The 72,089-nt window shown below is 37.4% G+C and overlaps 3 protein-coding genes across 4 annotated transcripts; 2 read left to right on the top strand and 1 right to left on the bottom strand.

Moving 5' to 3' along the window:
* The first annotated feature begins 13,696 nt into the window (after window positions 1-13,696).
* Cpr56F (Cuticular protein 56F) lies at window positions 13,697-31,364 on the top strand. Its single transcript, XM_067771203.1, has 2 exons — window positions 13,697-13,782; window positions 29,572-31,364. Exons 1-2 carry the CDS (start codon window positions 13,777-13,779, stop codon window positions 30,232-30,234), a joined length of 669 nt encoding a protein of 222 aa, XP_067627304.1. The 5' UTR covers window positions 13,697-13,776; the 3' UTR covers window positions 30,235-31,364.
* A 15,570-nt stretch (window positions 31,365-46,934) lies between these two features.
* LOC137243432 (uncharacterized) lies at window positions 46,935-51,093 on the bottom strand. The gene is made up of 2 exons (XM_067771202.1): window positions 51,019-51,093; window positions 46,935-47,995 (listed from the first exon to the last, which is right to left on the bottom strand). Exons 1-2 carry the CDS (start codon window positions 51,031-51,033, stop codon window positions 47,075-47,077), a joined length of 936 nt encoding a protein of 311 aa, XP_067627303.1. The 5' UTR covers window positions 51,034-51,093; the 3' UTR covers window positions 46,935-47,074.
* Window positions 51,094-58,652: 7,559 nt separating this feature from the next.
* LOC137243431 (VWFA and cache domain-containing protein CG16868) lies at window positions 58,653-71,327 on the top strand. 2 transcript variants are annotated; one of them, XM_067771200.1, is made up of 8 exons: window positions 58,653-62,305; window positions 65,056-65,669; window positions 65,727-66,663; window positions 66,742-67,410; window positions 67,465-67,805; window positions 67,868-68,192; window positions 68,253-69,572; window positions 69,639-71,327. In XM_067771200.1, exons 2-8 carry the CDS (start codon window positions 65,190-65,192, stop codon window positions 70,475-70,477), a joined length of 4,911 nt encoding a protein of 1,636 aa, XP_067627301.1. In that variant the 5' UTR covers window positions 58,653-62,305; window positions 65,056-65,189; the 3' UTR covers window positions 70,478-71,327. The 2 variants fall into 2 exon arrangements, with proteins under 2 accessions (XP_067627301.1, XP_067627302.1); XM_067771201.1 differs by lacking the exon at window positions 58,653-62,305 and adding an exon at window positions 62,316-62,590.
* Window positions 71,328-72,089: the final 762 nt, after the last annotated feature.

The raw sequence follows: 72,089 nt of genomic DNA, 5'->3' as shown, positions 1-72,089 counted from the left end.
CCATTATTGGCAACACATTAAAAAGAGTATCCAGTGCCGCCGCAGGGGTGGTGTGCAGCTTTCGTATAAAAGTGAACCATATTGTCCAGCTCTGCAGGGTTCTGGGGAATATAAACGCTAGATCCTGATAGCCTCTTTTGAAGCTCCTCACTATAGATACCCCAATTGTCGTTTTTTAGGTTTCTATGCCAGACAGTTCTGAGCGTCCCGCCAAGGTCGAGGGAATGTCCTTGTAAATTTAAGACTGTTTTATGAATGAAAGTATTTCCACTGCAGAGTGGAGTATCATCCTATCCGGTTTCAAAACCAAAGGACTGTTTTCTCTTAAATATTAGTATTTATTTTGCTGCTTTTGTAACGATAAAGAATTTCTTGGTGTGTTAACGATATTTATGATGACGTAATAATACTTACATAGTCCGTCATTCAAAGGAACTTCATCTAGTAGAGGAATGGAACTATAAACCCGAGATTAGTACCCGAACAAAACTTGTACAGATATAAATATGAACAAAAAAACTGAAGCTAAAATCTGAACGTTATTTTAAATCGGTTTCGCTCCTTGTCCTCTACTATTTATACATCTGATTTTTGGCGAGCTATACGCAGACATCAACATAGTCCAGCGAATTAAAACGCAGCGGCTGCGCTGGCTAGGCCATGTTATGCGAATGAAAGATGATGCTCCGGCCAAGAAAGTGTTTCTATCGGAACCCGCCTATGGAAGCAGAGGTAGAGGGCGGCCCCCACTCCGTTGGAAGGACCAGGTGGAAAACGATTTAAACTCTCTTGGTGTAACCAATTGGCGCCGGTTGGCGGAGCGACTGGCGCGCCTTGTTGCAGGCCAATAACCGTTTATATGGTTAAGCGCGAATTAAGTAAGTAAGATTATTGGCTAGTCGAGGGTTTCAAGTATATTCTCCTTGGTTGGCCGGTTGTTCAGGTTTTCACTGCAATAACAATCACACCTGCTTTCATATTTCAGGATATACAAAGATGGACACAGATAGCATGCCAGCATCTGAAGAGCTAGCTAATGAAGGATTGGTTATACACAAATATGTCCAACAATCATCGCTGTGTGAAGTTTTGTAATATTTATTTAATACTAATAAGAATTTATGAGTTTACCATTAAATTGAGAATAGTTTGCCGTAGTGCACCCCATAACATTTTACTAACAACATATTTTGTTCTTCATCACATAGCTTCTTGGCATTTTCGATGCTTTGATCTATGATTACATAACAAAATGAATGTCAGCAAAATTTAGAGTCATCGTGCTTACAAACTAATCTTCTTCAATTTTATTTCCATGTAAGCCATAAAAATGTTTTATTTTATATACAAAAATGTTATGTGTCATAATTTGCCATTTTAACTGTCATAGATAATTAGGAATTCTTATATTTATTGAATAATTTTTACAACTCGTGGGTACATTCGAAATTTCGCAAAACATTGAGAGCAATAAAAATTCTTTAATATCATAGTGCTTACCCTCATATAACAGCAGTGAATTCATAAGGCTCAAAATGTATACGTACAGTAGCGCACATACGAATAGCAGTGACAATTTTTTTTTAATTTCGTCCACCAAATTTTTCTTTTTCTATTTTTGATATTTTAGGGAAATACTAATATAAAAAAAAAGTAACTAAACCTATGTAAACCAAAAAGGTTTTCGAAAAAAACGTGAGAATTGAAAAAAAGTTTACGGAAATTTCAAACCTTTTATTTAAAGATCTCTAAATTTTTTTGAAATTGCAGTTTTGTAGAGCAATCAATTTTAGTCTAATCGCATATTCTTTCCCTGTGCTGTTGATTTTCCACAGTTCTTGTGAGTTTGTGGGTTTTTTCACAAAATTCTTTCCACAGAATAAGAAAAGGGGCACCATTTCCTACAACTATAGTCATTTTTTCAGAGCGCCAGATGACATAGTTCTAAAGTTAGAATGTAAGAGTGCAACAAGAGAGTAATATTTTTTTTCCAGAGAAGAAAATACTATAAGAAAGTACAAGTAATAGGCCTCCCAAAATTCAGATTGATTTAAATAAAAATCGAAGGATGTTTTTTCCTCCAAAGATAAGGTCGAGTTGTACTGGCCGCCACATGAGTCACATAGTTTGAATGAGTCCTTCATGTTACCAGATGTTTTTTCAACGCTCAAACTGGAAATTTGCCATCAAAAACTAGAAACTATGTTACTTTATCCTCCTGGTAAATATCAGAAGCTTTCTATGACCTATTCTACATGCTGCTTTTGGATCTGATAGCTGTACCACTCGTGGCGGCCACCGTGGTGTGATGGTAGCGTGCTCCGCCTATCACACCGTATGCCCTGGGTTCAACTCCCGGGCAAAGCAACATCAAAATTTTAGAAATAAGGTTTTTCAATTAGAAGACAATTTTTCGAAGCGGGGTCGCCCCTCGGCAGTGTTTGGCAAGCGCTCCGGGTGTATTTCTGCCATGAAAAGCTCTCAGTGAAAACTCATCTGCCTTGCAGATGCCGTTCGGAGTCGGCATAAAACATGTAGGTCCCCTCCGGCCAATTTGTAGGGAAAATCAAGAGGAGCACGACGCAAATTGGAAGAGAAGCTCGGCCTTAGATCTCTTCGGAGGTTATCGCGCCTTACATTTATTTTCGGCCATAACCGTTTAGACGGTTAAGCGCCAATTAAGTAAGTAAGCTGTACCACTCTTTACAGCTAGAATCTTGGCCTGACGAGCGCAGAGCACGAGCACAAAACGTGCTCGATCGTTTTCGCCTCTAACCCGACGTTCTACATTTGCTATCCCTGACTAGGTGTAATTTAAAGCATATGACGCCAGAAGACAACGCCAGTCAGAATACAGGTCATGAGCTTACAGTCTGCTTTTTTCAATCCTAAGAGTAACGTTGTAAATCTAAGGCTGTTACACCTGCACATTGCACCTGCTGTTACATTGCAGCCCCGCGCTTAATTGTACGCCTTTCCAGATTGGTCCATCATTTGCAGCTCTCGCCTTCCTTTAATCCCGCCATTACTGATTGTAACATCTACCCAACAAGCTTCTCTCGATACGCCTTTGACTAGCCCATACGCATTTATATTCCCATCTGTTCCCACATGCCCAATATAGATCTGTGTTTCTTCCTATCTTCATTCTGTTTTACACTCCATCACAATTTTAAATGTTGTGCCCTGAGAGATTATTGCTTTTACGTGACTGCAGTTTAAGCTATTTTCCGCCAGTGTTTCTACTGCTTTAGCTACGCCTACTACTTTCGCCTGAAAAACATGACAGTAAGCTGACTGCTTGAAGGATCTGTTTATTTCCGGATCAACGCAGTATACCGTAAGTCCAACTCCTTCCATTGCTTTGAAATTATCGGGGTATACGTGAATTACCTTATCTGATATTCGAGCGCCCCTTTCGCTAATCTTGCACTTTTTTTGTGGCTTAAAGAGACCCATCAAAGCTATAATAGGGAGCTAGGTAGTATTTTCGTCCAATATTTCATGATGTAATACTACTATGGTCGTACAGTGTATGCTCAAGCTTCCCCGACGCATTGAGTCTCATTGCAATTGTTAAGCTATCATCTTCACCACCAGGTCTACAGGTGGAATGTGCAAAATGGCACAGGCGTCGGGGTTGTTTTTTTTATCGTTATACTAAGCATTGACAGCCTGCATACCCTAACTTATTCTTTGAGGTTGGTTCTTTTTCGTGTAACTTTCTTCCAAACAAGGCCTCTCTAATATAAGATAGGCTTTGTAATTCCAAAAAGAGATAGGGGGAAACAGATTCTTTTACACACTTAAAGTGCCGTAAGTGCTGTAATATTACTATGTCCGTACAGTGTATGCTCAAACTTCCCCAGCGCATTGAGTCTCATTGCAATGGTTAAGCTATCATCTTCACCACCAGGTCTACAGGTGGAATGTGCAAAATGGCACAGGCGTCGGGGTTGTTTTTTTTTTATCGTTATGCTAAGCATTGAGAGCCTGCATACCCTCACTTATTCTTTGAGGTTGGTTCTTTTTCGTGTGACTTTCTTCCAAACAAAGCCTCTCTAGTATAAGAGAGGCTTTACAATGCCAATAAGAGATAGAAGGAAACAGATTCTTTTACACTCTTAAAGTGCCGTCGACGCCTTCTTCACTCTCTCCTCCACGTTGAGCATATTTTGGAAAATGTTAGTCCTGCAAGGCCACCCTTCCTAGCTTAGCCCTAATTTAAATCGAAACCTTATACCTCCTATTTGTTGTTGTGGTGATAAAGACACTCTCTGCAGATTTTGGAGAACGTTTTCGATGTTGATGGCCCTTTGCAACCACATTGAACTTGTAAGACCCCACCCCCTAGTTCTATGTGGAACTTGGTGTTACCAGAGCATCGCTTGCTGAAGAAACTGGATGCGCTACGGGTACGCGACATTGACAATTGGGTGGAAGAAGCAATAAATTGTGCTGGCATCTCCTTGAAAAGGTTGTACTACTCTATCCCTTCAACCATTGGGTATTTTAGTCGCCTCTAACGGCAAGCATATCTGCAGCAGGTATATTTTAAACCCCCCAATCCGTTGCAAGTTCATATAGCTCCCAGTTAACAAAACCATATCCGTATTTTTACACAAAGTGTGACAATTTTTTTTTTTATATGGAAGAAAATCTGAAACAACCTATAGAAAAAACATTTGTCAAAAATCAGTGCGAAGTTTGAGCATTCAGTAACTTGTAATTTATTAAACTAAAAATATTGAACCGCTACAGTACACTCAAAAAAATTCAGAGAGCTTTAAAAAAGTTGCAAAATTTTTGTAAAATTTTCTCGGATCTTCAAGTTTTTTCCATAGTGGTTTTGCATAGTTTCAGTTACAAAATTTATGGAAATTTTTTCTTATAATATCGAAAATATAAAAAGCACAATTCAATGAACGAAATAAAAAAAATAATACCACTGCTATTTTTCGCAACGCTGCTGTATATGTAAGAAATAAAATTAAATAAGTTTCAAATTTCTAATAATCAGCTTGTATACATACACTATACAGCATATGTGTGCGATAAATGCGCTGTACATACATCAGTGAATGGCCTTTAACCATGTGACTACGGAAATCACTCATAAAAATGCTGTGCAGTGAATGTTACAGTAACCTGCCGAATTTTGGCGCATGAACTCTCAGCAAATACAACGCGCGCCTATAACAACAACATGCACCCTTACAAATCATAAACATTAGCACGTTGCATTGCACAATTTTATTTTAATTTTTCATTTACTTACATTTACAATTTCGATAACTTTGTCTAAGAAAAAATTGGCATCTGCAAAAACTAATTTACTTCACGCGCATCAAACTAACCAAACCTTCGGTCGATGCAGCGAAGCGTACAAAACACATCAACAATGACCAGCAATAGCAGCAGCACCAGCGGTTGAGCCACGCGCTTACTGCAAATAGCCAGCAACAGTAAAATAGTCGAAAATTGTTGCAGTCAATATTTTGCTACCGCCATGTGCACATATGTAATTGACTCCCAAGAGCTTTTTGTATTATCCGAAAAAGCAATCGGTGGTCTGCATGGTCTTCTTCTTCAATCGCTGGCATGCATTTGGGTGATTGTACTAAGGTGCCTTTGTTATGTGTCTGTCTGTTCGTCTGTCCAGTAATTCATTAATAGTTCAAAAAACCAACGTACGTGCATTTATTCTTGTGTATAATCTTCTTTGTTTCTTTTTTTTGCGAATTTATATTTGGAAGTTGCAAAATTTTCAATTTTTATTTTCAATGCGAAACGCAACGTGCAGCAATCGAAAAAAAGAATCAATGCTGTGTCTGCTCGCTGCCACAATCAATGCTGTTGGTTACTTTGTTATGCTCTGTGTGTTTGTGTGATTGCAAAATGCGTCAAATTAACGTCTGATCATTTTCTAAAATTCTAGTTTATGTTATACTTGCGTTTGTTGTAGGTATTCATTACTCGTTCGTGGTTTTTTGCATTTGTTGTTGTTAGTGTGATTAATGTTTGCATACAACAAATTTGTAACTGTAATATTCTGTAAATATATCAATTTTTTTTGGCAATTTGCAATCGTTCGCTCATCCAAATTTAGAAGATCACATAGAACATAGCGCGAGCAAGTTCGTTTCTTTAGTCTTTAGATCTATGCATATTGGCCCCACATTACAATTCGCACGCACAACCACAACAACAACGCATTTACAATGTCTTACAACCGCTACTAATTGAAGATGCTATAAACCGTTATTATGTTGCAGTTCTACTTTTGATCCCCTATATTCTATTTACCCTTTGCTAGCGTCGTTGTGTTACATATGTACATACAAATATTCAAGCGTTGCATGTCATTAAGTCAGCCTATGTGTGATTTGTGGTTAGTAAGAACATTATATTTTTGTTACTGTCTTTTTTTTTTTGTCTTCTCTTGTAGGTGACTGCTACGCATCAGATTTTGACAATATTTGTTTGCTTCTGGCATTAAATGTGCGGATTTTTGCATCATCGCATGCGGTCGACACTGATAGGCGTGTGATTGTCGGAGAGTTCGTTAAAGATTATTACCACAAGTTAAAGTTTTTTTTTTTTTTGCTTGAAAACCCACATACAACAACTCTTAATTGTACAAAATAAAACCTTATTTTTTTTTTGAAAACTTAATTTATAATAACATTTATCTTACAATAGTTAAATAGTTATGCAGTCTTGCGAGTCGGAGACCAGGACCAAGGAACATCCAAAATCTGTTAAGCAACAATGCTTACAGTCTAGGTTTCTACATTACGTTATCGAAATTAGGTGTAGCGATAGAGGTAACCCAAAACAAAGCGAATTCAATTCAATTTGTCGAGCAAAAGAGTGTCTTATTCTAAGAGTCCGAAATATGTGGGAAATTTGAGCATCAAAAATATGATCATAGAGGAGTCTTTTATGGCTCCGATGAATGTACATGGATTTTGTGAATTTTATTGTTGCGGGCCATTTTCTATGACTATGTATGAAAAGGACTGTAAATGTGTCTGTAGAATCCTGTTGTTTCACTGACGTTATACTGATAATACACAAACTTTTCAGAAAAGCAAGTAGTAATGGTTTATAAAAAAAACAGAAAAGCATCAAAGAAATGCAAAATATTATTTCTGCAGCTTTTGCGGCAGAAGATATGAAAAAACGGCGGGTGCGTGTACGTAGCATTTTTTTAATAAATTTTGTATGAAATAGCTACACAAATACATTATATATAAATGAAACTATTAGAAGGGTGTTAAAAAAATATAATAAAGGACTGTTGAAGTATGTGCACTAAGGAGATAATTAGTTCTCTGTGAATAGAAAAATTCATTATTTCATTGAAAAAAATTCATATTTCGCTAAGCTTCTGTACGAAATTTGTTAACAACTAAACCAAAAAAAAACCATAAAAATAAAAATTAAAATATGTGTTGGTTCTGACGAAATTTCCAGGGTGGATTCATGTCGTCTAGACGACGACGACAACATACCTTTCATTTTGGCGTAAATTAGTAATATTTAGGGAAATGGAAGCAAGAACGGAATTGAGTGTTGAAATGACCGTAGAAAGGGAAGGAAAAAATGAAATGAAAATGGAGAGTGTGAGTGAAATGGGGATTGAGGTAAGGACATGATATTAAATATTTTGTTATTCGATCGAGTTTGCGAAATATATGTTCGTACAAACGAGGGCTAGCTTTTATTGCCTTAAAATGTACGAAAACATTTTTTTGAAGCAATTTTACGGACAAGGTGACAGCCGTTTCGATTATCCTTGTAAGTCTCTTCAAAGCCTTTTCTGCCGCGATTGGGATTTGAACCCACACTCTTACGATGGTTGAAGCTTTTTAATTAAATTTTTTTTTTTTTGCCAAACGCAAGGATTTTATTTTTTTAGTGTTAATCAAAAACAAGAGTATTTATTGCTTTCCAAAAAATGTTAAGTGTCTCATACAATTTTTGTAGGAGATTTATTGAGCTTTATCTTGAGCAATTCAAAACTTGGAAAATATGAAAAAGTATCAAAAAGCTGACCCAAAACTATATGACATTTTATTTTTATCTTTCTGCTTATTTAAAGGAACTTTTTGTAATGTAAATTAATTGCAATACGATATGCCAGTTATCCTGTCTCGCGGCAACATACGCGATCTCAGGAACAAAAATAGATCAAGTCTTACACCGCCTGTCTCTTTATTTATTTCACTATCATAGCACGATACAATTGGAAGAAAAGCTCGGCGCAAAATCTCCTACTACACCTTGCTTTATTTTATTCATTGTAGATTTATCAGCGGCTCATATGTTGGGTGATAACATGGAAACTGACTGGAAGGTCTCCAAGTTCATCTACATTATAAGCTTCTTTTATCGAGAAGAAAGTTATGGCTACGCAGATCTACATTTTGGTTTAATATTAGTCTGGCTGATCCACCAATGGGGTGGAAACAAAATTAAATCAGTGCAAAATCCCTTTGTAACAAAATCTTTTTCCTGCGTACAACAACACTACTTAAAAACTGCCAACTTTAAATGCAACTATCTCGGGGCAGAGGTAAATTTTTAAATGTTTCTTTTTCTCCTTCAGACTATTGTTGTCGAGGTCAATACGCATCGTTTGACACCCCTCCCAATATCTTTCGATGTGTAAACATATTTCAGGGCTATCTCTTGTCCACACTGTGCACCTGCAGTGCTAACTTTTGAAATAAGTCTCTAAGACTCCTCGAGTATTACTGCCATTGTAAACGTAACAAACAATGCTCACTTCTTCGTGGCCATTTATGGTAGAAATTCTTGTGAGAGGCTTTTCAGTCGAGCTTTTTCGATGATTATATTTGTGATTCTCTTCTTCCTTATCCATGTGCAAGGACATCAAAGCCGCATTTGAAAACACTGCTTTTGGAATGATTGAGTACTCACATGATCACTGTCCATCTATAATAATAAAAAGAACTAGGGGCACTGTGGGAGGCTGCGCAGGTGGTCAAGAAGCATCTGCCGCTTACATCAATCAAAATAAACACAAATATCAGATTGAAGGAGTTAGCAGTCTCCAACTGATACTCCACAGACACTTGCAAAATAACCAAGCAAACATGGCTGAATTACGACAGTGAGAGAGAAGGTCAAGAAAATAAATCTTTATGAGCGCTTGCACAATCACGGGCAACAGGCCGCTTGGCCTGCATGCAGAGAGAACGGGGATGCATTTTGAAAGCATTTTCCAGAGTTGCGGCGAGGAGAGAAGCAAAGGAACAGTCGCGCACTACCTGTATGCATGTCCAGCTCTAGCACACACTTTGTTTTTACTATGGGAAATTATGTACTGCCGGAACTTATGGAAGTAGTTAAATGCTATGTAAAGGTATCAGCACGTTCATTGTCCGCTCCAAATGATTCGAAAGGAGTACCGACTAGCCATACGATGTCAACAGCAATTGGTTTCAGGAGAAATGTGCATCGATATGGCACCCCGTGCGCTACTTGGGTTCTGTTCTTTGTTATCCGAGCGGCAGAGCAACCAAACATATTATAACCAATTTAAAAAAAAAAAACTAGAAACTCAATTTGAATGTTAGTTTCTGTCATCCACCAAACGAAAAAAACGTATCTTCGACACCCTGTATCTTTGCAATCAGTTAACGTTTCAGTCACTTCTTTCATACAGAAAAAGTTCCTTACAATAGCGACATTTTCAGCAACTTTGGCGGATTTTGTAGACCTCAAGTTGTGCGGTTGGAAATACTTGAAGTAAAAAGCCTCATGTTTTGATGTTTCTTGAAGTGCAACATCGATATTAAAACGTATTAAAAATATCAATATTTATGAAAGGTACATCGACATTGCGACAGCTGCATAAAAACCTTAAACATTTTCTTCTTTAGTTTTTACTGGCTCCGTAATTGAACTTTATATTCTTCCCTCACAAACAGAACGCAAAGTCATGGGAAAATAAAATTATTGTTCCTTTGCTTAACATACCAAAGCAACCACTTTATAACTACTTATGCACTCAACATATTTGAAATGCCCTTTTACTAAATTTTCACATATTTTTCTAGCCTCCAAACAATCTCCCACTACAAACTCCACAAACAACTCCCAAAGACTGATTACACCGCAATGTCTAAGAAATTGCTACAACCCCCATGGCGTATGAGCAAAATAACAAAACGCCACTCCACATCAATTGATGTCATCTCATAGAGCGAACTTCGCTCTTGCAATATTTTAAAACAAACAGAGAGTCTCACAATTGCTTTCAAAGCAGGTTGTGCACTAATTTTGCTCACAGCATGCCACAAGAGAGTGCAAGCCAAAGTAAAAACAAGAAAACCGGCGCAACAGCAACAAATGCGCTAAATTGAAAAATAAAAAAATAAAAACAATAAAAAATATATACAGCAACAACAAATTGCATCAAACGTCTAACCCTAACGGCTATAAGCACATTAATTACAAACAAAAATTTACTCATATTTTGCTAGCAACAGCACAAAACAACGTCAAACAACAACACTAACACAATTAAAGCCACCTATGAAAACTGAACGCCATTGATGTTGAAGTTGATGAATTTCTCAATATTTTTGTTTGTTTTTGTTTTTATAATAATTCATAGCCAGCAGTAGTTGCTTATGCTGTGAAAAAATTAAATGTTGTTGTTGTTTTTCTTTTGCACGTGTAGGATTTGGTGCGCAGGTTAAAATATAGATGAAGAAAATGCATGCTAATAAGCATATGGAAGCAACAACAACAACGCAAAACTCGCTACCAAAATTTAATAAGCTTTGCTAAAATTTATTCATTAAACAAAAATTCGCTTCTGACAACGAGTAGATTTGCGCATTCGGATCACTATGACTCCTGCTGAGGAAGATGTGAATCATCATCACCATGAATTGGCGCTTAACTGCTGCTTAAGAGATTTTTGATATGTATTAGAAGATTGCGTAATAGGTTACGTCAAATATCCCTGCGTCAACTAAGAGCATTATGAAAAATTTAGTTTTTGTAAAATAGAAATTGGCAACAGTGGTAGCACTACTTAAGGCTGCGCACCACCGAATCAAGGAGAGTCAATTCGCTTGGAATTCAAGGATTTGTGTAATATAACCCTTTCAAGTGGTTGTCAGCGCAATCCAACCCATTGGCTTTGGCGACCCTAAGTAAATCACGGGAGGAGGGAGTTGGTTGACCTAGAAGATGTAACGTGGTCATATTAAATTGTATCCGTAGTAGTCAAGCTAGTATCTTAATGAAACAAATTTCCCTTTTATCGCTGCAAAAAAAAGGGGCCGTGTTGTCCGATATCTTTCTTTTCGTCAGTAGCGAAGATACTTAAGAAAATTTTTTTTCCTACTACATCGGATACTTTCCATTGTTTAATCATCTCTTTCCCTTTGTCTAAAGAGGTGGACTTTCAGTTAATTAGATAGCAGAATCATAGAACAGAATTCCAGGAGGATACGACTTGCCGTGACAGAGGGTGGCATCCTATCCGATCGCCACTTCTTTTTAACTTCTACATAACCGAACTCCCTTCTTCACTAAAAGGAGCCACAGTAGTTTCATAGTGCAGACTTGTTGTGCTCCACAATAAACAGACATCTCTTTGTCTTTCCAGTTGGTTCAACTCACGTTATTTGGAACGTTGGCCAAACTAATTTAAGCACACACAAATTAAATTTTGCGAAGTTCGATCATAGTCCTTGAAGAAGCTAACCCATGTACACCCCGAACCTGCACACTCACAACTTCCACGGAATGTCTTCTAACGACATCTCATCACCATCTACATAGAAGGTGGAAATTCTCAATGTTAAAGGCATTCTTTACGAGCACTATCTGTTGAATTGTGTTCAACCGTGACACCTCAGCTAATAACTCCATGATGCCTGTGGGCCTCCAAGATGAGTAAGGGAAATCTTAGTGCTATTATAAAGAGTTCCAGATTTAAATAGCTCAGCCTTTTGTTCCGAACGAACATAAGAGGATCCGCAAACGTTTTTGCATAGAGTTGGTTGCTTCCTTTCGGCACGCCCGGTGAACCATGTTATGAACGAACCATCGCCTATCAATTTCCAGAGAACGTGGAAAGAGTATGTTAGGAACTAATTCCTCTAAAGTCCGACCCCGAACATATCACGGCAATTGTAGACTTGCAGTTGCAGAACATAACACATTCCTCAAAGGAGTAATTGAAGGAATGCGTGGACAGTGATTGCATTACAGTATACACCAACAGCTCGAAAGTAGGGAAGAGAACTGGAGCTGAAATATACTCAAAACATCTGCAAGTAAATCACTCGTACCGACTTTCTGATTCGTGCAGTTTCTTCAATATCTATGCTGTAGAGAAAGCAGCCGGACTGTTCCAGGACAGTACTGTCACACACATCCAAAGTAATGATCTTTGTCGAAAGCCTGGCTTTAAAGTAATTTAAATAAAAGTCGATAAAGTAGGATATCGTGCGGGGCTGATGAGCCTCACTGTAAGGTAACTTAGCTGGATCTCTGGTCGTAGCGATATTAAAGGGAATTGATGTGGAAATGAGATGACCAGAAAAGGTTCCGAAATGAACATAAACTAGGCGGACACTCCATGTGACCTCCTCTGGTGAAGGAAGACTTGATCTCACTTGATGATCTCCACTGGCATCTGTTATTACGGGTTAAAGAGAACTTTTTTGAATTACTTAGTAATAGCCAAATCTTCTAAACGACAATTAGTGATAATGATGACTTACAAAAACACCAAATTTTTTCACCAAGAAGGTTTGTTAAGATTTCCTTCTATGTATTTGGGTTCCATAAGTAAATATTTGTGTCTACGAATCCATAGAGTTTAAGTATAGATAAATACAACGTCTACAACAACAATTCTCTTCTTCATTTTATTATTTAGTGATCATCATTGGCGTCATTACCATTGCTCATGGTTCAGTTGCCCTTCTAATTGTTTTTAAAGTGCTTGTTGTTGCAGTTTGTTTTTGCAGCTCAGCGGCAACATCAGCAGCAGAACTAACAACAACTATGTATATTAGTTTTAACTGCTGGCTTAATAAACAAAGCTATTGCTTCCCAATGCGCTGCCGCAGCTTCTGCCACTGTCACACAGATCGCGCTTTATTCTAATGCCGCTCGTGCTCATTGAAGTTACTTGCCTCTCTATTTTGGCTACGCTGCTCTCGCATATTTTCGTTTGTTGACTTTGATTTAATTTCTCATTTACAAATTTTTATTTACAAATTTTTTCTCATTTGCTCTCCGGATGCTAGTATGTCTTTTTTTTCTGCGCAAAAATAGTGTATTGTACAATGTGCTAAAACTAAGTGCATTTGATTTTTTTTAGTATTATTTTTTTTTTGTAATTTGGCGCGCATTTTTGCCAATTGTATGTTATCTTATGCTGAATGGCGTTATTTTTGCTGATGTTGACTTTACCTCCCTCAATGTTGCTTTAGTTATTCGTACCCTTGCCCCACTTTATGTTTCTCTTGCAGCCTTCAGTTACTTTGGGCCAAAATGCTTTGGGCATCAACAGCCTCTTCAGCTTGCTGCTTCTAACCGTCTATCTGCCACTATCTGCTGCTACACTGCATTGTTATTTTTGATTCAAACAATATAAATACTGGCCTACGAAAGTGTTTCAGTATCAAATTCAATTCAACCATCTTCGTAAGAAGTTAAGCCAATCAACTTTTTTGTGTGATAATTCAAATTTCATATAAGTGAATATACAAAATGAAGGTACGAACTGCAGAAATATGCAAATTATACATACATGTATTAATTTAAAAAAGGATTCCGAAAAAAAAATAGTTTAGAAAAAAAACTGAAAAAAAAAAACATTGTGTGAGATAGCTTCAATTTTGTGCTGCTTGCCGTTGTTGTGAACGCTTCAAATGAATCTCAGAAAGAATTAAGAAATTTTAGTTTAACAAGTGCTTGTCTGATCATCAATAGTTCTGTGTACTAGCAAATATAATGAAACTGGTTCTAGTTACGAAAAGATACATGAAACTAGGCCGTATGTCCTATAGAGTTCAATGTGGTCCTATTAAATCTTTCCAGAGATGGTCGGGCTAGTACCTACTTTAATGGTGCTTGTTACCGGAACGTACCGGATCTATATCCGGCAAAGGACAATCAGTATCAAAAACTTCGGAGAGTGTCCTTATGGCTACAACAATAACAAAAGACACAAATTATGAAAATGGTCCATATAGGCCCACTTGCAGAATGGCGAACTATATTTCTAACTCAGAGTTATCCTGACATCAGGGGCTAAACTCATACAACATACTCTGAAAGTGGACTTCATGGGATTAAAATAAAAAAAAATTCCCTCATTCACCACGATTACTTGGCGCCTTACCGCCTGACGCCATCTGGGAGCGCAAACGTATAAAATGTTTGCCTATGTCTCTCCCAACTAGGTCGAGGTATCTCCATTATATATCCTGAGTTGAAGGAACTTTATTCATTCAAATAATATAAGCTTGCCAGCTAAGCCTTTAAGCTTTTCTTTGTTTGCACTTTTTGCAAATCTGCGTTATGCTCATACAGCTGCTTATTTAACTTCCGTCGATCACGCCGTGGTTAACGCAGAAACGACCATAAATAAATCTTACAGACAAATTTTACCCGCAATACTATTTTTGTTTTAAAGATGAAGATACAACCAGTTGGTTTTGGGTACTGTTATCGGTTCTGGTGGCCCTTTGCCTGATACTGATGCAGTACTTTCCGGTAACTAGTACCTCTAAGGTACTAGCTCGACCATCTCCTGAATAATAATCTAACTTCTCTCGACTCTACTAAAGAATTTTTTAAAAATAAAATAATATAATAAATAAATTTTAATATTAAAAGAAAAAAATTGTGTATTAAAAAAAATAATAATAAATATCTTTAAAAATATACCTAATTTTATGAATTTGTAAATTTGTATATTTCGTAAAAAAATTGTTTGCGAAAGATCAGCCAGTTATTATTTTATAAATTTCAAAATAAAATAAAAGCAAAAAAAAATTAAAAGTTTTATATATAATAAAGTTGAAAATAATAATAAAATGAATTGTAAAAAAAAGCATTAAAAAAGAATTTAAAAAAGTGAAAAAATTTTATGAATTTTTAAGTCTTGTAAAAACGATTTCCAATTTTAAAAAGATAAAAACTAAATGTTAAAATTTTTCTTAAAATTAGAAAAAATTTTAGTGCTCAAATTTTAAAGTAGAAAAAACAAGAAATGTATAAAAAAGTTAAATATTTAATGGAGTTGAAAATAAATATCAGGAAAAATTTAGTAAAACAAGATATATAATAAAAAACTAAATAAATTTTATAAATTTGTAAGTTTATAAATTTTGTAAAATTTTGTTTATTAAATTAAAAAATTTTAAATGAAAATCCTTTTAAAAAATAGAAAAAAATAGTATTTAATAAATTTAAAAAAGTACCAAAAACAAAAGAATTAAATAACTTTTAAATAAAGCTACATATTAAAATAGTTTATATACTCATTGGAATTAAAAATTTACAAATTTTATTAAACAATTATTTATGAATTTAATAAGGGCTTAATTATATTCATATTAAATTAATAAAAACATATTTTATAATAATAAAGTTCAATAAAAAATAAATTACCAATTATAAGAATCTGTTCAATTATTAAAGTTAGTAGTCAAAAAATTTTATAAAATAATTTTGTTGTAAATAAATTTATATAAGTTTGTAAAATAAATTACAAATTTTTTAAAAAATATTTTTTTGTGCCTAAAATAAAATTTAATTATGCATTTTTTAAGAATCAATAAAATAAAAAATTTACAAAGTGAACAGTTTAAAACTATATTAAAAATTTTGTTTGTAAATTAAAAGAAAATAATGATTACCTTAAAAGGTCAATAAAAAAAGAATAGAAGTAAAACAAAAAAATTGCAAAAAAATTACATGACGTTTTAAATAAAGTTGAATAACTCTTGACATCCTGAAAAAACTTTACGTCTATACATATAATAAAATTTTAATAAGTCGCTGCCTGCACATTGGAGATATTGCGGAAAAATTGATAGGTGGGGTCCTCATTGAACCCTCTGATTCCAAATCAGGAGTTTTAAAAATTTTCGTCTGTCTGTCCGTTTCTATGTTTGTAGGCGCATCACTCAGAAATCACTGCATAGAATTGAGTGCAATTTTCACTGTTGCTTTAGCCGGAGTCTAATTCTAAATCTAGGTAAAGAAGATAGCGTGAACTTTTTTTCAATAACGTAGCGACGTATACGGTGTATATCATAAGTAGGGCACATTTTCTAAATGTGCATTGTGAGTGAGATTTTTAAGAAGTTTTGCTTAAAATCCACCAAGGTTTAAATCCCTAGAAGAACTGGTTAGTAGCTCTACCAAATAATCAACGCAAGAATATTTCTTCAGTACAGCAACTTACGTATTTCTTCATTTTATTATGAACTTTCCAGCATTTCTTGGTTGTGTCATCGAGCTTTATCTACGCCCAAAAATTAACCAGCAGCTAGCATAATTTATAGTACTGCGGAAAAGGTTTATAGATAGATGGTAAACAGATTTGAAAATTTCTTCGTAGTTTGCAGTGTTGAATATATAAATGTTTTTAGGCAACCCAAAAATAAAAGTAAAGGTTCTTTATTTCAAAGTTCCGAGCATACAAGGGAGCGGGTGATAGCTAGATGAAAGCAATTTTATAAGTGTGTTATATGATTAAAATTAAAAATTAATAAATTTTAGAAAAAATATTTTTTCTATGAATTTGAAAAACAATTATATCATCATTAAAAAAAAACAAGTAAGGAAGGTTAAGTTCGGGTGTAACCGAACATTACATACTCAGTTGAGAGCTATGGTGACAAAAAATAAATGTAAGGCGCGATAACCTCCGAAGAGATCTAAGGCCGAGCTTCTCTTCCAATTTGCGTCGTGCTCCTCTTGATTTTTCCCTACAAATTGGCCGGACGGGACCTACATGTTTTATGCCGACTCCGAACGGCATCTGCAAGGCAGATGAGTTTTCACTGAGAGCTTTTCATGGCAGAAATACAATCGGAGCGCTTGCCAGACACTGCCGAGGGGCGACCCCGCTTAGAAAAATTTTCTTCTAATTGAAAAATCTTATTTCTAAAATTTTGATGTTGCTTTGCCCGGGAGTTGAACCCAGGGCATACGGTGTGATAGGCGGAGCACGCTACCATCACACCACGGTGGCCGCCGAGCTATGGTGACAACATAAGGGAAAATAACCATGTAGGAAAATGAACCGAGGGAAACCCTGGAATGTGTTTGTATGACATGTGTATCAAATGAAAGGCAATAAAGAGTATTTTATGTGGGAGTGGGCCATAGTTCTATAGGTGGACGCCATTTAGGGATATAGTCATAAAGGTGGATCAGGGTTGACTCTAGAATGCGTTTGTACGATATGGGTATCAAATGAAATGTATTAATGAGTATTTTAAAAGGGCGTGGACCTAAGTTCTATAGATGGACGCCTTTTCGAGATATCGCCGTAAAGATGGACCAGGGGTGACTCTAGAATGCGTTTGTACGATATGGGTATCAAATGAAAAAAAAAAAATAAAAGGAGTAATCCTTAGTTCCATAGGTGGACGCCGTTTCGAGATATCGCCATAAAGGTGGACCAGGGGTGACCCTAGAATTTGTTTGCACAATATGGGCATCAAACGAAAGGTGTTAATGAGTATTTTAAAAAGGAGTGGGCCCTAGTTCTATAGGTGGACGCCGTTTCGAGATATCGCCATAAAAGTGGGCCAGGGGTGACTCTAGAATTCGTTTGTGTAATATGGGTATCAAACGAAAGGAGTTAATGAGTATTTTAAGAGGGAGTGGGCCTTAGTTCTATAGGTGGATGCATTTTCGAGGTATCGCAATAAAGGTGGACCAGGGGTGACTCTAGACTTTGTTTGTACGATATGGGTATCAAATGAAAGGTGTTAATGAGTATTTTTAAAAGGGAGTGGGCCTTCGTTTTATAGGTGTTCGCCTTTTCGAGATATCGCCATAAAGGTGGACCAGGGGTGACTCTAGAATTCGTTTGTGCAATATGGGTATCAAACGAAAGGAGTTAATGAGTATTTTAAGAGGGAGTGGGCCTTTCTGGACCAGGGGTGACTCTAGACTTTGTTTGTACGATATGGGTATCAAATGAAAATGAGTATTTTTAAAAGGGAGTGGGCCTTCGTTCTATAGGTGTTCGCCTTTTCGAAATATCGCCATAAAGTTGGACCAGGGGTGACTCTAGAATGCGTTTGTACGATATGGGTATCAAATTAAAGGTATTAATGAGAGTTTTAAAAGGGAGTGGTGGTAGTTGTATATGTGAAGGCGTTTTCCAGATATCGACCAATTTGTGGACCAGGGTGACCCAGAACATCATCTGTTGGATACCGCTAATTTATTTATATATGTAATACCTGCCAAGATTTTAAGGGTTTTTTATTTCGCCCTGTAGAACTTTTTCATTTTCTTCTACATAATATGGTAGGTGTCAAAACCATTTTATAAAGTTTTTTCTAAAGTTATATTTCGCGTCAATAAAATAAACCATATTTCATCCCTTTTTTCGTATTTGGTATAGAATTATGGCATTTTTTTCATTTTTCGTAATTTTCGATATCGAAAAAGTGGGCGTGGTCATAGTCGGATTTCGTTCATTTTTCATACCAAGATAAAGTGAGTTCAGATAAGTACGTGAACTGAGTTTAGTAAAGATATATCGATTTTTGCTCAAGTTATCGTGTTAACATCCATGCGGAAGGACAGACGGACGACTGAGTATAAAAACTGGGCGTGACATCAACAGTTGACGCCATAAGATCTATGCCCCTACCAAATTTCAAAAGGATTGGTTAATTTTTGTTCGACTTATGGCGTTAAAAGTATCCTAGACAAATTAAATGAAAAAGGGCGGAGCCACGCCCATTTTTAAATTTTCTTTTATTTTTGTATTTTGTTGCACCATATCATTACTGAAGTTGAATCTTGACATAATTTACTTATATATTGTAAAGATATTAAATTTTTTGTTAAAATTTTACTTAAAAAAAAAATTTTTTTAAAAGTGGGCGTGGTCCTTCTCCGATTTTGCTAATTTTTATCAAGCGTACATATAGTAATAAGAGTAACGTTCCTGCCAAATTTCATCACGATATCTTCAACGACTGCCAAATTACAGCTTGCAAAATTTTAAATTACCTTCTTTTAAAAGTGGGCGGTGCCACCCCCATTGTCCAAAATTTTACTAATTTTCTATTTTGCGTCATAAGTTCAACTTATCTACCAAGTTTCGTCGCTTTATCGGTCTTTTGTAATGAATTATCGCACTTTTTCGGTTTTTCGAAATTTTCGATATCGAAAAAGTGGGCGTGGTTATAGTCCGATATCGTTCATTTTAAATAGCGATCTGAGATGAGTGCTCAGGAACCTACATACCAAATTTCATCAAGATACCTCAAAATTTACTCAAGTTATCGTGTTAACGGACGGACGGACGGACGGACGGACATGGCTCAATCAAATTTTTTTTCGATCCTGATTATTTTGATATATGGAAGTCTATATCTATCTCGATTCCTTTATATATGTACAACCAACCGTTATCCAATCAAACTTAATATACTCTGTGAGCTCTGCTCAACTGAGTATAAAAAAAAACTATGACAAATTCTGATTCTGGTTCCACAAAACGTACTTCGTTCTTTATAAAGCGTTTGCTACGTCATTGCACACGATAATTAGAAAAGACTTAAGAAACGAACCCGCATATCAACTACAACGAAAGACTTAAGGAACGAACTTGGATAGTATTTAGGCACAACACTTGAACAAGTAGAAAGCAGTAGTGAAAAAATCATGAGCAATAAGGCATAAAAAGTATCTTTTGAGTCACACTTCATACTCACATAAATATACATAAAACTTCTTATTGACTCTTAATCGGACGTGTGCAAATAAAAGGAAGCGCTAACTGCTATATAAAGAAACTATACAATTTCCTTTTTATATTTCCTAAATAATTTAATTTTCATAGATAAACTGCATTCGATCACAAAAAATTACATAATTACAGCTCTTATTGCCAGCTCAAAGCAAATACATCAATAAAAAGTTAATAAACTGAAAATTTTAGTTTCGTTCATAAATTGACTATTGTTCAATAAATCACTCTAAATTTCATTATTTTAAATCAAATGTGTAAGTTCAACTTTTTTATTTAGTCATATTTCTTATTATGTTGATGATTTGCCACACTTATCTGCACCCCATTTGCAGCACGAGACATGCATGGCGCTAAATTTGACATGTAATTCATTTTGAGGCGTTAAAAAAAGCTTAATCTTTTTTCATAGCTCATTTCACAGTGAACGGCAGTAATAAAGTAATAATATACATATATTTTTTTAATATTTATTTTCCTACTTTATGGATTATTAATTGCATTTATATTGCTTTTATATTTTTTTGTTTGTATGTAATGTGGTTTTCATGCTGAAATTAAAAATTTGTGCATGCAGATGACATGTTGGAGAAATGTGAAACGAAAGACTTAAGCAGCGAACTTTTTAAAAGTAAATTTTATTTGAAACTGTTTGTAAAGTGTTTGAGTACTTTTATTTGAAACCCTCTTTTATATGATTGAAAACCTTACGAAAAAATTTCTATATGTAAATAAAAAGTAAATTACCTCCGACCGCAAATATTCTACCGGAAATTCTGTTTAGCTGGAAATAAAAGGACTAATAGAACAATCCAAGCGAACAAAGTTCCTTGGAACCACTTCCTTAATTCTAAAGATCCATTCCGCTGATATGAATGTCTTATCCAACCTGTTTTGTTGGAGCAAGGACAAATTAATCATTAGCTTTACCGGCTGTGTACCGTCTGACCCATATTTTTTGGTAAAGAAAGTACTTTTGCGTCTTCCGGAGGGCAGGCCTATTGATAATCAGCCAATAGCTCTTTAACATGCTGCAAGATATGTATTTCCATTAAGTGTGGGGCTAAGACAAGAAGACGTATACAAAGTATCACCAGCCCAGAAAGAAATTAGAGTAAGCCGATGTCGGAGTGTTGAATATACTACACAAAATTATATTGTTGAGCGTAGGAAAAGCCTTTGGAGCGCTTGCCAGCGCAATTTAGAGCTTCCTCTTTATCTGTCAAAGGACCATCAACATCGATAAAACTCCTCAAAACCTACGGGGAGTCTCTTTGCTGCTATAAGTAAAAAAAAGGAGAACCAGAGTTTTCAGCATTATGCTGAACGTCTGTTAGAGGTTCTTTTATTATTCGCCGAGATCACCGACTGCATGGCCTTTCTTTGCATATAACAGCTTTTTACACTAATGAGAGCTGTACTGAAAGGATCCTGTAACAGTCTTTAAATGATTTTGAAATAGTCTTAAAATGATCTAGAAGATGTCCCAAGATGTTACCTAAAATAATCTCGAAGTGATCCTGAAATTGTTCGAAATAAGTTCCGAAACGGTCTCGAAATGATGCCTTTAATAATATCGTAGTAATCCTGTAACAATCCTTCAATGATTTCAAAATAGTATCCTAATGATACGAAAAAATCCCGAAGTCATCGTGAAATGGTTCCAAATTGAAAACGAAATATTCTCAAAATTATACCAAATCTATTCCCTAAAATTATCCCGTAGCAGCTCAAAAACTAACTCGAAATATTCTATAAATGATTTAGATGTTGTCTCAGAGTATTACCGAAAATAAAATAATCTCGAAGTGATCACGAAATTGTTCCAAATCAGTACCGATCATTTCCACACTATGATTTTCAAAATAAACCCGATGCGATATCGTAGCAGTCTTAAAATTGTTTCGAAATAGTTTTGAAATTATCCAGCAGTTGTTCCAAAATGCACTTACAAGTGTTCGGAAGTGATTACGAAATTGTTCCAAAATGTTCCTGAATAAGTTTCCAAATGATGCTTAAAGTAATACTAAAGTGTCCCTAAAGGCAACTCCAAAAACAATGCTCACGAAATAGTTCCAAAATGGTCAAGAATATGCGAAACAATTGCATCCCCGTCAAAACTTGATTGGAATTCATCAATCCATTACGCATGGACAAAGGTGGCACTTAGCTACACATGCTGTTATTCACGAAGCCTAAGTTTTAAGCATGTGACGTCTTAAGTCTTTTCTGCTTAGAGATATGACAAATTTTTGAAACTACCATCATAGTATGATCTTTGAAATTGTGTAGCCTTGCACTTCTGTCCACGCATTTGCTACTCGATGGATCATATGAAAGTCCTGTCTTCTTTTTATTTCTTCCAAACGGATTGTGGTGTCTACCATTGATTATTCGAGTGCTGCACCCTCTTTTGCACACTCATCAAGCTTTGAGTTACTCTCTAAATCTTTATGACCAGGCACCCTGTATGGATGTATGCTCTACCCTGAGCAAAGTCCTTTCAGTGCTTCTTTGCGTTCTAGGACACTTCTTGATGAGAAACTGTAAGAGTTTATTGCCTTGATCGCCTCCTAACAATCAATATATATATAGCGCCTGTTCGCCTGAATTTTCGCTGCTTCCATCAATACTACAAGTTTCGCCTGAAAGCCTCTGCAGTAATCTGGCAGCCTGTAGGATCGTCTTATTTCTGGATCGATACAGTAAACAGCAGAGCCGATCCCTCTCATTGACTTGGAACCATTAATAGTTGCCATCAAGTTCTCTTAACCTTTGCCTCTATTCTGTCGAAGTACCAAAAATTGTTCAATAAACCTACAACAATAACAAAAAATTATCTCCTTAACACTCACTTAACTGCATTTATTATATTAACATAAAATAATGCACAGCAGAGGAATGACCGAAAAAATTATTATTAAATATGTGCTGCTCTTCCGTCACATCCAACTGTGCTTATGTAACTTTTCGGCAAAAATAATTGCAAATACGTGGTGGCTGATGGTCATCAAAATGATTTATATGGCAGTTAAGCAAACATTTTCTGTGACTGCAACCAACTTTCAATTTAGAATCACAACAAAATGCCGAATGGCAAGCAGATGTCATCAGCTACTGAGTATGTGGCAAGCAAGACCTTGTTGCACTTATTAGAATGTTACACGTTCACCGCATGCACATGAATGAAAAATTAAAAAAATAAATTTTTTTGGAAATCTTTAACGTTGAAATTTGTGTTGTATACAGTATTTCTTTATAGTTAACATTTATTTTTTTAATTTTTTTTTTATAATTTTTGACGACATTGGCAAATGCTAATTAAAAATACATTTTTTTGCATCTAATAAACTACAAAGTTAAGCGAATTACAAGAAGCAGCCGATTTTTATGCAAATTATGATATCAAATTGGGCTAAGAATCTTCTTATTACAATTTTAGAATAATATAGGGTTTATTTTGAGGCTATTTGCGGTTCACGGTTTTCTCCTGCTAGTTTTTGGTCGTTTTCGGGCTATTTTTGCTTCACTAAGGGACTGTTTGGAATAATTTTTAGACCATTTCAATATAATTTTCGGGCTGTTTTTCCAACATATGGGGGCTATTTCGGGATCATTTCGGGACTACTTCGGGATGATTTACGGGATAAAGGCGGTACTATTTGTGTCAGTTCAGGGCTATATTTGTAATCGTTTCGTAACTTTTTCCAAAATGCTTCAGGTTTATTTCGAGATTCTTTCATGATTGTCCTTAGAACCGTTTTGGAACTTTTACTTGATTACTTTGATACTATTAAGGGACTGTTTCGAAATTGTTAAACGCTCTTTTATTGGGCTATTTCAAGGTTTGCTGGACATTTTCGGAGCTGTTTTGGTATTGTGGGACTGTTTCTTGGTTATTTTGGTAAAAACTTTGCTGAGACCATTTTGTAACTATTACATGCGTACAGTTTCGAGATTATTTTCAATATTATTTCAGGACTATTTGGGATCAATTCGGGAATGTTTTTCGAGATATTTGGGGCTGATCGTGAATCATATCGAAAGGATTGTTACGGGATATTTTTTAACTTTCGACGAATAGTTTCAAGGTTGTTTTCACAATCATTTCAAGATCACTCCGTGATCATTTGAGTATTGAGCCACACCGTAATGAAAAAAATAATCCTTTATTTTATGAAACATTGTGGGACTGTGATATGACTCTGTACCAGATGAACTTAAGCTATAAATTGTTCGTCACAATTGCATGTGACGCCACTCATCCTCAGACAATCCCCAAATGCAGCACAATTATACTCAAGATTTTAATAGCCGCTTAGCTTCTCGAGTAGATGTTAAATTCTTAAACTTTATTTGAATTGGATGAATCCAAACAACCGCATATTAACCGCGTCAACTTCCGCTTAGATTTCGCTGCTAGCTTACACTCTCGGCTTACATCGTGCTTCTCAAAAAAAGTTTCCACAAATACCTCCGTGGCCCCTACGCTTTTCACCCCATTCGTGAGCCAGCTAGTTTATTGCCCAAGATGATCCCTACTCCCTGTTCCCTCTCAAGGGGATGGCTAAGATCAGGTTTGCATATGGGCATACAGTAGCCCCTAAATTTTGGGGCAGAGTCAAAGATCAAAAGATTGGAACAATCAAGATGCCCGGTCAACAGCCCCACTCTAACCAACTTACCCCCAATATCCACCGGGTTGTATGCTCAGCATGACATTCATATACAGAGGAGGTATTGTTTTAGCAGATCGTTGTATTGACACTAAAATTTTGGATATGCCCGATGGGCCCATATCAGAAACTGCTTGACTGTCATCTCGTTAAGCTAGTATACCACCCTTCACTGAAGTACCCATCAACTTGAGATGCCGCCCTGCAACAATACAAGCCAAAGGACGCCTTCCTATCCCAATCCTCCATATTGGGTCGCAAACAATTTCCTATCCAAAAATTGTCCCTGCAAATGAAAAAGAAATATTTTACAGTATCATAAGTACCAACAACCCCCTATCGAGGGAGTTCTGAATGCGGGTATCTTATATGCCCTAGTAAAAAGAATCAGCAGCTCAACGACACAAACTCTTGCAATTAATTGAAGCTTTCCAATACCTGACTGCTTCTAGATCTAATAGCCGTGTCACTTCTTATAGCTCGAGTCTTAGCCTGGCATGCGCAGGACACGCGCACAGTACGTTTGCCAGAATTGACAAGATATCTACATGACTCAGCGCTCCAAGTCACCGTATCCGGATAGTGCCACAAAGCATCGTCCAGTATGTCTAAATGTTAACGACTTGCCAAAGTAGCGAATCCCTCTGTATTGGCGGAAACAAGGTTCTAAGTCCAACAGAAGCTCGCTACCACAACCCTGAATAAGGGGGATAGTAAACTTGCCTTTGGCATGTCTCTGCATATCTATCTCTCGATTGAGGCCCCACCTCACAGCAAGATTTTAAATGAGTTCGGCCAAAACTTTCTCGATTCCTGAGCCTACCAGAGCCCTTTCGATGGCACTACCCAATACACAATTAAACTATCCTTTGATGCCTATAAAAGCACCCAAGCAAATGCTTTGACAACAACGAAGTTTTCAACGTCTCTTTTGTCCCGCCTTATTGAAACTGCAAGTTTTCTTGGTCTTCCGTAAGAGGATGTTGCTGACAATGGTGGTGGTTGTACCTATTAGATGAAGAAGAAATGTTTTGCTCTCTGGGGTACATCTATTTTCTTCCCAATCGAGTGACCTTCCTGTAACCTATCATCTTGCACTTACAGATATATATCTCTCTAGATTCAGGCCCCACTACACTGGAAGGTTTTCAGTGAGTTCGAATAGAATAGTCTCGGTTCCTTAGCCAAATAGAGCCCTTTTGATGGCATTACTACCATTTGATGTGTCTAAAGGCACCCGAGCAAATGATTTGACATGAACCATGTTTTCAGAGGATGTTGATGACAATTTGTGAGTGGTCGCATCTATTAGATGAAGAAGGAATGTTTTGGTCTTCGATGTCTCTCTATTTACTTCCCAATTTAGTGGAGAGTTGTCTCCTGTGAAACAAAGTTAGCAATCATTTCATATTAATTAAAGATACAACCACATAAATTACGAAACAGACTAAAATGAGAATTGGAAGGGATACATTCAAACATGATTGTGTACCAACGCATTTCTGCATATTTTTTTACAAAATATGATCTCTTATCACATACAGCTTAGCCGCCAAAATCCGAAAACTAAAACAAATACTTTTTAATTACAAAATTTTAAAAAAATTCGCTCTTGTCATAGCGCTCAAATTACTTTGCGTTCGCCACAGCTAATAAATTTTACAGCTTACTTCCCTTTGGATCTCACAAACGCTTTCCACCTTTTGCGCTTCATGCACATTTTGTCGTATGACCCAATTGACAATATTTAAATTGTTTATTCTGCAACGCTGTGAACATTAGTTTAATTTTTAACACATTCTTAGCAACAAAAAAAAGAGACACAAATTTGTCTTAAAAAAAAAAAACGCTGTCAAAAAATTTTGCAATAATTCATTTCAGATGCGCCGTAACGACGTTGTGTTGTCATATCAAGCCGGCTTTGGCACAGCCAACGACAATGAATTTTGCATCACAGCTGCTACAGCAAACAAATTGCGACGCCTTGAATTAGAGACGCTCTGTAGCAGGTGATTGTGATGTTTGACGCTTGACTGCCACCCAACTCTATGCTCTAGCCGTATCACATTCTATTGTTTTTGATTTCTACATCTTACACATTTACAGCTTCTATATAAATGCTTCGGCTCCGTTCACCCTTCTCTTCAGCTGACTCATTAAACAAAACATTTATTTTTATCATTTGAAAGAAGTGTAACTGTCATCGTCATGCATAAAATGTTAATTTCCTTTAATTATGAGTTTCATACAAAAAAAAATTTTTTAATGCCACAAACGCTGCGCAAGCTCGCACAACGATTCTTTTAACCAACAATAACACCAGCAAGCAGCATCAGAAACATATACTCTTTCCCATCCTCCCTGCAATTACCAACCGCTATCTTTGCTCACTGTCATTTCGCACATTTTAAAACGAGCTTTACAAAGACGTTGACGACAGTTTGTTTGTTGTTGTTTTTGAGTGTCTTTGCGGCATCTTATCGCTGCTCATCTAACGGATTTACGAGATTGAATCTGACAACTTAATTGCCATTGTTTGCACTTGTTTGACAGCGTTCGCGTGTGGTAATTTGCATTTTGGAATTTTTTTTTTGTTTCAAATTTTTTTTTTTTTTTTAATTTTTTTTTAACCCGTTCAAATGAAAATGTTAATTATGTTTATGAAATTTTATGTAATACATTTAGTTAAATAATAAATATTTAATTAATGCACAATGGGTTATAAAAGTTAATTGAAAATTGTGCTCGTGTTGATTTGGGTGAGAGATAAGCAAGTGGGAGCGAGTAGCAAATTTAAATTGGATTTTTTAGTTTTTAGAAATATTTTCTCATGTAAGCTCAGAAGACATTACCAATTCATGAAAGTTCAAGTGACATTTAGTTGATGTTTGATAGCATTTGTTATTTAGTTTCGCCATCAGATAAAGTGTTCCTCAATGTTTTCAGCGCTAGTCAATGCATGACCCACATAAAAAAATATGTTTATATCAGCGTACAAACTTTGTCCTGACCGAAAACTGGTTTGCCTACACGTAAGCAGCAGTCCTCCCTTCCCCATTTACCCGTTATCCCATCTTTATTTTCGCTTAATATTTTTTGTTACTGTCTTTCCCTCCCACTCCCAAACCTATTCACGCTCTCACTTCCACTTACACTCCCAATAAATTTTCAGGTCCCACTAACGCAATTATTTTCACATCTACCCTTATTCCCTTTCCCACTTCCACTCCCACTATCCAACTCATTCCGCCTCGCACCTACACTCCCTCTCCGTAACTCTATCAATTTTCACACCATTACTCCCCACGTTATGCAGCATGAAACAACCGATTCTTATGGTTGCTACAGAGGCCCACTTGCCATTATTCTCCTTTTTCCCGAGGTTTTCGGAACTCGGTCTCATAACTTAAACAATCTAATCCAGTCCATACATTTTTTTTCTACCGATTATCCTCCATCTGCCCCAATTTTTTTCTGCTCTTTATTTTCTCTATAGCTTTAAACTTGCTTCTTTCATTTTACCTTTTTTCTTTTCCTTGTCCCTATCTTTAAACCTCTTTTCCGGTTTCCTTCGCTTTTTTAACTATCTTTTTCTACTGCCTCCTTTTAGTTTTTTCCTCTGCGTCGTCTTTCTCTTCATCTCGCTTCTGTGCTATTTATACTCCTTTCTTTTTCTCCTTGTCCCTTTCACTCCCCCTCCCTTTACCATTACATTACTCAATTCCTTTATTTTCGATTAGTATTGCACTCCTTCATCCTTTTTCTTTTCAATAACTATTCTCGTCCTCTTTTTCTTGCTTTCCATCTTCCATTCGCTTCCTTTGATTTTCCGGCTCCTTTCTTTCCAGCTCCCACACCCTTGCTCTGTTTGTCACTTTAGTTTCAAATTTCTTTTACTTTTACCCTCTCCTTTCACCAAGTTTCTTTCCCATCTCTTCCTCTTTTTTAGCACTCCACCTTCCTATCGTTTTAACTAACTTCGCACTCTCGCTTTCTCTATCCGGTTCCATCCATTTTACTGATGCTTCTTTGGCGCTTTCCCTTTGCCTCTTATTTCCTCTGGTTTTACCACTTCCTTTTCTTCTCCTGCTATCACTCCACTTCATCTCATCTCCATATCCCTCCTCATCTCTTAATCATCTCCATCATATAGAGAAATCGTTAACCAAGTTCTGTATATATACTTGATATAAATATTCACATTTTTTTCTGGAAGGGGCGTTCGCAACCAACTTACCCAAATTGGATACTTTTTTTGTTTTGGCTTGCGTTTTGTGGATAAAGAAACTGCTGTATATACTGTCCTGGATATTTTAAGCGTGACTGAAAGGCTCTCTGAGGAGGGAGACCTTTTCTCCTTTAAGAGGCTACCCATTTAAACCTATTTCCGGTGCATGGAACCGCAATTGCCATTACTTCGGGCGTTACGTGTCCAGTTAAAAATTGAGAAACGAAAGCAACGAGTGTGTTTTCTTGCGATCTGTCAAGCTACCGGCATTCTATTTAAAAATGCTTGCCCGCTTCCTCTAAAACTCTTCCTCTCACTCACTTCCTTCCGCTTCCAATTCCGTCTCAATCCATCAATGCAATGCGCTATAGCCTCCGAAGAGATTTTAGGCCGTGTTTCGTCTTCTGTTTTGGGTCGTGCTCCTTTTAATTGGCGAGACGGGACCCACGTGTTTTTACCCCGACTCCGAGCGGCATCTGCAAGGTATATGAGTTTTCACTAAGAAGCTTTCTATCTAATTTAATTATATGTTGGTTCACAAAAGTGTGTGAGTTTATTTTAGTTTTAACATTTACCATTATTTATTTCTTATAAGATTTTTAATTATTTCACATTTTTCTTCTTCATCTCTTTCACCCTTCCAGTGCTTTGCAACGATAGCTCTACTCGCCTGCGCTACGCTCGTGCACGCCGAACCACCAGTACCGCAAAATCAATACCTACCACCCAATCAAGGTGGTCAGCCCTCAAGCCAATATCTGCCACCCACTCAATCATACCAATCGCCATCCAGCAATTATTTGCCACCACAACGCGGTGGTGCACCTAGCAGCAGTTATGGTGCGCCCGCTGCCGGTGCGCCTAGCTCACAATATGGTGCGCCAAGCTCTCAATATGGTGCCCCAGCGTTAACTGGTGCCATATTTCCCAAACAACAAGGCGGTGGCGGACGTGGCGGTTATGGCGGTGGCAGCAGCAGCGGTGGTAATGGTGATTATGGTGGCAGCAGTAGCAGCGGTTATGGCGGTGAAGAACAATACGGACCAGCGAAATATGAATTCAAATATGATGTACAAGATTATGAGTCCGGCAATGATTTTGGACATATGGAACAACGTGATGGTGATTTAGCTGTGGGTCGTTATTATGTGCTCTTGCCTGATGGTCGTAAACAAATTGTCGATTATGAAGCTGATTCACATGGTTATCGTCCAACGATTCGTTATGAACAAGTCAATAATGGTTTGGGTGGTGGTGCTGGTGGACGTGGTGGTCAAGGTGGTGGACAATTTGCTGGTTATCAATAATATTTTTCTACTTGCAATATCATAAATGTATTACGTCAAATGAGTGTAAAAGTGTTTTAGCTACAAGATGTAGTTAAGTTTTGTGTTAAATAAGTACGCAGAAAGTAAGAAGTGAAGAGTGAGTTGTAGGCAGGAAAAATGGCTGAAGAGATGAAATTCTGTATTAGATAGCATTTTGTGGTAGCTTGCGCGGTCTAACGCCAAGTACTGCATTTATAAATATTTTTTATACTTAATTCGAGTTTTTTGTTATTTTAGCTACACTTTTTTAAATTTTTTTTAAGACGTTATTCTTCTTCTTTTTAGTTGAAGCTGAACAAGTTGAGATTAAAGCGTTTCATTTAATTTTTATGCTTTTTTGTTATGAAAGCGCTTCGAAAGCACGTCACTCATAGAGCTTTCACTTTAATCTCATTAGAATTTCTACTCGCTGCCATACTCACAGCTTCCACTCTATTTCGCGCTCAAACTCAAGTGAAGTACCGCTTTGTCTTACTAACTACAACACACACACACACCATCAAGCACGCTCCATCTTATCTCAGCACAGTACAGCAACTAAATCAATCAAATATATGCCCATCACTTGCCATTTGTTTCCGCCAACAAAAAAAAAACAAAAAATGAGAACGACAACGACTAATCTTTGAGGCGGAACTTATTTGTTATTGAGTATTTTGTTATTCGGGTTAAAGTAGCTGCTATCTTTTATATATATGTACTTAGCTAATAAGCATTTTCATTTTTTAGTATATTTCAACTAAAAACTTTGGACAATTCGCCACACAAAAGCATTTATATTGTATAAAATGTTCATATGCTCATATTCATAAATATTTACATACATACATCGATCATAGGCATGCATCCCCCTTGTGTTTATAATAAAAATCACTTCCTTATCATTTATTTGTTAATAATACTAATTAAATTAAATTGTAAAAAGAAAGCATTTTTAAGAATAAAACGACATCGCAATATGTAAAACTTATACTTATGTATATATAATATTATAAATTAATTGTTATTGTAATGCAACAATAATGTATAAATAAACAATGAAATAAATGTGTAGGCGAGAATAATTGTGCATGTCATAAAAATATCAATAAAAAGCATTTTTGTACAAAACAAAGTTAAAAAAAAATGTGTCTTTTATTTTACTATCATGGCTCAATTATATGGTTGGCTCAACTCATCAGCTGGTTTTATTATTTTTTTTTTTTCATTTCACTGGCATAGGCAAGGCGTACCAGTTGTTGTTACTCCAACAGCTGATTGCTTCTTCTTGATAATTTTCCCTACAGCGCCTTGTACTTTGATATGTCAGTAATCGAAATCAATTAAAATTTTCTTTTGACTTGACATTTTTCTGCACGGCGAATTGGTTGAATTCGCATTGCCACCACCTGGTATGTATTCGCCTTGTGGCATAGGAATTTTCAAAATGAGATGGCAAACGCAAAATGTAACCAACACATTGACAATTACTTACAGCCGTGGTTTTTAAATTTTTTATTAAAAAATTGTTTCACATCACTTTAAGTTATTTTTTTTTGTAAATCCATCTAATTTGGCGCATTATTTTCCTACAACACACAAAAATTTCAAAGTTATATTATATCTCCATTCCATGCATCTAACACCAGCACACAGATTTTGACAATCTGAAAAAAGGTATGTTGTTGCTGTAGAGATGCGCCAACCATATAGTTGAACCATGTTTTACTATCGAAAGAGGTTGGAAAAATATACAGCAGGTCGCATCATAATTAGGTACCGGACCAAGGCGAATTTCCTACCAGGTTTTTATTATCCCAACAGCTGATTGCTTCTTCTTGATAATTTTCTATACAATTCCTTGTACAGCATCGAAATCACTGCATGGTTCAACTATATGGTTGGCTCATCTCTACAGGGACAACATACATTTGTTCTGATTGTCAAAATCTGTGTGTTGGTGTTAGGCGAATGGAATGGAATGGAATGAAAGGATACAACTTTTCAGTTCTTGTGTGTGTAAAGCGCCAAATACACGACACGAACATTTCCGCGAACATTCCCGTTATGTCATGTTTCTGCGACCTTTTCTGTCGTGTATGGTGGTGTTTGCCAGTTCGCGCAAATGTTCGCCAAAAATCAAAATATTTTAATTTTTGGCGAACATTTGCGCGAACTGTTCGTGCGTGTATGGCGAAATAGCTCATAATCGTAGTAATTTCTGAACGGAACAGACGTGCGCGGAAAAGTAAAATGGACAATAAAAAATTTCTGAGTGAATTTATTGAAATGTATAAATCTTTGCCATCATTGTGGCAAGTAAAAGGCAAAGATTATTGTAATAGAATTAAAAAGAATAATGATTTTGCGACTTTAATTGCCACAGCGAGCAATATTGCTGCAGCACAATTGTTGTCCGTATTCATCGCTGTCTGGAAGAGAACTAATGTTCGGCCAAAAGTTCGTATGGTGTATGGCCAAAGCTGCGAACAAGATTGCGGAATGTTCGCGGAAATGTTCGTGTCGTGTATTTGGCGCTTAAGAAAATATTGTGAATGTTTAAAGCTTTCTTGTTTGGTTATTTAATATTTTATTTTTAATAGTTGATTTACGAATTACAATTACTTTCAATGAATGATATTTTTTATATAGCAAAAATTAATATCAAAGAAAGGTATAAAAATATATTTCCCATAATTTACAAACATAGTTATTTAAAAGCTGATATATGTACAAGTGTATATTGTGGTTTACAAACATGTTGATTGCAGTTTGCGTTTGCCATCTCCTTTTGACTATCCCTACTCCAGTGAAATGAAAAAAATAATATTTTTCGAAATATCGCAAAGAAACAACACAGTTAACGGATGTCAATTCGATTTGGGAACAAAATGGCTGCAATTTTCAAAAAATTTGCCAGCTGAGCAAACCTCTTGTGATTGAATCGTGGGTACCACACTGTATACTTGCTCGTGCTTACTATATATTTCAAAAAGATGCGTGCTGTCCACTTCTCCTTGGAGCATTGGGTCTCATGCATAAAAAACGAGCATTTGCTTACACCTGATATTTTGAAGTAAAATGTGGCTTTATTATTTTTGCTACAGAAACAAAATACCCAACTATTACTCAGAAAGTCGAGTTTGACCAAATTTCGGATTTTTATTCATATCCAAATTGAATTAAATATCCATGTGATACCAAATTTAACCAAATATGTGGTTGGCTTATACAGTTATAAAATAATAAAATAAAGACAAGTAAACACATATCCATTTCGCCCACAATACCACAAAGTTTATTTTTGCCAGGTTCATTGAATGCTTGATTTAATTCTTCTATGCAAATCCATTGGAGCAGCTAAAGTAAAGCGGTTCGGAAGATTTTTTGTCATTATAATTTTAGTTGATAATAGATTACAGATTAACATACATACGTTGCGATTACTGCACCTTATAGATATTAAACGAATATCCATCAATTGAAGTACTACACTCTCTTTTCTTTTTCTCTTTTTACCTTAGAAAATATTTCCTCTCATTATGAGGTGATTACAACACGAACAATACTAAAACCCACTTTAAATATGAAGTCAAGTATATTAAGAAGTGTTTTGAAGGAATTAGTTAGGAGATGACAATGAATCTCTATCTAAACAGTAGGTTGTAAGGCATATACATATACGACCGATCTCTACGATTTTTTTAGTGAACAATAAACGCCGTACTCGTAAGAAGTTGGTGAAATTTAAGGCTTCTAGCTGTTGAAATTGGGCAGAATATACGAAAATAATCTCGTAAGAAATACGAAACTCTTCTTATCTGAACAAGCGTTTGTATGGGATATATACTCTATATACGACCGATTTCTACTATTTTTCTAGACAACAATAAAAATCATATATGTAACCATATTGTGAAGTTTGAAGCTGGAAAGCTGTAAAAATGGGGAAGAAAATACGAAAAGCTTTTTATCTGAACAATCGGTTGTATGGGATATATGCTTTATATACGACCGATCTCTCGCTTTTTTTGGAATTATCAGCATAAATTACTAAAAGCTTCTTATCTGAACAATCGCTTGTTTGGTATTTGTGCTATATATACGGCCGATTTTTCCAGAAAACAATACACAGTGGGCCAATCCAGTTGGTTCCGACAAATGTCCAATCGCTCAGTAAATTTCATTAAGATATATCAAAAATTGAAGGGCTAGCTTGCGTTCAAACAGACAGATGGGCATGACTAAATCAACTCAGCTCGTCATCCTTATCATTTCGGTATACTTATTGGTAAGTCTATTTCATCTCCTTTAAGGACTTACAATTTTGAGATTCGAGAAAAAGTTAATATACCATTTCATTTTCATGAAAGATATAAAAAGTAGTTTTTGTTGCACAGCACCGTTACCTATACAAAATTACTACACAAAAGTAAAGCGCATTATGCGCATCTCATTATCGGACAGAAAAACGTGCATATTCATAAATATACTCGGGCATACATATGTATGTTATTATATGTACTTATGTTTATGATAGCGACAAGTGGAACTGTTTTCACAGGTGATATATATAACTGTAACGACTCTCAAATTTCATCTCAAATAGTTAATTTTTTTTATTATCATATGTCTGTTTGTGCCACTTGATTGTTTTTTTTTTTTTATATTATGTAATCACTTTGTGGTTGCGCAAACGCCACCGCTTCCTTTCAGTGGCATCCGCTATCATCACTGTCTGTATTATGAGTATATGTATGTATGTATTTTATGTTGATAATTATTACAAAATTTGTTACAGTTTAATGCTACTTGACATGCTTTAAGACAGTAAGCAGTTTATAGAAGTGTTTATTTATTTATATACGTTTCGATAAATTTGTAATGTCAATAAAGCAAGTTTATGTAAAGTATTTGATGTGGTATAATACTTATGCCGTTATGTACCGTTTTCATTTCATAAATGCTTCAACTAAATATATATATATATTTTTTAATTAATAATTATTGGTTTAGCAACACAACAGTAATACAAATTCTTTATTAGACTACTTTGAGAGTACTTCGCAATAACACTTATACTTGACAACTAATTGATTAGTCATTCCTCAGCTTTCGCTGCTTTTATACGATCTGTTGCCTTGTCCGCATATTTCTCCAAAGGTGTAGACGTTTCACCATCTAGAATCTTCTGTTTGGTTTACCAGCTATATGCGTGTGTATGTGTGAGAACCAACTTCGGGTGATGACTACATGTGTGTGCGTGAGTTATTATTCGTCGCCTTTTATGTACGTTTGTAAATGGATTAAACTCATGTGTTCATGTATACAAGAGTGGCAGCTTACTTTATTGCTGTTATGCCTTTGTTTACTAACAGCTTATTATTATTCGCCACAATATTAAGTTCCCTTGGTGTATAAAATTGGCGCCAGTTGGAGCAGACAGTTTTGCGCGGAAATATTCAAAGTATTATTGGCTATCAACAGATCGTTTTTGTTGTTATTATTGTTAGTATTGGCTGGCGCAAATCCTTGGGCTGAACCCTTCCAGAGGGTGCCGGCTGGTAATATGCACAACAGTTTCCCCTTCCAGGGGAGTGCTAGCTAAGTTTAGGAATCATCTCCATTTGTGCCCCAGCACCTTAATAGCTTAGGCATATGTAAATGGTTTTTAAACGTGGCCTCAAGGTGGGAACTGGACCACGCCCAGTTGAAAAGGTGGTCCACCCCTAATCCAGGGTGTTATGCGATTCCGTGCCCATTGGATGGTTTGCAGTCAGGGGCATCCGACTGTATTCTTACGGAGCCTCCCGGATACCGGTCCACCTCCGGGAGTAACGGCGACTTGTTGCGGTATGTGGCTCTACCGCAGTCGACCGCATTGTTTCCCCTATCCCTTTAACTTCAGGCTGCCGAACGGTCTCACCTTAGTAGGCAGCTAACGAACAAGATTTGAAATGAGCAACAAAAACCTGGCCTCGGATCCCTGCACGGGTAAAGATGCCGCCCTTGGACTAGGCATTAAAAAAGTCCACAATTTGTCGGGAACCGCACAGACGGTGCCGACCAGGCCTTCACGGCAACAAAAAAAATCTTCGGCCACCTGTGCAAGCAAGCGGAAGAACTAAACCCCTTGAGGGCAAGTCCAATTCCGCAGCAGCCGGCAAAGCTAGCCCCACAGGAGGCTGGTAACAGCACTAAATCCTCCACGGACAAAAGCATTGCCTCCACCGCTGCAAAGCTACCTCGCAAGCCGGCTGAACCCCTTGAGGGTTCCAAGGCAAATAAAAGAATCCCGACTTCGGTCCGCAACCAGCGGAACATTCGCAATGCCGTCAAAATCGTTGAGAAACTTGGCAATTCTCCCAGCGACAAGTTGACGGCAGAGCAAAAAAGTTCTCTGGCCTGGGCTAGGAAGATTATTGCTGCCAAGAAGAGCAGCAACAACAACCCCATCCCTTCCTCTTCTGCCACCAAACTAACTTTTGACCCGAAGATGCCGGCTCTTAAGAGACAAAGGTCTATGGGAAATGCCTCGAGCGATCCCAAAAGGCACCGGCCTTCGACCTCTACTCCCCCTGCCCTGACCAAAACCTTCAGCGAGGCGGCTAAGGCCAACTTTACGCTGGCGGTTTTGAACCGCGGTCACCCGGATGGGAACATGACCCCGGATAACTGGAAGGATGTCCTTAACGGCCTTCTCAAGATCTTTAAGGACATCATGACCAAGCATCCGGGGCCGGCTCCCCCTATCCGTAATGCCGGCTGGTACCAGGGTAGGGTCAAGCTAGTTTCCTGCGCCGATGAGCGCTCGTGCAAGCTCTACAAACTCGCCATAGCTTCGCTAGGACAGCTGTGGCCTAAGGCCAGTTTGGATGCGGTCGGTGTGGAAGAAATTCCGAACAGACCGAGAGCCTGGGCCTGGGTCCCAGACGGCATAGCGGATCCTGGCGAGATCCTGGATACCATCGCGGAGTCGAATCCGGGCTACCTTCGAGCGATTGGAGGATGGCCCGGGTCGGCGAGACAAGGGCGAAGCAGCGTTATGTTGGTTTCATCATAAACGAGGCTTCTCTCTCTTGGCTTGACGAATGTGGTGGAGTATTAAGCTACGGCTTCTACTCCATCACGTTGAAAATTCGACGGGATGGTGCGAAGAAGGAAACACCGGACGAGGGTTAGCCTCTACCTCAGGGCGAGGTGTCAGGCAGAAACACCCCGAGTGGATCTGCTGCCCATGGAACTGGGGAAGGGACCGCCACCGCGCCGGAGGATATGGTGATCGGGGATACCGCCTCGAGCGAATCCGCAACCGCCACAATGAATCTCACGGACCCATGCAATACCTTGAGTGGACATGGGGCCGATATCAAACTGGCACGCAGCACTCCGGATGCCGAGAGCGATACACTCTCGGTATCTGAGTTTGCGGGCCAGTTCTTTACGGGCATGGACGAGCAGCTTTTGCTGGAATCCGACCCGTCGGATGCCGAATTCGACGATACTATCGTAGAGGAGGCATCCGACGATGCGGATCAGCAGAGGATGGACCTCGTTGCCGCAAACTAACTGTAACGGGTGCGCAGGTACTGCAGTTAAACCTGCACCATTCTAAGGTAGCCTCGGCTGCCCTAATCTTACGCCTCAGCACTACGTATGAGGACGTCGTTCTAATCCAGGAGCCTTGGGTCGTTGGCAGCAAGGTCTGTGGACTCTTTTCTAAGGACTACCGGCTGGTGACACCGCCCGTGACAGGTAGATTCAGATCTTGTATTCTAGTAAAGAAAAATCTAGTATTTATTTTACTATCTCTTTCTAGCGACGACGACTTTACCTGTATTAGCCTCGAGCTACAGGAGCAAACAATCTGGCTGATGTCCGCATATCTATCGCACGATCGCCCAAATTCTGTGCAGGACCGGCTCTGCAAAGCGGTACGGGAGGCCCACAGTAAAGGGTTCCCGATAATAATTGGGGCCGATGCCAATGCACATCACACTGCTTGGGGCTCTACCGACATTAACAGTAGGGGTGAGTCTCTTTTTGATTCTATTATAAGTAACAATCTAAGTATATGCAACTCTGGAGACAAACCAACTTTCATCACCTCAAACAGGAAGGAGGTTCTAGATGTTACTCTAGTTTCTGGGGCATTCTCTAACCTTGTCAAAAATTGGAGAGTTTCCAACGAAAACTCCTACTCTGATCATATGTATATCATTTTCACTCTGCTCTTGCGTGCACCGCCTAGGGTGGCTTACAGGAATAGGAGACGGGAGACGTACGGACAGGAACCTTTATAAAAAGTCCTATTCTCTACTCTCCTAAAGAACGCTTCTCACGGTAGGCCGAGCTTACCGCTAACAACTGATGAAGCGCCTACTTTAGACACAACATTTGCTTCTCTCGGTGAGCTAGACTCATCGTCAAAATTAGAAGAAGCTGTAGATCTTATCACCTAATCTTGTAACGCTGCCTTCACAGTAGCCTGCCCGGAGATTAAGGTGAGGGGTAAAAAGAAACCCTATTGGTGGAACCAAGAAATCTCCGAGCAGAGGAAAAACAGCAAAAAACTCTTTAACGAGGCTAAGCGCACGGGAATCTGGTCCCATTATAGGGACGCCTTAAAATATTTTAAGAAGTTAATCCAGAAGGCCAAAAGGGACTCCTGGAAGAACTTCACTAATGACATCGAAGAAGTCTCAGAGGCCAATCGCCTACGAAAGGTCCTCTCCAAAAACCCCATACCTCCAAGCTGCATTCGCACAACGAGCGGAGAATGGGCCACTTCTAGTACGGAAATTCTCGAAACCCTGATCAGCACTCACTTTCTGGGCTGCAGATCTCAACCATACGTCTAAAACACGCAATCTAACCCAGGGCCATTTCAACCCCTGGACCACAGTGTAAGCGAAAAAGAAGTTATCTGGGCAATCAAGTCCTTTAAACCCTTCAAATATCCGGGAACGGATGGAATATTTCCCGCTGAATTGCAAGCTGCAAGCGATCTTATAAGCACGCTGCTAGCTAAAATCTACAAGGCTTGCCTCAACCTGGTCTATACCCCCTCCGCTGGTTGGGCCAGCCCTCCTCTAAACACTTGCAAATACCACCTGCGATCTCTTTTCACGGATCAGGCAAACGCCAGATGGACGAGGGAACATACATGTAGTATATCCAAGCAAATCTGGCCTAAGCTGGATGAAAAGAGATCGCGATCGGTGATATTGTTAAACCGTATCTCTATAAGCCCACTAGTGGGCCTTCTTACAGGTCACTGTCTCATGGGCACTCACGGTGCCTATATGGGCCTGCGGACAAATGACTTCTGCCGCAGCTGTAGGGACGAGGAGGAGATAGAAAGCGTTGAGCACTATCTGTGCCACTGTCCCGCACTCTCAAAAACCAAGTACCAATGCCTCCACAGACACTCTTTTGGGTGCCTTGCGGAGCTTGAATCTATAAACCAAAACGATATCTTGCGTTTCATTAGGCAAACGCGCTGGTTTAGCCTCACTGGGGTCTAAACTCTCCTCTTCTTAGAAAGTAGGGTAATAGGAAATAGGGGCCCCCCGCGTGGTAGCACAACGGGCCACAACGGCCTACGTGAGTCTCCGCTCGGACAGCGGAGGAAGCCACTCTAACCTAACCTAGTATGGAATTTACAAGGAGCGATAACCTCCAAAGAGGTTTTAGGCCGAGCTTTTCTTTTCTTCCAAACTGCGTTGTGCCCCCTTTAATTTTCCTACAAATTGACGGGACGGGAACTAAATGTTTTATCCCGATTTTTCACTGAGGGCTTTTCATCGCAGAAATACACTCGAATTGCATTCCAAACACTGCCAACGGGAGACCCCGCTTAGAACACTTTTTTTTTTTTTAAATAAAAAAACATTTTTCTAAATTTTTTGATTGTACGTTACACGCACGTGCGGAGCACGCTACCATCACACCACGGTTGCCGAAGGCATGTTCTTTAACTGGACAGCTGCCACCCAATCTAAGCTTACCTACTTATTTACCATATAATCTACCAACATATCACAGATAACTGGATAAGCAAGTCCTTCAATATAGCTGATATCTTCCCATTTGACAGTGTTACTAGACAGAAAATCATTTCTAAGGAAGTAATTATATGATAATTATGTCAACTTATGCTCATAAAACCCAGTCATTGTACTATTAAACCTCGTCGCACTGTTAAATGCATGATTTTCTTAAGTAGAGATTAATTTTTACATATATAATCTTAATACGTGCGTAAGTACTGAGTACCCTTAAAAATGTTGCGAAATCTATGATCCTGTGCAAGGCTGAACTTACACTTTTTTTTTTTGTTTTTCACATTCCACTAAACGTAGATTAAAATCAAACTGTCAAATTCAAGCGCTTGGCAGACCCTTTTTTTTCTGGCCTAAATATACTATTATTTTTATGATGATGGGATGATGGGTAACGTTTTTGGTCAAGTTGAACTTGAAGTTACATTACGAATGAAGACAGAAAAGGGTCAATGGCAGTAAACGTCAAACAAAAACAAAAAGAAAATAGATCTAAATTCAAACATACGCAAAGCTCCCCGATTTGTGAGACAATTAACGTACAAATAAGCATTTGTACAATTAGCAAAGTTTATGTTAATTACACTAATTAAGCTATCTGTATTTAATTTTGTTTAAACAATTACCTACTTAATGTTTGTATGCCCCTAAGCATTCGTTTAAAATATTAATTATTTAAAGGTAAAACATAATTAACTGCCCACGGAGCTTTTTGAAAAAAAAAATCGCATACGTGGACTTTGAATTTTTCTTCACTAATTGTTCAGCAAACCATAAAGGGAAACCCTGGAATGTGTTTGTATGACATGTGTATCAAATGAAAGGCATTAAAGAGTATTTTATGAGGGAGTGGGCATAGTTCTATAGGTGGACGCCATTTAGGGATATCGCCATAAAGGTGAACCAGAGGTGACCCTAGAATTTGTTTGTACGATATGGGTATCAAACGAAAGGTGTTAATGAGTATTTTAAAAAGGAGTGAGCCTAAGTTCTACAGGTGGACGCCATTTCGAAATATCGCCATAAAGGTGGACCAGAGGTGACCCTAGAATTTGTTTGTACGATATGGGTATCAAACGAAAGGTGTTAATGAACATTTTAAAAGGGAGTGGGCCTTAGTTCTACAGGTGGACGCCGTTTCGAAATATCGCCATAAAGGCGGACCAGGGGTGACTCTAGAATGTGTTTGTACGATATGGGTATCAAATTAAAGGTATTAATGAGGATTTTAAAAGGGAGTGGTGGTAGTTGTATATGTGAAGGCGTTTTCCAGATATCGACCAAAATGTGGACCAGGGTGACCCAGAACATCATCTGTTGGATACCGCTAATTTATTTATATATGTAATATCTGCCAAGATTTCAAGGGTTTTTTATTTCGCCCTGCAGAACTTTTTCATTTTCTTCTACTTAATATGGTAGGTGTCACAACCATTTTACAAAGTTTTCTAAAGTTACATTTCGCGTAAATAAACTAATCCAATTACAATGTTTCATCCCTTTTTTCGTTTTTGGTATAGAATTATGGCATTTTTTTCATTTTTCGTAATTTTCGATATCGAAAAAGTGGGCGTTGTCATAGTCGAATTTCGTTCATTTTTTATACCAAGATAAAGTGAGTTCAAGTAAGTACGTGAACCAAGTTCAGTAAAGATATGTCGATTTTTCTCAAGTTACCGTGTTAACGGCCATGCGGAAGGACAGACGGACGACTGTGTATAAAAACTGGACGTGGCTTCAACCGATTTCGCCCATTTTCACAGAAAACTGTTAACGTCATAAAATCTATGCCCCTACCAAATTTCAAAAGGATTGGTAAATTTTTGTTCGACTTATGGCATTAAAAGTATCCTAGACAAATTAAATGAAAATGGGCGGAGCCGCGCTCATTTTGAAATTTTCTTTTATTTTTGTATTTTGTTGTACCATATCATTACTGGAGTTGTATGTTAACATAATTTACTTATATACTCTAAAGGTATTAAATTTTTTGTTAAAATTTTACTTTAAAAAAAATTTGTTTAAAAATTTTGCTAATTTTTATTAAGCATACATATAGTAATAGGAGTAACGTTCCTGCCAAATTTCATCATGATATCTTCAACGACTGCCAAATTACAGCTTGCAAAATTTTAAATTACCTTCTTTTAAAAGTGGGCGGTGCCACGCCCATTGTCCAAAATTTTACTAATTTTCCATTCTGCGTCATAAGTTCAACTCACCTACCAAGTTTCATCGCTTTATCTGTATTTGGTAATGAATTATTGCACTTTTTCGGTTTTTCCAAATTTTCGATATCGAAAAAGTGGGCGTGGTTATAGTCCGATATCGTTAGTTTTAAATAGCGATCTGAGATGAGTGCTCAGGAACCGACGTACCAAATTTCATCAAGATACCTCAAAAGTTACTCAAGTTATCGTGTTAACGGACGGACGGACGGACTTACATGGCTCAATCGAATTTTTTTTCGATACTGTTGATTTTGATATATGGAAGTCTATATCTATCTCGATTCCTTTATACCTGTACAACAAACCGTTATCCAATCAAACTTAATATACTCTGTGAGCTTTGCTCAACTGAGTATACAAATTTTAAGCACTTCCTTGATATAAATGGACAAAAGGCAGCGAAAAATATCTCCTTATATAAAGAGATATTCTTGCTAAACTTTGATTTTTAAATATTGGCATAGAAATTGCAAAAATATTTATGAGAAGTAAAAATATAAAAGTGGTGTCTTAACCTATCTGTTAAGTTTTACGCTTGTAGCTCAATGAGAACTTACATAAAAATCAATCCCAAAATTCCCTCCATTCCGTTTGATTTTTTTAATATTTGAGTCTGTGCGCCCCCTAGCGAAACTTTTTCTATTGTGTCATCGGCTGTCATCGACTTCTGAATTAAGCTCTAAATTTTTAGCCTGTAGCTCATCGAGAAATTACTTAAAAACCGTATTCAAAAATTATTATATAATTTTTTTCGATCCGTGCGCCACCTGACGAAATTTTTTTCTCCTTTTGTTCCTTTGTCACGGTGTCTTAACCTGTCTCTGAGGTTTCGTGTTTGTAGCTCAATGAGAAGTTACTTAAAAATCGATTGCAAGATTTGTGTGAAAAGAGAACAAACTTTCAACCTACCTAATATAAAGGAAGTAAAATAGGTAGGGACTTAGTACGAGGATTTAAATTCATGAATCACTTGTCTGTACAATATATGACGTATCTCAAGTATTTGGTGAAATTTGAAGCCTCTGACTATTTAAATGGGGCAGAAGTAACAAAAAGCTTCTTAACTGAATAATCGGCTGCGGGGATATATGCTATATATATTCGACCGATCTCAATAAGTGCAATATACGAAAGCATGTGGTGAAGTTTGAATCTGATAAATTGAGGAAGATATGACAAAAATCCTCTATTCTGAAAAATCGGTTGTTTAGGGGGATATATGCTATAGTCGTCCGATCGGAACGGTTCCGACAAATGTCTAATCGGACACCTAAATATACCCGCTCGCCAAATTTTGTCAAGATATCGCAAAAATTGAGGTACTAGTTTGCATATAAACAGGCAGACGGACATGGCTAAATCAACTCAACTCTTCATCCTGATCATTTTGGTATACTTATTGGTGGATCTATCTCTTTTCCTTTAAGAACTTACAATTTTGAGATTCGTGACAAAATTAATATACTATTTCATTTTAATGAAAGTTACAAAAATTGCGTCTACCAGTCTTTTGCCGAGCTCTCTAGAGGTCTATAACGCTCGCAGCAGCGGTAAGTAGCAGGAAAGAAATGTGCGCAAACTCATCGGCTACGTTAACATTGAGATTGGTCTCAAGGTGCAGGTAAAATTTCTGACCAACTGGAACCATCCTTGGCTTGCTTGGTTGCCAGAAAGAAACGGTCCGAGTCGATATTTGGTCAGTAAAAAAGCTTTGTGTTAGGTCCGAGTAACGACGGACTACGTGCCGAGCTGCTCAACCATCAGTATTTCTCACGGTAACTCTACTATTGACCAGATCTTCACTTTGCTCCTGGATAATCGTGAAGAAGACTAACGATTAGAGAATCGACACTCTTCATCTTTTTTCGACTTCAAAACAGCCTTTAACAGCGCGATGAGAAGTTAGAGGCTCTGCCAAATGACGTTGTGTATCACCATCAGTTTCGTAAGGATTTGGAAGGACAACCCCTAGCCATTCGAAACCAAGCGAGGCTTCAGTAAAGGCGAATCCCTTTCATGCGATTTCTTTACCTTAACGCCGGAGAAGATAATTCTAGCAGCGAAACTAAACCGTGATGATACAATCTGTTCCATTAGCGTAAAGTTACAGGCGCAAGCTGATGATATTGATATTACTGGCCATAACAAATGCCCCTTGAGTTCTGGGATTTCTGGATTAGGTTAGGAATCAAAAAAATGAAAGCTTCTCCACTGAGTTGGTAGAGGCATGTGGAGGAAGACTTGAATATCTTTGGTGCTTCTAGTAGGCACCAGTTATCGCAAAAAAAATTTTTTTCATGACTGGTTACGAAACTGCCAAAATCGCTTAGCCAGTTAAACGCCAATGAAAGAAGTTTGGTATATCTTTTTTTTACTAAAACCTGGTACTTTGGGCCAGCGTAAAGTCAATCAGCCTTATCCAGTTAGGACAAAAGGCCTCTTTCTAGTCCACTCCGGCGTTAATGTCGTCAAGAGGGATTTTGATGACCCCGGGGGCAGTCTTGTCTCTTCTAGTTTCTCATAACAAGAGTCCCCATCGCCTTGATGCAGATTACGTCGAGGTGCTCGATCACAGCACCCAGCTTGTTAAGGGGCTTAAAATATATACCCGGAGAGGCCTTAACTTTTCGAAGGATTCAAAAAATTGCTCCTGAGGCAGGCAGTTGTAGCACCAAAGCATACCGCATTTATGTCCAGCAAGTGTTTTTAACATCTGCAAGACTTCCCTAAAACTTCTGGGGTGTTTCTGCGGTAATAATAACAGTATTTGGCGGTGAAATCTCATTTTCATGGCCGTCGCAGGGTTCTATCGCCCTTTCGCCATGCTTCCTGTATGGGGTTGATGTGTGCCTTTGACTTCACAGTGACATTAAAGGTGTACCTGCTGCAAGAGATCGGATAATTCAGGTAGAAGAATCGCATTCCTTAAACGTTTACCAATGTCGTCGTCAGCGGAATTATATCTTATCGGAGACGTATCACGTTATTTACCCTTGCCAGAAATTTAAGTGGCAGGTTCCAATACCAGTGCGTCCAGTGCAACCCGGATTCGGATTTTGTTCACCTCTTAGGATATTCCCTACCCCCGATATATTCTTAGCCCCTCACCCGCTTAAAAGGGATTAACTAACAATTAATTAATTAACAATTTTTGTTGTTATATCGGCCTACTGATTTTAAGATCGCGGGTTCGAATCGAGCTCAAGGCCTAACAATAATTTTTTATCATTATTATTGTTATGATAAATTTTTTCTTAATTGAAAAAATTTTTAAATTAGAATAGAAGAAAGAAAAAATTTTAGACAACTGCCAAAGCTCGTTGTATAGATCCATTTCGGGAACTGCTAAATTCCTTCATCGGCAACGTTTAGGCGCCGCTGCTATAACCATTCAGCCACCACAGCGGTTTTTTGTTTGTCTTCATTAATCCTACTTCTATTTTGGTTCGTGCCAATTGATATTCACAACACTGCGACATCTGTTGCAGAATAGCTGTGAAAATTGGACTTGTTTGTTGGCAATGCTGCCATAGTGTCATATTTTATTGACACTTTTTTCCCCGTGCTCTTGGATGTATTAACAATTTTTGTTGTTATATCGGCCTACTGATTTTAAGATCGCGGGTTCGAATCGAGCTCAAGGCCTAACAATAATTTTTTATCATTATTATTGTTATGATAAATTTTTTCTTAAAAAATGGATCTATACAACGAGCTTTGGCAGTTGTCTAAAATTTTTTCTTTCTTCTATTCTAATTTAAAAATTTTTTCAATTAAGAAAAAATTTATCATAACAATAATAATGATAAAAAATTATTGTTAGGCCTTGAGCTCGATTCGAACCCGCGATATTAATTAACAATTAATTTTATTTTAATCATTTTTTAGGTTCGATTAAATTTATCTGCCCGATTCGATTTTTAGTATTGTGACGAATATTAGCATCACGTATATACACGAATACATCAATCATCATTTACACACATACATGCAAGGTAACGCAGAGATATTTTACACACACACATGTGGTCAGTCGAAGTAGTTACTCACGCATACATACACATATGGCTATCCTATGCGAGAGGTTATAAACTACAAATACACACGCATACAGCTGGTAACCTAGCAGGAGATTCTAGAAGGAGAACCGACGAAACCTTTTGAGAAATATGGGGACAAGACAACAGAGAAAATAAAAGCGGCGCAAGCTGAGGAATGAATAATCAGTTTGATTTAAACACGCTTTTAGTTGCGAAGTATAATTGTACTACTCCCAAAGTTGTCAAATAAACATCATTTTGTAATACAGAATATTGGAGTGATTTATTCAACAGTTTAGCGATTCGAACGTTTGGCAGAAGGCTTCAAATAAGCGGAATTTCACTAAATTCGTTACAGCATGATCTTCAATAATAGCATATTATATTGATTTATACAAAAAATATTTAAATTATTTTTGGAATTAATTTCTTTATGTCTGGCTGTACAAATATATTTACAAGATTTTATTATGTTATTATTATGTTTATGGTAAAAATTTCCAGCTCATTTCTTAAAAATCCTCACCAGCTGCCCACGGCTGTCATATTTAAATACTGGATCATTGATTTCACCCACTGGTATATAGCGCAATTTAGCAGTAAATCCACCATTCTTTTGCGCTTCCTCTTCACTCTGTGATGTTGTGAAACGCACCAGCTGGAAACGTTTATCGGGACCTAGAATATAATATTGACCATACGTAGCACGTGATGCGGGATAGCCGCCATTTGTTCTTTTATCACCATCAGCATCAACCTCTTGAACATCAGCTTCGGCGACACCCTCCTGATCATCATCATTATTATTAGCTAAATTACCCGCTTGTTGCCGATTGTAAGCATCTTGAGCTTCATTTAGAGCTTCAATAGCTATACGCGCACCCTCATCCAGCTCGTCATCCGTCTGTTGTGGCTCTGCACTGCTTGAATCTGGATAATTAATGATGAATTTTCGTCCATCTCTTGGCGGTCCATATGTTGCTGCAGGTTGTGAAATTTCAGATTGTTGTAGCACACCAAATTCTCGTGGTTGTTGTGTATTTAATACTTGGAAAATTTTAGTCTTTTGTGGGTTTTGTGGTCGTGACCCGACCGTTTGAAATACAAATTTTGGTGCTGGTTTTTGATATGGTGGCCTTTGTTGTTTGAAAAAATCAGGATTTTGTTTATGTGGTGGCAGATATGCATTGTCTGGTCGTGTGTTGGCCGCACTTGGTCTGCTATTTTCTAATTGTCCAGCAAAATCGACTCGTTGTTTATTAATTTCTACAATATATGCTGATTGTTGTTGTTGTCTTTCAATATCACGGGCTGGCGCTAAGTAGTCGTTCGGCAAATTGAATGGGCGCTGTGGACGCCAACCTGCGGCAGCATAGGGCGCTTCAGCTTTGGCCGAACTGATGCTTAGAACAGAAATTACAAAAATCTGTGGGGCGAAATTTAGGAATTTCAGTTACAATTATTTTTTGATTTGATTTGGTATTATAATATAGCTCGTATGTCTATAGCAAAACCTTCTTACATGTAGAATATTTATTATGGTTGAACTGAAAAAACTCTTAGCCTATATACCTCTCAAGCCAGGGTCGTGGATTATGAAAAAATCCTTACCTATGCAATTTCCTTTAAGTCCATAGGACTTATTTCTAAAAGGATGTGTGAGCGCAAAATTATGAACAGAACACGAATGCTCAAAGTGTTTATATAGATGAAAAGACCCCTAGAATTAAATCCTTGAACTCTGGAAGTGTTTTCCAAGAAACCTGAAATTGATCATCTCCTTGTCTTGTATGTTAGGATATCAGACGAATTGCCCACTCTCTACACCAAGAAGACTTGATGTTATCGTCGCTGTGCTAAACATCTGAAGAGCAGAAGAAGATGAAAGCCTTTTTGCGGCTACTATTTGTATTCATTATATGCCTCCTGTGAGTGATCTGCTCATCTTTCGTTTGTGTATGTCGAAAATATCAATATTCCGTTGTTATAGTGAAAAAGAAGCCATTTACATTGAACACGGTACTCGCGTGTCCATTTATACCATCTTTCGAGAGACCCAACTACCGAAGCCTAACGGAACCTTTATGAAGACCACGGAGGGCATGATCTAATCGCACCTGTGATCGCTCATAGCTCACAGCACATTTTTGAGCTTTATCGTTTACGTGTTCTATGTAGTTCGCTTAAACTGACTTCCGCCAAAACAGTGCTCGGTACTAAAAGTAATTTTTAAACTACTACGTCATCCGCGTAGATCACTGCTTTAAACCCGTTTGTGTTGAATTAGAAGTGTATGCTCTCAATAACGCGAAACCATATGAGTCCCTTTCCACGGTTGTACTGTGACCTCACAAGTTCCCAGTGCAGCGTTAATCATTTTGGACCACAGAACTGACCATACCCGTATGCTCTTCAATTCCAATATCATAGAAAGCGTCTCCTATCACTTCCAATTGAACATTACAAAGCGAGCAGGTTTTTGTAGCAACACTGGGAATATCCATCCACACCTGGGAATTCGTGTGGTTAATTTAGGTAAGGTTCCACTGGCCGGTCCGTGTGGACCTGACATAGACAGAATGAGTCCATAGTATTGCCAGAAATTTGCTACACGACTTAACTGAGAAAACACTATGCCAAATCAGGAACTATGTTATAAAATAATTCCGCCCCTTTGGCGGAAGCTTTCTAGGACTTATGATATTTTCTGCTTCTAGATCTAATAACTGTATCACTTCTTATAGCTGGAGTCTTAGCCTGGCGAGCGCACATACCCAGAGACTCAATATAGATGTATACTTGTCTCTGTTCCGATTCTTTCCTGGGATTGATTTCACTCTAACTTACTTTAAAATGTTGTACTATTAAAGAGTATTGCCTTATTTGCTGTTTGTTTGTCAATGTAAAAATTGGCGCGGCTGCAATTTAAACCTTTTTTCCCCCAGTATTTCTACTGCTTTACTCACGGCTACCACTTCCACCTGAAAAGTATTACAGTGATCTGGCAGCGTGTAGGATATATTTTTTGTGGATCAGCGCAGTATACTGCAGACCTTACTCCTTCCATTAATTTGAAAGCAACCTTCCATTGTCCATTTAATCATATTTGACCTCACTACCTATACTGCATGGCGGAACCAGGAACAGGTGACCGTCGGAAATCAGCTAATTGGTACTTTTTTAATATGATTTGACACTTCAACTTCCGGGGTGTAGTACGATTTTGACGTTATTCCATCGATTTACAAAAGCCAAATACATGGAATTTGTATTTATTTTTGTATGTATGTCGCCGTGCTGCCACCTTGTATGGTTCCGCCATGCCAATACTGTACTCTCTTGGTATGATCCATCGTCTTTCCTTAAAAATGGTAAGCAAGATATTTATTTTGAGAGAACTCTCTTCTTTCTCTCTCTTACACCGACAGGATGTCCGAATCTGGCAAAGATTTCTACCAATTATCCGGAATCCGGTTAACCGACTGAATCTCTAACCGAAAGCTTGAATTCTGTTATTGTTATTATTGTTGTTGTAGCGATAAGGACACTCCCCGAAGGCCTTGGGGAGTGTTATCGATGTTGGTGGTCCTTTGCCGGATGCAGATCCGGTACGTTCCGGTACCCAAGCACCATTAAGGCACCAGCCCGACCATCTCGGGAACGATTTATTATGACCATATGAAACCTTGAAGGCCATTCCGCTCTCCCACCCCCTAGATCCATGAGGAACTTGGGGCCGCCAGAGCCTTCGCTGTTAAATTAACAGGACTCGCCACGGGTATGTTAGTTTGACAATTGGGTTGGAGAGGCTATATTTTGCGCTGGCAACACCTTGAAAGGGTTGCGCTACACAACCCCTTGAATCAGTTTGGTATTTTAGTCGCCTCTTACGACAGTCATACCTGCCTCGGGTATATTCTAAGCCCCCTAACCCTCTGGGGGGCTTGAAGTCTGTCCATTGTGTTCGTTTCTCAATTAAATTGTACAGCGCAAAGTTTTAAAAAAATGTATGCCCTGAAATTATCTACACTCGTTATAATTTTTCACTTGTTTGGCTATTAGGATGTTCATTAGGGATGTTCAGGATTTTGTGCAAATGGTATAGCATCATTGCATTTGCAAACTATTGTATTTATTTGCACAATACAAGAACAAAATATACGACTATGCATTTGCTACGTCATTACAAATACGCAACATCAAACTGAAGTATTTTTTTCCAACTCTAAGTAGCAAATCAGCAACTTGCAGTACCAAATAAAATATAAAAAAGGAAATTAAAAAAAAAACTTGTTCACGATCCGTAGCTCATACTATCTATAGCAACGTTTGCTATAACAAATGCACAAACTCTGAACTGTGTTATTATATTTTTTCTGCAACTTCCACAAAATATACATAGCTACAAAGTGACGAAAAAAATTAAAAGTAAAAGTATATTTTACTAACAAGTAAATACGACATTTTTTTTATTCAAACCGCAACACAACAATTATTAACAACAACTGATTACGCTTAACAAAATATTACACATTTTTATACTAAAAAAATGCAATATCAAATATAGTAAACAAATAACAAAAATGAATATGTTTGCGTTATAAAATATTGTATTCAGTGCAAAAATATAAAAATTATCAGTTTAGCAAAAATCATACAATATTTCTAATTTAAATTTTAGGCACGTCCCAACTGTGCGAATCCACTAAACTGTGCTAAGGTGCTATGCATAATGTTCTCTGCAATGTTGATGATGTCAACAAACAATAAAAGGGTGGGATATACGCATGCGCAAATTAAATTATTTTACATGCACGCACCGACAATTACTATAAACAAAGTTGAAACAAATAAATAAAAAAAACTGCATCCAATACACAACTGAATACGGCAACATCCTCGCTGCGAACCCTGATGAATATTAATTTCATATACTCCATATGTACGAATAAGGACGGACGTAAGTACGTGTGGAACAGAAATTCGCACATGGAATTTTTTCTATATAAAACGCTTGCAGGGTTGTCACGTAATATTAGTCAGAAAAAATATACATAAGTAAGAATTAAAATAAAAATAAAATAAAAAAATTGTAAGCACTTCCTTTATATAAATGGACAAAAATTAGCGAAAAATGTCTACTTATATAAAGATATATTCTTGCTAAACTTTGATTTTTAAATTTTGACATAGAAATTGCAAAAATATGTATGAGAAGTAAAAATAAAAAAGTGCAGCGCATGTTACTTGGATTGATTGGAAAGTTGGTAGGAAAGGAGATATTATTAGTGAATCAATTTATATTTGGCGACTTTAACGCCAGGGTGGGCAAAGAAGGTGTTTTTGGCCCTACAGTCGGAAAGTTCAGCCTACACAATGAAACTTCTCCTAACGGACTGAGGCTGATTGACTTTGCCGGTGCTCGAAACACGGTCATATCAAGCACGAGGTTCATGCATAAAAAGATACATCAAGCTACATGGCTGTCTCCTGATCGAAATACTCGCAATCAGATCGATCACGTTGTGATAGACGGACGGCATGCCTCCAGTGTTTTAGATGTGCGAACGATCCGAGGACCTAACATCGATTCGGACCATTATCTCGTTGCAGCCAAAATACGCACCAGCCTCAACGCGGCTAAAAACAAGGAACAAAAAACACAAGGAAAGCTAGACGTCGAAAAGCTTCAATCACAACAGACTGCCAATGATTTCGCAACTCGACTCTCACACCTGCTCTCTGAGGGCACAACTCATCCTGAAGGAATACAGGAGTAGTGGGAGCATATCTCCAAAGCACTTCATACTGCCGCCGAGGAAAAAATTGGTTACCGGCGGCCACGAAAAAACAACTGGTATGATGAAGAATGCCGCGTTGCAACCGAAAGAAAAGACGCTGCCTACAGGGCTACGTTAAAAGCGAGCGCGACAAGAGGAGTGTGTGAACGCTATCGTGCGTTGAAAAGGGAAGCGAGACGCCTTTTCAGGAAGAAAAAAGCAGAAGCAGAAAGGCGTGAGTGCGAGGAGCTTGAGCTGCTAGCCACCAGGAATAACGCCCGAAAATTCTACCAAAAAATACGGCGACAGACGGAAGGTTTTAAGACCGGGGCAAACTCCTGTAGGAATGAAAACGGCGACCTTGTAACTGATGTTCAGAGAGTGCTTAGATTATGGAGGGAACACTTCTCTGCTCTCCTAAATGGAGGCAGCAATTCACCGCGCAGAGATGAAGAACCCGATCCCGCAATCGATGATGATGGAATATATGTCCCCCCGCCCGATTATGACGAAGTTAGAATAGCAATAACCAGATTGAAAAACAACAAGGTCGTGGGCGCTGATGGATTGCCTGCGGAGCTATTAAAGTTCGGCGACGAGGAGTTGGTAAGGCGCATGCAGCAGCTTCTTAGCAAAATATTGGCGGACGAAAGCATACCCGACGGTTGGAATCTAAGTGTTCTTTGCCCAGTCCACAAGAAGGGGGATACTGCAAAATGCACCAACTATCGTGGAATCAGCCTTCTTAATATCGCATATAAGGTCCTTTCAAGTGTATTGTGCGAAAGATTGAAGCCCACCGTGAACCGGCTGATTGGACCTTATCAGTGCGGCTTCAGACCTGGTAAATCTACCATCGACCAGATTTTCACAATGCGCCAAATCTTGGAGAAACCCCGTGAAAAGAGACTCGACACACATCACCTCTTCGTCGACTTTAAAGCCGCCTTCGACAGCACGAAAAGGAGCTGCCTATATGCCGCTATGTCTGAATTTGGTTTCCCCGCAAAACTTATACGGCTGTGCAAAATGACATTGAGCAACACCATCAGCTCAGTCAGAATTGGGAAGGACCTTTCCGAGCCGTTCGAAACTAAACGAGGTTTCAGACAGGGTGACCCCCTATCGTGCGATTTCTTTAATTTGATGCTGGAGAAAATTATACTAGCAGCAGAACTTAACCGCACTGGAACAATATACTATAAAAGCGTGCAATTACTGGCATATGCTGATGACATTGATATCATCGGCCTAAACACCCGCGCTGTTAGCTCTGCTTACTCCAAGCTGGAAAAAGAAGCGGTAAAGATGGGTTTGATGGTGAATGAGGACAAAACGAAGTACCTGCTGTCATCGAGCAAAGAGTCAGCGCATATGCGCCTTGGCAACCACGCTACTGTTGGCAGCCATAATTTCGAAATAGTAAAAGACTTCGTTTATTTGGGAACCAGCATCAACACTAGCAACAACATCAGCACTGAAATCCAGCGAAGAATCAATCTTGTCAATAAATGCTACTTTGGACTAGGTAGGCAATTGAAAAGTAAAGTCCTCTCTCGGCGAACGAAAATCATACTCTACAAGTCACTTATCGTACCCGTCCTGCTATATGGGGCAGAAGCATGGACCATGACAACAGCAGATGAAGCGGCTTTGGGAGTGTTCGAGAGAAAAGTTCTTCGAAAGATTTATGGACCTCTACGCGTTGGCGATGGCGAGTACCGAAGAAGATTTAATGATGAGCTGTACGAGCTATACGCAGACATCAACATAGTCCAGCGAATTAAAACGCAGCGGCTGCGCTGGCTAGGCCATGTTATGCGAATGAAAGATGATGCTCCGGCCAAGAAAGTGTTTCTATCGGAACCCGCCTATGGAAGCAGAGGTAGAGGGCGGCCCCCACTCCGTTGGAAGGTGGAAAACGATTTAAACTCCCTTGGTGTGACCAATTGGCGCCGGTTGGCGGAGCGAAGGAGCGACTGGCGCGCCTTGTTGGACGGCCATAACCGTTTAGACGCTTAAGCGCCAATTAAGTAAGTAAGTAATTTATATTTTTAATGATCATAAATATTTTTGCAATTTCTATGTCAAAATTTAAAAATCAAAGATTAGCAAGAATATGTCCAAAGAAATTGAAATTATAATATAATATAAATATAATTTCAATTTCTTTGATATGTCTTTATATAAGCAGACATTTGTCCATTTATATAAAGACGTGCTTACAATTTTTTTATTTTATTTTTATTTTCTCGTTTTCTTACATTTTCTCGGTTTCTTAACATATCTGTTAAGTTTTACGCATGAGGCTCAATGGAAACTTACATAAAAATAATCCCAAAATTCCCTCCGTTCCGTTTGATTTTTCTAAATATCTCAGTCCGTGCGCACCCTAGCGAAACTTTTGGTATTGTGTCATCGGCTGTCACCGACCTCTGAATTAAGCTCTACATTTTTAGCCTCTAGCTCATCGAGAAGTTACTTAAAACCCAACCCAAATTTCCAAATTATTATCTAATTTTTTCGATCCGTGCGCCTCCTAGCGGAATTTTTTTCTCCTTTTGTTCCTTTTGCACGGTGTCTTAACCTGTCTCTGAGGTTTCATGTTTGTAGATCAATGAGAAGTTACTTTAAAATCGGTCTCAAAACACCAAATTTCCAATTTCTTATATAAATATCTCGATCCGTGCGCCACCTAACGGAATTTTTTTCTCCTTTTCTTAAATTTTCTCGGCGTCTTATCCTGTCTGTGAAATTTTACAGTTGTAGCTCAATGAGAACTTACATAAAAATCAGCCCCAAAATTCCATCCGTTTCGTACGATTTTTCTAAATATCTCATCCCGTGCGCCCCCTAGCGAATCCTTTTGTATCGTGTCATCGACCTCTGAATTAAGTTTGTAATTTCAAGTCCCTAACTCATCGAGAAGTTACTTAAAAGCTGGTTTGAAAATTTTCAAATTCGTATCTAATTATTTCGATCCGTGCGCCACTTAACGGATTTTTTTTTCCTTTTGTTGCATTGTCACGGTGTTCTAACCTATGTGTAGGGGGTTTCACATTTATAGCTCAATGAGAAGTTACTTAAACATCGATTGCAAGATGTGTATGAAGAGCACACAAACATTCAATAGACCTAATATAAAGGAAGTAAAAAAGAGGAAAAGCAGTGACAGCAGAAGAGTGACAGAATAAGTGACTGTGGTGCTCAAAGAATTGTTATACAATTTTGCAATTGATCAGCTCAGCATCAGACCGAGAGATTGAGATCATTTTTCTTCGTAAGGAGCCTACAACAACTGTCTTTATACTCGGCTGAGCAGAGCTCACAGAGTATATTAATTTTGATCGCATAACGGTAATCCGTAACGGCATAAACTAATCGAGATAGATATAGACTTCTATATATCAAAATGATCTGGGCGAAAAAAGAAATTCATTTAGACATGTCCGTCCGTCCGTAAACACGATAACTTGAGTAAATTTTGAGGTATCTTGATGAAATTTGGTATGTACGTTCCTGGGCACTAAAATGAACGAAATCGGACTATAACCACACCCAATTTTTCGATATCGAAAACTTCGAAAAACCGAAAGAGAGCGATAATTCATTACCAAAGACGGATAAAGCAATGAAACATGGTAGGTGGGTTGACCTTATGACGCAGATTAGAAAATTAGTAAAATTTTGGACAATGGGCGTCGCACCGCCCACTTTTAAAAGAAGGTAATTTAAAAGTTTTGCAAGCTGTAATTTGGCAGGAACGTTACTCCTATTACTATATGTGTGCTAAAAAAAAATTAGCAAAATCGGATAACGAACACGCCACGTCCACTTTTAAAAAAAAAATTTTTTTTAAGTCAAATTTTAACAAAAAATTTAATATCTTACAGTACATAAGAAAATTATGTCATCATTCAACTTCAGTAATGATTTGGTGCAACAAAATACAAAAATAAAAGAACATTTCAAAATGGGCGTGGCTCCGTCCTTTTTCATAAGAGCATAGCTTCTGTGACGATAACTGTTTTCTGTGAAAATGGGCGAAATCGGTTGAAGCCACGCCCAGTTTTTATACACATTCGACCGTCTGTGCGCCGTTAACACGATACCTTTGAGCAAAAATCGATATATCTTTAATAAACTTAGTTCACGTACTTATCTGAACTCACTTTATCTTGGTATTAAAAATGGGCGCAGTCCGACTATGACCACGCCCACTTTTTCGATATCGAAAAATTAAAAAAATGCCATAATTCTATACCAAATATGAAAAAAGGGATGAAACATGGTGATTGGATTGGTTTTTGACGCAAAATATAACTTTGGAAAAAACTTTGTAAAATGGGTGTGACTGACACCTACTATATAAGTAGAAGAAAATGAAAAAGTTCTGCAGGGCGAAATCAAAAGCCCTTGGAATCATGGCAGGAATGCTGTTCGTGGTATTACACTTATAAATAAATTAGCGGTACCCGACAGATAATGTTCTGGGTCACCCTGGTCCAAATTTTGGTCGATATCTCGAAAACGCCTTCACATATACAACTAAGGGCCACTGCCTTTTAAAACCCTCATGAATACCTTTAATTTGATACCCATATCTTACAAACACATTCTAGAGTCACCCCTGGCCCTGGTTTATGCTGATATCTCGAAAAGGCGTCCACCTATAGAACTATGGCCCACTCCCTTCTAAAGTACTCTTTAATACCTTCCATTTAATATGTCATACAAACACATTCCAGAGTTACCCTAGGTTCATTTTCCTACATGGTGATGTTCCCTTATTTTGTATCCAAAGCTCTCAGCTTAGTATGTAATGTTCGGTTATACCCGAACTTAGCCTCCCTTACTTCTTAATCTTGAAATAGTTGCGCAACTACTGAAAAACCAGTCCGAAGAGGTGTGGATGGTAATGAACAAGCAGACAAGCTGGCCAGAACGGCAGCGGCCAAAAGGCCCCGATTTCATTATGTATGTATGGTTCCACGAAATGGAAGGAGAGCTCAGGAAAGATAAGATAAGTTTCAGAGAACAACACTGATGTATAAACACAGAACTGCTGCAGTCAAAGCCTGCTAGAGAGCTCAACACATAGCAATATAAAACCATAATCAACCTACCAAAGAATAGCCTGAAATTTTTAATAGGCATACCATATATAGATCCGGGACTTTCCGTTGACAAGACAAATTGTTACTCAGTCAGTCAGAAGATTTTTGCAATTGAGTTTGGAATTTTTAATGTAGTTGTTGTAATTTTGATTAACACAAGAAAAAATTCTGCGTGGATATAACTTTAAACGGTGTTTGGGCCGATCAGAGTAGTTTGTATAAATTTTATTATACACGTATTTTGACACCTCTCCCGATATTTTTGGACACGTATTAACAGTCGGCCGCTGTTCTTGAATTATTTACAATTTGAAAATGTTTTCTTAGTTAATGCTTATGTTTTCTCTATTGACTAGATTTTAAAAGTTAATATTAATATATAGTGTGTTTTTGTATAGACACATTTAAAAAAAAATTAATTGGGTAGACTATACAATAAGGGACCAGGGGGAGGGGGTTGGGAGTGGTGGGAGAAGGTGGAGGGGCCCTTTCTAAAAACACCACCACCAACACAGGAGGCTTATAGTTTCATCACAATTTATTATTAAAGTTACCAAAAAAATGCAAGAAAACGCAGTGAATTGAGCAAATATGGTGCTACCAGACTTCAAAATATGTATAAATAAAAAACGACTCAATCTGTTTTAATCGCACCATTTTGTATTCCAGATTTTCTATTTTTTTTATGAAATAAACGTAATTTATTTAAAAAATCGCGATTTTTAGTTACAAGTTGTATACTTTTTTATGAAATAAACGTAATTTATTAAAAAAAATAATAAAAAGCGCCGTAAGCGAAAATTAAATTTTATCTTTAAATATGCGTAATTTATTTAAGAAAAATAAAAAGCGCCGCATATCCGTAAATAATTAAAAAAAATAAAGTAGGCGAAAACTTAAAATTTTTTATAAAATATTTGTAAACTATTTAAAAAAATAAAAAGCTACGCAGACGAAAATTTGAAATAAAAACTCGCGCGATTTATTATTACAAATTTAAAATTTTTTATAAAATATATATAAATTACTTATTTTGTTTTGTTGATTTTCCGACAGGGTGGTCAGTTATTGCTTGTCAGGCTTTTAACTTGAACGCGAACGGACTACTAACAATTTACAAGCGACGCCTACTGAAAATATATAAAGCAAAGGCGAGCATTTGGTTCAACAAACAATGTCTGGAATTGAATGTTACTCCAAAATTCGCTAAAATAACAGTAAAGGCAAATACCAAATCTAGCAGGAAAACAGTTAGAAAAGCGGAAAAGAATTTTTTAAAATATGAGTTGGAAAGCTTATACTCGAAGAAGGATGAGATAAATGCCGAGTTATTATCTATCCATTTAAGATTGGCAGAACAACTACCTACGACTGCATTAATGGAATGTTTCGACCGCATTAAAACAGAGGTCGATCAGGAACTACAACAAAAATACAGGTCGCTGAACCGAAAATTGGACAAGCTGGCAGGACGACGAGAGGGTAACCAAAGCCAAACAACTCACCAGTTTCAGGACAAGTTCGTTAACCTCACAACAGTGGTCATTACCAAGGAAGAGGCACAACTTCTCGAAAAGGGCCTGAAGCACAATATCATGGACCAAAATACAGTAAGAAAAACGGAGCAAGCGATTGTAGATGCGGAGATCGCAACATCATTGATACCACAGGAAGAACAGGAGCACGCAAGACACATGTGCAGGGAAATCACAAAAAAGGAAGTGAAAGCACAGGAAGGACAAAAATCTAATATAGAGGAGAAAATAATAAAGAATCTTCGGCATAAACTAAGGAAAAACAATATTGTCACAACGAAAGCGGACAAAGCGGAAACACCACTGAGCTAATCGAAAAAGAGAAATATATATCCAAAACCGAAGATCTCATAGAGGAAATGAAATGTCATAGAATGAGAGGATCCCACAGATTAATACCAAAAATAAATCAAAGTTGCAATAAAAAATGCAACAAATATAGTAGATTCTAACATGGCACATAGATTAGTCCAAATGAACCCTTCGGCTCCTCCACTGATTGCGCTACCAAAAATCCACAAGCCGGGCACGCCAATGAGGCCCATCATTAATTTTACATCGGCACCATGTTACAAACTCTCCAAATATTTAAAAACGATGTTGAAAGATACTCTAGAGCTAAGGAACGAATATGCAATAGCTAACACAACAGAACTAATAGAGAGACTTGAGACCGTAGAGCTAACAAATAACAGCAAATTGGTCTCTTTTGACATAAAAGATCTATACCCATCAATACCACTATCGGAGACTTTGGACATAGTTAGCTCAACAATAGTTCATAATACAAAAAACAAAGTGAAAAGTATGCAAATCACAAATACGCTAAGAACCACTTTACGTCAAAACTATTTTCAATTCAATAATAAAATATATGGACAAACAAACGGTCTTGGAATGGGAAGCCCCACATCAGCAATTCTTATGGAAGTGTTCATGCAAAACCTGGAAGAAAAGTACATACAGGAGCTGAAGTCCAAATTAGGCGTGTCATTTTATGCTAGATACGTGGATGACATAATATGCGTTTTAACTACTAATAACGAAGAGCTTGTACTGGAGTACCTCCACAAGCAGCACGGAAATATAAAATTTACAATGGAAACCGAAAAAGACGGCGGAGTCAACTATCTAGACCTCGCGATAAATAGTGATAAAGAAGCCAAAATATTTAACTATGACATATATAGAAAAGCCAACGGCCACCGACACAATAATACATAATACCTCAAATCACCCTCAACAGCATAAAAATGCAGCATTACGGCATTTGGTACATAGACTTGAAAGAACACCTCTTACACAAGAGGCATATAAGAGGGAGCTTTAGGTCATATATAACATCGCTGCAAACAACGGATATAAAAAATGGAGAACCAAAAAGAAATAATGAAAAGGAAAATAAAAGCTGGACGACTATGACATATACTGGAAAAGCAACATATAAATTGGCAAACTTCTTTAAAAAATACAACATTAACACAGCATTCAAAACATCGAACTATCTAGGGCGAAAACTAAACTAGCACTAATTCGGAGGATCCGTTTAGCAGCAACGGCGTATACAAGCTTACCTGCGGATGCCAACATAGTTACATAGGACTAACAGGTCGGCAAATATGAACGAGGTTCAGAGAACATATTAGAGATATAAAAAAAAAACAAGTAAGGAAGGTTAAGTTCGGGTGTAACCGAACATTACATACTCAGTTGAGAGCTATGGTGGCAACATAAGGGAAAATAACCATGTAGGAAAATGAACCGAGGGTAATCCTGGAATGTGTTTGTATGACATGTGTATCAAATGAAAGGTATTAAAGAGTATTTTATGAGGGAGTGGGCCATAGTTCTATAGGTGGACGCCATTTAGGGATATCGCCATAAAGGTGGATCAGGGTTGACTCTAGAATTTGTTTGTACGATATGGGTAGCAAATGAAAGGTGTTAATGAGTATTTTAAAAGGGAGTGATCCTTAGTTCCATTGGTGGATCCCGTTTCGAGATATCGCCGTAAAGGTGGACCAGGGGTGACCCTAGAATTTGTTTGTACGATAAGGGTATCAAACGAAAGGTGTTAATGAGTATTTTAAAAGGAGTGGGCCTTAGTTCTATAGGTGAACGCCTTTTCGAGATATCGCCATAAAGGTGAACCAGGGGTGACTCTAGAATGCGTCTGTATGATATGGGTATCAAATGAAAGGTGTTAATGTGTATTTTAAAAGGGAGTGGGCCTTAGTTCTATAGGTGGACACCGTTTCGAGATATCGCCATAAAGGTGGACCAGGGGTAACTCTAGAATGCGTTTGTACGATATCGGTATCAAATGAAAGGTGTTAAATAGTATTTTAAAAGGGAGTGGGCCTTAGTTCTATAGGTGGACGCCTTTTCGAGATATCGCCATAAAGGTGGACCAGGGGTGGCTCTAGAATTTGTTTGTACAATATGGATATCAAAAGAAAGGTGTTAATGAGTATTTTAAAACGGAGTAATCCTTAGTTAATTAATTAAATTAAATTAAATTAAATTTCAAATAAATTATTAAATTTTACAATAATACGTAAATTCAAACAGAAGAAAATAGTTGTGGTTTTATAAACATTATAGAGTGTACTTATGTATAAAATTCTTGTGTGTTCGTATGTAGATAAAAAATTAAAGTTTACCATGCTAACTTTAACAACTAATTAACTAGTACATTGTTAATAACAGTTAAAAAGTACTCACTGATTCTCGTTGGGAACTGCCTGAGAACCTATGTGTAAAACTTCAAAGGTCAAAAATAAAAAAAATTGGTCTTAATGTATAGCCGACCCAATTAATTTGAAACACAAATGGGAATTTGTAATTCAATTTATTTACCACGAGAACACAGGCAGTAGTTGACATCCACATACATACATACATAAACGAATAAAACATTATGTCAGAGCTCTGGTATTTACATAGGCAATAATGTTACCCTTCAACAGAGCTCTTGTACTTCCATAGGCAATAATGTTACTTCAACCGAGCTCTGGTATTTACATACGCAATAATGTTACTTACATAGGCAATAATGTTAAAGTTTCTCCCGTGTGGCATCACTAATTTGCATTCATCTGATAATCGCTTCACCTGACATTCACAATGCAGCACTGTTTTTCACATCGCTTCGTTGATTATTGCAAGAAAATATAGTGATTCTTGTTTTCACAATTAAATACTAAATAAAAGCAAATTTTAGATAAGAAATATTGTTAAAACAAAGTGTGTACAACAATAAACTAAAATGTATAAAATATAGTTAATAATTCGTGTATTTAATGTAAGTAAAAGCGAATTTTGGGCTCCATTTGGCCTCGGAATGCCAGCAGCATTTTTCTGTACGCTGCTATGTATATTAGTTTGTATTTTTATGTGGATCGGCAAAACATCAAAGAAAATCTTGAGTAAACAAAAAAAAACCAAAATAATTATTAAAAAAAACCTACAAAACAAGTCGATGATTGAAATGCGCCCCGCCGCCTGTGTTTGCCGAACATATTGTATGCGTTGTTGGTATTTTATGCAATTGTATAGGCCTAACGCACGCACTCGATATACAAATGAAGTAATGATCTCTCTATGTTTTCCAAAAATATCGGTAGAGGTGTCAAACGACGCGTTTTGATCCACGAATCCGAGACCGGAAATTCAAAATTTTATTTCTGTCAAAAGTTGTTTCCAAAAAAACTGAAAAAATGGCCCTGGAGCGCTCCGAAACCGGGGGTGGGATCTATAGTATTTATGCGCAGAACACCTTTCTGCATTGACGGCCTTCGGCCGCGATTAACATGAGCAAAACACTTTTACCCACAGTTTATCTTGTGGGTACAACAAAATCTTCAAAACAACATAAACACGTGAAAATTTTCAATTTTGTTTGCAAATAATCCCGAAACGAAGTAGAATTTTGAATTTCCGCTTTCGGATTCGTGATCCTGGGTCCAAGGCGCGTGACACCTTTCCTGATATTTTTGGACGAGTTTTAGCAGTTGTGAGCTAAAGTAAAGAATTACCCTCAGAAGTATCGTCGGGCTAGAAGAGCTCATATTTTTAACCTTTAATGTACTCGGAAAAACAGTTTTTTTTTTGTCATTTAATCACAAAAATATTCCGCAGTGTTGACATTTCGATTGCGGTTTTGACTGAATTTTTTTATACTGCACATTTCACATCTTCCTCGACTTTCTCTAAATATTGGCCAATGTATTCCCAAATTACCTAATCGGCCATCTTTTGGTACTGACTCACCTTTTCCACGACGTTTTTTGCTGAGGTTGTTGGTGTAAGGCTCAACTTGCATTTGCTAGCAACATCTTTTTGCGTCATTAAGCCTTGGGCAATATACAATGTACGAATTAACGAAAGCTATTTCCAAGAGCCCCCAAACAATCTATGCCTCAATTTCGTAGATCGCCTGCCTATACCGTATGCACAACGCAACTGATCTGCATGATCTACGCCACCAATGAATGAATTATAATCTTTAGTTGCAGTTGGACATTGAACTTGTATTGCCTGACCTTTACGATCTCTCCTCTGGACAGTACTTTTCTCAGTGCCATGGAAGTTGGAAGCTAACAGTATGGGCATTTTATCAATTCATTTAAAAAAAGTTACACCGTTCATAATTGTTCGTGAGTCTTTTCATTTGCTTGTCCGCTTTCATGTTTGAAGGAAGTCATTTTCGCTTTCCTCATACTGTACCGCAAGCAAAAACTTTCTGCGTTTGTAGAAATACTAGTAGCCTGACAGATGTAAAATAATTATCAAAGTACACGTACTTATTTTTCCCCACTCCTCTTCTGTGAGAGATAAAACTACTCTCTCTCCCAAGCCACATCCTTCGTACTTTTCTTCGACAGCTTCGTCCTTTCCTTGGTATATAGAGAACGTTTTGATATATCCGCGTTGATCCGCCAAGCACCATAATTTGTAACCACGCTTAATTGCTTTCAAAGGGCAATGTTGTTTTATAGCACTTCTGCCTTTGAAAAGAATCATAGATCGTCAACTGATAGCTCCTTCGTTCCATGGTATGCCTGAAGAAAACCTTGATTCAGACCTTCAATCATAGGGCGAATTTTGAACAGTCGATCCTTATTGTTTTCTGGAATTTTAGAATTATCATTTACGTGCGAAAAACGTAAGATTGAATCGAATCTGTTTCGGGACATGGTTTTTGATACTATGGGCACAGCCAAATCTTCGCTAGTACTCCAATAATGACGATAACTTCGCAGGTGATGGTAGCTCATAAAAAAGTTTGTATATAAATGCCCAAAACTCACTTTTTTGTTAAATCAAGGCTTGGTTTTTTTGTACCGCATATAAATTCGAATGAAATATGATTCCTTCCACAATAGGCTCCATATAAGATAGGAAAAATTGTGTTGGCGTTTCCATATCGTCAAAAAATCCAGTTACTGGTCCTTCTGCAGAGTCAAATTGTGCAACCACGGTGGATTTATATAATTTTTTTTTTCCATTTTCGCAATGGTTCTTCTTCATGTTTTCTGACAATATATTTGTCTTTTTATTTTCTTCTTCCTGAATTTGATTTAGGACTTCAATCAAAAACTGATCTTCCTCATTCGGTAAAGTCATCTCTTCATCTTCATCATCACTCTCGATATCTGTATCTTGCTCATTATCGATTCGAATTTCTTACAAAATGGAAGCAATTTCATTTTCTGACAAAAATCTTCCGTGAACTCCAGCCATTAGCTACTTGTGACCGCACTATGGAAAACACTTAATTGAAATGAGCATAAAAAGCAATGAATGCACGAATTTTATTAAAAATTCCGTTATATATGTTCTTTGTTTTGTGCTTTAAAGTACTGTTGGTCTGCACAATGTAAAAAACTTACTGATTGCTTTTAAAGTAGCAAAATCATAAGTGGTACTGGAGAGTACCGTCAGACAACAAGGGCTAGTAAAATCAGCCAACTTCCAAATATAGTTATTTTCTATGTAATCTATTTTAAATATGTTGTTCAAAGGACTCATGCACTTCCTTTTTGGTTATAGAACATCAACACTTCAACAAATCCATATTCGCAGATAGTTCCAGACATATCAACAGCATGCTATGATATGTATCGCAAGTGTAACATATCAAAAAGCTTGTAGACAACAAAAGCCAAGCACAAAAAATTCGCAATATGGCTTGGTTGATTGTGCTCATTATGCTTTTCGTCTGCGACATAGTGATGCTCGATAAACACAACCAGAGTGTTGCAGTAAAAACAACTGCAACAACTAGTAATCAAAGTAACAGCAATGTTCCTGTATATTTAAGTAATTTAAGTGTAAATGCAAATATAAATCTAAGCAACACATTGCTGCCATTAATAGCAAAGGATTATGTTAGCGTCAATATAAATGCGCTGCCAATGGCGGTACAGAGCTCAACGGCTACACCAGGAAAAGTGCCTTCACGTAATGCAAGTGAGCTGAATGCAGTTAGCACACTTAATAGTGCACCGCTAACATCAACGGTCCCCTCACCATTTCTACCAACATCAGCTAGCATAGTTTTTGCAAATTATTTGAATCAGCAAAATGTGCTGGAATTAGTGCGCAACATTGATAGACGGCTACGTATTATACGTAATGTGGAAATGCGAGTTGCAACCATACAGGTAATGTTGTTTTCAAGAAACATTCGCAAGAATACTTCATTGAGTCTTTTTTTATAGGAAATATTTGATTCCATGCATTTTAATAGCAAAAATGCTGCGGCAGTTAATGTAGCTGCTTTTAAAAATAATAGCGAGGAACAATATGACACAGCGTCTACAAGGCTGCAACATGATTTACAAATATTTAGCAAAATACTTGCTAAGAAACTACAAAAAGCAACGCATGTTGTACTGGAATTACGTGATTTCTTTCGTTATAACATAACAAAAGTTTTACTGCAACAACAACAGCAAGATGTTGAATATGGGGATGTTAGTGATGATGACGCATCAGAAGAAGATGATGCTGATGATGAAGACGAAGACGAATTCGAAGTAACAATTGATGATTTGGATAGCTTATTAGCAGCTGGTCATGGTGTACACAATCTGCAGCTGTTCCTGCACACTTGCATACAAGCTTTTCAACCAACTATTAGCAATAACAAAAGAAATCCGGCCACCGAAATGAATTACAACAAACAACAAATACAACTCTTAAATTATCTAAAGACTGAAACAACAGACACAGCCAGTCTTAAAGCTTATAATTTTCTAAATTTTGATGCAAATAATCATATCATGAATGAAGAAGGTTCCTTTGAAGCGCGTGCCAATGAGTATATTGTTGAAAAGTTGCAAACACTGAAGAATGCGCTACTAAAAAGTGATTTTTCTTCTGAATTTCCAAAAGTGTCGACAAATGAACGCAACAGCACAGCTTCTATAGTTACAACTACAACTAATGCTAAGCTAAAATTCCTAGCAAATCATTTTAAACATATATATTTTTTGTCGCGCAGTGATAATGCTGTTGATAAGCATGCAAATATAGATGCAGAAAACTACTTTCAACAATTATATGTATCATCTATAAAAAATAAATACGTATTTTTATTATTAGATATAGGATCTGCAATGAATATGGAATTATTGGATCTAACAAAAGCGTTGGGTAAGTAAATGATGGTTTTCTTTTTATCAAAATAATACACAAATATTTTAACCTTTTGTTTACACAAATCATTTGCAGTTTCCAATATTATACAGCTGCTGTCGCCAACTGATTTAATCTCTATAGCAACTGTTGCCGATGAAACGCACCTCATGCAATTCGATTGCTATACCAACGACGCACCAACTGATGTATTTTATACGACACGCGCACGAAAGGAAGAGATTCTAAACTATGTGCACTCACTCACAGTGACAAAAGGTCAAACAAATCATTCTCTGGGCTTTGAGTATGCTTTCAAAATTATACATAATTTACAAAATAACAGTGTTATCACCGAGCAAAATGCCATACAATTCATGTATGCTACGCGTGGTTTATTAACCAATCTGTCAGATACGATGCATGTCCTTCAAGTGATTGCTAATGGCCAACGTGAACTTATCGAACCTGTAGTCATACATACCTGTGCTGTAGTTACCGATGAAAAGCGTATTATGTATGAAAAGCAATTTCTAGCTGACATTGCAACACAAAACTACACAAAATTCAAAATACCAGTTAAAGAATGGTGTGAAAATATTGAAGAGCAACAACAATTAGTTGGCAAATTTTTTATACTCACCAAGGCGCAAATGGATTACTTGAGACATTTGAGTGTTGCACTATTTCAAAACACTTTTAAAGAGCAATATTTGAGTGAAAGTTTGGAAGTACAGTTGCCAGTGGTTGAATTAAGTAGCGAAGGTAAGTGAGAATTGTGTATTATACATTTTTGTTTAATTTTATATATCGTTCTAGATGTTATTGTATCTCTTACGCATGCTGTACCGCCCTTTGGTGTGGTGGGCGTAAATCTTTACTTAGCGGATTTAATAGAAGATATCATCAGTTATGGACAACCAGCGCAAAACGTTAATAAAAACGAATTTAACTATGCTTTTCTTATCGATCGGAATGGCATAGCAATTGCTCATCCAGCTTTCCCACGCCCAGTGGCGCAACAACAGACACCTTTTCCTGTAGACATAGGCTTTTTAGAAAATTCAACAGATTTCGCTTATACTAGGCAACGTATTTTACATGATGATAGTGGCAATTTGACGACGAGCGTTTGTCTTACAAGGGATCGCAAAGTAGAGGTTGGAAATAATGACAAAATACTTCTTTTTATTCTGGTTAACTAATTTTTATTCTTTTCTAGTTCTTTGAGCGTATTTACCACTGGCAGTCAATATTGGGTATATACATTTTATGCCTTGTTTCCACTTATAAACCAGAAACAGCGCCGAATAATATCGTCACAGCGACTACCTCCGACAATTCTATAAGAACAGCGAATTCGCAGATTTCAGCAAACATTCAACTATCATTGCAGCCTTTTAATACGCCGAAGAATAATATGCCGCATTTTCAACACACTGACCATGACTATATTTCAAGCATGGATTTGCTCTATCATCGGCTTGATTTGATACCACCACCAAGTGGACAGGCATGTCGCTATTTTCGACAATTAGCTACTTTGGGTATAGAAAATTACCTCTCTTGATTGTATATTCTATTTACTAAGTTTAATTTGCTTCCAGACTCGCCTACTCTTTTCCTAAGCGCCTCTGCCTTTGTATCACCTTTCACATTCCTACATAACAATCGCGTTAATTCACCACATTCCCAAATACGCACGGTCGAAAGTATAATGGCATATTTAAAAGACACAACTGGTCTTTTGGCCAATCCGGGTCTTCGTTCGCAAATTAAGCATGAAGTGAATGCATTGTACAATGCAATGCAACATTTGAAAAAACGTCACCAAGATGCGCGTGGTAATTTAAATAATCATATAATACGGCGGTATATGGCCACAGTGAATGGTGTACTACAAGTTTATCCTGGCTGTTTACTTAGCACGAATTATGACCCAACTCGCAGACCGTGGTTCCGCAAATCTTTACAACAGCCTGGTAAAATTATTACAACAGAACCATATTTAGATGCGGGTGGCGCAGGTTATATTGTCACCATTGCACATACAATATTTGAAGGTAAATCCAATGCATTACACTCTGTAGAACGCGATCAACCAGTAGCAATTGTAGCTCTTGACTTGCCGTATGCATACTACTACAAAATGATACTTGACTCAACGCCGCTGTGTCAAATGAAGCATATAAAATGTTTACTGTTCGAAAATGAAGGCTATCTTATAGCGCATCCTAGCATGCTGGAACCCAGTTCTACATTGCATAATCAACGTCGTCCCCATGAGCATCTCACGCATAAAGAATCTTTCTTAGCCAATGATATTCTTAATCATAAATTATTAGTACGCAAGTTAGCTTGTGCAAATTATCAAAATCGCACACTTCAACGTTACTATGTATTTAATACGTCACTAAGTGATATTCTTACGAATGTAGTGCATGGTGAACGCACAAAATATGCAATAGCGCTCGTATATGGCAGTAATGTGTTCGCAGCAGTACTAAATTCCACATGCGATGGGGGCGCCTTTTGCCCATGTAGTACCATTGATCGCGTTTGTTTGAACTGTAATCGTATGGATCAAATGGATTGTGAATGTCCATGCGAATGTCCCATGGAAATGGAAGTGTTCAGTAGCTCGATTAGCACTGGACATTCAACTACTTCTGAGTCTACTCTGGCACATTTTATGAACTACACTAATCAGTTTTCATATTGTGAGCCACCAAGTGAACATTTCATTGCGCTGCCGCCTGTCAGCGCAGAGAATCAGCTATTGCAGTCATGTGTCAATATAAATTGTGATATATATGGTACACAAAGCGAATGCCTTGCAGTGATGGCTTGTGAATGGTGTCAGCAAGATGTGGATGGTAATAGTTTTTCAGCATCTTTCTGCGCAGCGCAATCGGCTTGTTTTAATGGTGGGTTTGAATTTAAATTGTGTTTGTTATTGTAAAATTTTAAAATTTTCCTTGATCTAAAAACAGGTGTGCTATCCTCCCTTACACCATATGGCGATTTAGATGATGTAGACATAATGGCGGCACACACCTATAATCCAGGCCAAAAACCGAATACGTACACTGCACTTGGTCCGGTTGGAGGTGCCGTTATAGTCTTAAGTATTGTCATAGGCTTTGCTATATATTGTTATCGACACAATATGGACACGCAATCACAAGAACAATTCTATGTTGACTCAATGCAAGAAGAAAATTATGGACTTCCTTTATCACGCTTCAATTTCGATGATTGTCAAGCACACGATGAGGCGCCTGGAAGCGGCGGTGGTTATGATCATCCATCGGCACAACGTAATCTCATACACCCTGCCGACATTTCGCCCTATCACATGTCAACTGGCAGCAGCTATCGACGACCGCCTAATGGCGAATCAGATCATGGTTATTCCACTATGACGCCGCATGAAGATTCCTCAGATCATCAATGTTTTGCTTTAGCCGAACCGTTGTTATTGCATGATAAACGCAACAGTAAATCAGATACAATGTCCATATCCACATCAATATCGAGCCCAACGAATCGCCATCATCAACCGCATTATCAAAATCCTTGTCCTAATCAAACAATGCCTACGCCTACACAGGCAAAAGATGTGTCAGCAGCTATACGTTATCAAATTAATTCACCGAAAAAATATCACCAACCAATTACACCGTCTCGCTATGGCGGCGATATTGGAGCGGTCTATGGACAGACAACAATACCGTTAGACGATTCTATGGATGATTGTGCGGTATCTGCACCGCGTTATATACTAGCCCCTGTAACAGTGCATCGGCACATGGAACCGACTGAAACGTAAAAATATTTTTTTTTCATAATAAGCGGTTTCCGTACACGAACGTATACATTTCATACGCATATTTAGGTTTAAGTTTTAAAGTAAAGTATTAAAACACAAAGAATTATTCTATTTAACACAAATGAAGCCAAATTTTCTTCCATTTGTTTTAGGTTTGTATTAGCAAGCAGGAACATTACTTACGAAAGCTGTATTTGTGTTAAATAAGTAAATTTTTGTATGCTCGATTTATCGCATCCGCCTATTTGCCAATTTTAAGCTAAGTTTTAAATATGTACATTAATGTAGTGTGACTACGTATTGTTTCTCACTGAAGCATTTTAATATTTTTATTTTTTATTTTAATAGCATTTATTACTTGTTTGTAAATGTAAATAGCATATTTTATAAAAATGTAGCATTCTATGATTCTATGCTGTTACAGGAGACCTACGAAACACATCACAAACCCTTACTACCTGCAAATATTATAAGAAACAAAAAGTAATGTCGAATGTAATTTAGTGAAAGTGAAATTATAATTATAAACTGCGCAAGCGCGCCAAAATGGTGTGTGCGTAACACGTTTTTTATGTTTTTTTATTTATTTTAATTACTTCATAGCATAGTGTGCAAGTCTGCAATCAATGTTATCCACTACTATTAGACACATTTACAAGCAAACTTATATACTGGTATTATTATTTACATGCCTACAAACATGCTTTTATTATGTAATATTTGTTAAAATAGAATTTTCATAAAAGCATACCTACATTAATTTCTAAGAATATATTATAAATAAGCCATCCATTAGATATGCAAATTCTATCTGTAAAGTTGCGAACTATTATGAAAAAGTAAAAGAAAATATGTTTTATATCAGTGCTGAACTCGATTACTTTGTTGCATCATGAATTTCAGTTTTAATGAAAACATAATTTGCCACGTTATTTGAGTTGGCTCATTACATCGGTATTTCTATACTAAAACTGTTTGTTTCTGCCATTTTTTAAATTTATTTATTTTAACTTGTTGCTATTATTTTTACGTTGAACTGCATACGTTAAATATAACACTAATGCATTTATATACAAATATAATATAATAATATTATTATTATATAAGTACGTCTGAAAAATTTATAAATTTCTAAGAAAAAACTAAATCTATTTAAATCTAAATTAACTAAAATAAAATCTGTACTTGTTTACTGAAAAACCGAAATTACGCAAACACATAAAAGGTATACAAGAAAAATGGTTACACTTTGTTTATCTAAGTAATTATTTTAATAAAGAAATTATTGCTTACAATTCTTAAATGAAAATCGCATCAACTTTTATTTGCCGACGAGGGAAATTCGAGGGATTACGACACGTGTTGATGCCAGACCAAGGATTATAACAATACTGTTGTTGTTGTTGTTGTTGTTGTTGTTGTTGTTGTTGTTGTTGTTGTTGTTGTTGTAGCAGTGCTTCGCCCCACCTAACAGCCGCGACCGATCACAAATTGTCATCAATATCCTCTAACGGGAGTCCAAGGAAACTTGCTGTTTCAACAGGGGTGGACCATAAGGAAAGGGGTGTTAGAGGCGTTGGTTCCACATTATAATTAAAGAGATGGTTGGTGT

The sequence above is a fragment of the Eurosta solidaginis genome, chromosome 3, assembly GCF_040869045.1.
Source record: "Eurosta solidaginis isolate ZX-2024a chromosome 3, ASM4086904v1, whole genome shotgun sequence".
NCBI classification, from domain to species: domain Eukaryota; kingdom Metazoa; phylum Arthropoda; class Insecta; order Diptera; family Tephritidae; genus Eurosta; species Eurosta solidaginis.
The sequence above is the reverse complement of the archived record's forward strand: the minus strand, read 5'-3'. Positions and strand labels throughout refer to the sequence as shown.

Bases quoted from the DNA above. Each gene is read 5' to 3' on its own strand.
- LOC137243431 (XM_067771200.1), top strand. From the start codon at position 65,190: ATGGCTTGGTTGATTGTGCTCATTATGCTTTTCGTCTGCGACATAGTG. The intron at 65,670-65,726 runs GTAATGTTGTTT...CTTTTTTTATAG, and splicing joins TGCGAGTTGCAACCATACAG to GAAATATTTGATTCCATGCA. The intron at 69,573-69,638 runs GTGGGTTTGAAT...ATCTAAAAACAG, and splicing joins GCAATCGGCTTGTTTTAATG to GTGTGCTATCCTCCCTTACA.